Consider the following 72089-nt stretch of genomic DNA (forward strand, 5'->3'; position numbering starts at 1 on the left):
ATCTTTCCCGAGTGTTCGTCAGGACGTTCGAGGGAACTTGCAAGCGCCCGACCGGATTGACGGAGCTGCAAGTCTGCGTACAAAAGTCGAGTGAAACATTGAGAGATTACATCCAGAGATGGATCACTTTGCATCATACCGTGGAGAATGTGTCGGACCATCAAGCGGTCTACGCCTTCAAGGATGGCGTCAAGAATAGAGAGTTGAGCCTGAAGTTTGGTCGAACCGGAGATATGACCCTGAGTCGAATGATGGAGATTGCCACCAAATATGCTAATAGTGAAGAAGAGGACAGGCTCCGGAGTGGCAAGTATAAGCCGAGTCAATAGGAAAAAGGAAACTCCAGTCGGAAGCAGAAGCGGAAGGCCGAGCCAGCTGCTCCTGGAGAGGCTCTGGCCATGACTCAGGGCAAATTCAAAGGGAAGCCCAAAGGATCTTGGAACCCCAAGAAGGTAAAGGATAAAGAAGGAAATGACGTGATGGATCTACCGTGTCACATCCACACGAAGAAAGACGAAGAGGTTAACTTCATCTACCCGAAACATACCACTCGCCAGTGCCGGCTCTTAATCCAGCAGTTTCAAGGAAAACAGCCCAAGGACAAAGAGAAGGAGTCGGACAAGGCCGAGGACAAGGAGGACAGTGATGGAGGGTACCCTCATGTCAATTCCACCCTGATGATTTTTGCTGATATAGAGAGCAAAAGTCGACTGAAAGTGATCAACCGTGAGGTAAATATGGTCGCCCCAGTGACACCAAGCTATCTGAGATGGTCTCAAACTCCCATTACGTTCGACCAGTCCGATCACCCTACTCACATTGCCACCCCTGGGAGGCAAGCGCTGGTGGTCGACCCAGTCGTCGAAGGCACTCGACTAACAAAGGTATTGATGGATGGCGGCAGTGGGTTGAATATACTGTATGCAGAGATGCTCAAGGGAATGGGCATTCCGATGTCCAGGCTTAGCTCCAGCAACATGAGTTTTCACGGAGTCATTCCTGGAAAGAAGGCTGAGTCACTCGGCCAAATAGCTCTGGATGTGGTGTTCGGCGACTTGAAGCATTTCCGCAAAGAGAAGCTGACATTTGAAGTCGTGGATTTCCAAAGCGCTTACCACGCTATTTTGGGAAGACCAGCCTATGCCCGCTTCATGGCTCGACCATGTTATGTGTACCTCAAATTAAAGATGCCTGGCCCCAAAGGCGTGATCACTATCACTGGTAGCCGGAAGAAGGCAGAAGAGTGTTTCCAGAAAGGCTCAAAGATTGCGGATGCCCATATAACAGTGGTAGAGCTGGAAGGATACAAGAAAAATGCAGATCCGAGTGATTTGTTGCGGGCCAAGAAGCCCGCCACAGAGTCAGCGTTCCAGTCGTCTGGGGAGACGAAGCCAGTTCATATCCACCCAACTGACCCCAACGCAGCTCCGACCCATATTTCCACAACACTCGACTCTAAATAGGAAGAAGCGCTCATCCAGTTCCTCCGTGAGAACTGGGACATCTTTGCATGGAAGCCAGCTGACATGCCGGGTGTTCCCAGGGGGCTGGCTGAGCATCGCCTTAGAGTCGACTCAAAAGCAAAACCTGTTAAAGAACATCTTCGACGGTCCGCCGTTCAGAAGAAAAAAGCCATTGGCGAGGAGGTGGCTCGACTCCTTGCAGCAGAGTTTATCCGAGAGATATACCACTCCGAGTGGCTCGCCAATGTCGTCATGGTTCCCAAGAAGGACAACTCACTTCGCATGTGCATTGATTTCAAACATATCAATCGGGCCTGCCCAAAAGATCATTTTCCTCTCCCTCGCATCGACCAAATTGTCGACTCGACTGCGGGATGCGAGAGATTGTCTTTTTTAGACGCTTATTCCGGGTATCATCAGATCCGTCTGTATGGACCTGACGAAATCAAAACAGCTTTCATCACTCCATTCGGATGCTTCTGCTATATCACCATGCCATTCGGTCTCAAGAATGTCGGAGCCACGTTCATGAGAATGATTCAAAAGTGTTTACTCACTCAAATCAGTCGGAATGTGGAAGCGTACATGGATGATATCGTGGTCAAGTCACGAAAGGGTTCCGACCTGTTGACTGACCTAGCTGAAACATTTGCCAATCTCAGGAGATATGATATCAAGCTCAATCCATCAAAGTGCACATTCGAAGTACCTGGCGGAAAGTTACTCGGTTTTCTCGTTTCAGAACGAGGAATCGATGCTAACCCAGAAAAAGTTGGCACCATACTCCGAATGAAATGCCCTGTGCGTGTGCACGATGTCCAGAAGCTTACTGGATGCTTGGCCGCGTTAAGTCGATTCATCTCTCGCCTCGGTGAAAAGGCGTTGCCTCTTTACCGACTGATGAAGAAGGCAGACAAGTTCGAGTAGACTCCAGAAGCTGATGCAGTGTTTGCCGAGCTAAAAGCTCTGCTCTCCACCCAGCTGGTGCTTGCTTCTCCAATCAGCAAAGAGCCTCTGTTGCTTTACATTGCAGCCACAGGACAGGTCGTCAGTACAGTACTTATGGTCGAGCGGGAAGAGGAAGGTAAAACCTTCAAAGTTCAGCGGCCAGTGTATTATCTCTCTGAAGTTTTGACTCCATCGAAGCAAAGATATCCTCATTATCAGAAGCTCGTATATGGGATCTACATGACCATGAAGAAGGTTGCTCATTACTCTGATCATGACATTACAGTCGTCAGCGACGCACCATTGTCATAGATTCTGTACAACAGAGACACAACTGGTCGAGTGGCTAAATGGGCGATTGAACTCCTTCCCCTTGATATCAAATTTGAGGCAAAGAAAGCCATTAAGTCCCAGGCTATAGCAGATTTCCTTGCCGAGTGGATTGAACAACAGCAGCCGACTCAAGTTCACTCGGAGCATTGGACCATGTTCTTTGATGGTTCTAAGATGTTAAATGGTTCTGGTGCTGGGGTAGTTTTCGTTTCCCCCCGAGGAGATAAGCTCAGATATGTGCTCCAGATCCACTTCGATTCCTCCAACAATGAAGCAGAATATGAAGCACTTTTGTATGGGTTGCGCATGGCTATTTCACTCGGTGTCCGTCGCCTTATGGTTTATGGCGACTCAGATTTGGTGGTCAATCAGGTGATGAAAGAGTGGGACGTTAGAAGCCCAGCCATGACTGGATACTGCAATGCAGTGAGGAAGCTCGAAAAGAAATTCGAAGGGTTAGAGCTCCACCATATACCCCGACTGAAAAATCAAGCGGCTGATGATTTGGCGAAGATAGGATCCAAGAGAGAAGCCATCCCCAGTGATGTGTTCTTGGAGCATATCCATACTCCATCAGTCATAGAAGATCCTTTTACCGACGAAGCCCCGCAACCTAAGAGTGTTACGGATCCGACTGAGGTTGAAGTTCCAGCAGTGGTCGACCTGATCATGGAAGCTTTAGTGATCACTCCCGATTGGACAGTACCGTATATCGCGTATATCTTGAGGAAAGAGCTCCCGGAGAACGAAGAAGAGGCTCGACAGATCGTTCGTCGATCTAAAGCCTTTACTGTGATAAAGGGGCAGCTGTACAGAGAAAGCGCGACTGGAGTTGGTCAGAAATGCATAATGCCGGAGGAAGGTCGAATAATCCTTGATGACATCCACTTGGGGACCTGTGGCCATCATGCGTCTTCCAGGACCATTGTGGCCAAAGCATACCGAGCCGGATTTTATTGGCCAAGAGCGAATGAAATGGCAAAGGAGATAGTCGACAAGTGTGAGGGATGTCAATTTTACTCCAATATGTCACACAAGCCTGCCTCAGCTTTAAAGACCATACCACTTGTTTGTCCCTTTGCAGTATGGGGATTGGATATGGTCGGCCCTTTGAGAAAAGGCAGAAGCGGTATCACCCATGTGCTGGTAGCAGTCAAGAAGTTCACCAAGTGGATTGAGGCCAAACCCATCAAGAACCTCGATGCCGGTACTGCTGTCAGCTTTATCAGAGAATTGATATTCAGATATGGAGTCCCGCACAGCATCATCACTGACAATGGGTCAAACTTCGATTTCGAAGAATTCAGAGCTTTCTGCACGTCTCAAGGCACACGAGTCGACTATGCTTCAGTCGCCCATCCACAGTTGAATGGACAGGCAGAACGAGCCAACTGCTTGATTCTCAAAGGGTTGAAACCCCGTTTGATGCGTGATCTCAAGCATGCGGATGGTGCATGGGTCGACGAACTTCCCTCGGTGCTCTGGGGGTTAAGGACCACGCCCAACCGGTCGACTGGAAGAACTCCGTTCTTCTTGGTCTACGGAGCTGAAGCAGTCTTGCTGATTGACCTTCTCCACAATGCTCCTCGGGTCAAGCTCTACACCGAAGCTGAAGCAGAACAAGCACGGCAGGATGCAGTCGACCTTTTAGAGGAAGAAAGGGAGATGGCTCTGATCCGATCGACCATTTATCAACAAGACTTGCGTCGCTTCCACGCCAAAAACGTGAAGAGTCGAGCCTTCCAGGAAGGAGATTTGGTTCTCCGAGTGGATCAGCAGAAACCACACAAGCTTGCTCCTTCTTGGGAAGGTCCCTTCATCGTCACCAAGGTTCTCCACAATGGAGCATACCGTCTTTACAATGTCGATCATCAGATCGACGAGCCCCGATCTTGGAACGTGGAGCTTCTCCGCCCCTTTTACACTTAAGTATTCACTCGAATGAGTTGTAATAAAAGTACTTCTGTAGTTTATTTATCAAAGACAAGAGCTTTATAATTTTCCCAGTAATTGTTATTACTTTCGTCCACATAAAGCAATCCCCCAGTGGGTGGCTTGGCTGCGAATCCGATTCGCCTAAGTCTGTAAAAAAAATCCTAACCGAGTGGTGAGCCAGCCTCCCACTCGAAGGCTTAGTTGCGAAATCCATTTCGCCTAAGATAATCAAAATCCTACCGAGTGGTAAGCCAGCCTTCCACTCGGAGGCTTAGCTGCAGTCCAAGTACTCGCCTAAGTTAAACAAAATCCTACCGAGTGGTAAGCCAGCCTTCCATTCGGAGGCTTAGCTGCAGCATTGCGCTCGCCTAAGTTCAAATACAACGTGCGCTCTGTGAGGAAGATGAGGGGCAGGTCGACTGCTACCCTCTCCTTCCGAGCTACGCCTCAAATACAACATGCACTCTGCAAGGAGGACGAGACGCAAGTCGACTGCTACCCTCTCCTTCCGAGCTACACCACAAATACAATGTGCGCTCTACAAGGAGGACGAGATGCAGGTCGACTGCTACCCTCTCCTTCCGAGCTATGCCACAAATACAACGTGCGCTCTACGAGGAGGACGAGACGCAGGACGACTGCTACCCTCTCCTTCCGAGCTACGCCACAAATACAACATGCGCTCTGCAAGGAGGATGAGGTGCAGGTCGACTGCTACCCTCTCCTTCCGAGCTACGCCACAAATACAACATGCGCTCTGCAAGGAGGACGAGGTGCAGGTCGACTGCTACCTCCTTCTCCAGAGGTACGCCTTGAAAATCCTACCGAGTGAAGAGCAGACCTCCCACTCGGGGGCTTAGCTGCGGCCCAGTGCTCGCCTAAGTTTTTGAAAATCCTACCGAGTGGAGAGCAGACCTCCCACTCGGAGGCTTAGCTGCAGCCTAGTGCTCGCCTAAGTTCTTGAAAAACCTACCGGGTGGAGAGCAAACATCCCACTCGGGGGCTTGGTTGCAGCCCAGCGCTCGCCTAAGTTTTTGAAAATTCTACCGAGTGGAGAGCAAACCTCCCACTTGGGGGCTTAGCTGCAGCCCAGTGCTCGCCTAAGCTTTTGAAAAATCCTACCGAGTGGAGAGCAGACCTCTCACTCGGAGGCTTAGCTGCAGCCCAGTGCTCGCCTAAATTTTTGAAAATCCTACCGAGTGGAGAGCAGACCTCCCACTCGGGGGCTTAGCTGCAGCCCAGTGCTCGCCTAAGTGTATTGGGGAACAAGTCGATTGCAATGAGCGCCTCGCTTTAGCCTGCAAAAGACACCTCAAACCAAATGCAAACATATTCAACGTCAAATCCAAGTTCGGATAACACCTAACGGAACCGAAAGTGCTCAGGCGCTAAGCCTGTTAAGGTTTGTCGGTTACAAAACTCACTCGGCATACCGAGGCAAATTTAAAGTATCAAGCTCAGAAGTTTTTTACCCCTCCTGTGGAGGGCTGGAAGGTGCAACAAACTCATCCAGGTCGATTCCATCTGCAATCCGAGTGGCAGCGGCGATGAAGGTCTCCATGAAAGATCGGAAATCATGCTTCTTGGTGTTAGCCACCCTAAGGGCCGCCAGCTTGTCCTGTCGTGCATCCTTGCAGTGAACGCGGACCAGAGATAGAGCAACATCTGCGCCACACCTGGCAGAAGACTTCTTCCACTCCTGCACTCGACTTGGGACCTTGTTCAGTCGAGTCATCAGAGACTCGAGGTCGTTCTGGAGCGTCTCTCTTGGCCAGAGTGTTGTGTCGATGCGAGAAGTTGCGACCTTCAGCCTTGCGAGATAGTCGATGATAGCAGCAACGCGAGATTCAAGCCGGAGCACGTTCATGGCGACTTCATCTTTCACGGGAGAGTTGATGGGATCCAGGTTTATTTCCAGTTGACCAGTCTCCTCTTCAAAGTTCTGGCAAAATTCTGCAAGCACAACCACCAAGTCAAGACAACAGTCGGAGATCACAGTTAAAATGTCTGTTCGATACAAAAGATTACCTTCAAGCATGAGGAATAGCTTCTTGGCGAGTCCACCCAGATAAGCCTCCATATCGTTCTTCTTTCCCACCACACCCACTGGCCTTGTCATTCAGGGCAATCTTGTCACTTTTCAGTCGACTGACCTCCTTGTTGGCTGCATCAAGAGCAGCTTTCAGATTGGTGTTTTCTTTTTCAAGCTTGGTGACTGAAGCCAGCTTCTCATCTGCGAGCTTGGTCTTCTCTAAAGCCGCTTTCTGCATCTCAGCAAAGTCAAGGTCTTTCTTCTTCAGGGCATCCCTCACTTTTTCTGCAATGTTACAGTGAGATCAGACTCTAAAACAAACGAGAGGCAAAGGCAGTCATCGAAGGCCTCACCAAACATACCTTTAGCTTCCTCCTTCGCCTTCGTTAGGTTCTCTTGGGTCAGTTTCAGATCAAGCTCGAGCTGGATGTGTTTGTTCTCCAACTCAGTATAACGAGCCGCAAGGTCGCAGGATTTCTATGAAGAACCAATCGACAAATGTCAAAGACAATTCACTTCCGAGCGGCTAAGGAAAAATCATAGTGTTTCTAAGACTACGGCCGAATACAAACATTCGACCATAGTCTCGGGGACTACACCCAGTGGGTGCACTCAGCGTGCCCCCACTAGTTTTATCAGTTAGAGTCGACCAGTCAACCAAAAAAAACGGGAGGTGTTCTTCAGACTATAGTCGACTGCCAGCAGTCGACCACAGTCTCGGGGACTACACCAAGTGGGTGCACTCAGCGTGCCCCCACCGGTTTATGAATCTATTCGACATAGTCGAGTAAGGAAAAAACTGAAGACATAAAGACTATGGTCGACTGCCAGCAGTCCACCATAGCCTTGGGGACTACACCCAGTGGGTGCACTCAGCGTGCCCGCACTAACCCGGAATTTCAATCGACACACCCAGTGGGTGTAGGACAAACTCTAGGAATTTCAGAAAGAAGGGTTTTCAGATATCATATCCTAACAGAACAGGCAGTGACCGACTGACCTGAACATTACTCTGAAGAGCTGAACTAGCGTCATAGGCTGCCTGGCTGGCTTCTCAGATTGCCTTCACTTGCTCCATCATGACCCCCGCTTGGCGTATTGCTTCTTTAGCAGCACTAGCTTGGTCTTCTGGGACGTGGTGGGTTGAGAAAAGTGAGGGTTGAGCAGCACTCAACGATGAAGGACGAGCACTCGTCAACGACACCGCAAAGGTTATGGTAGGCCGAGTGAGATTGTCTCCCTCCACGACCAATGTCTCGGGTGCTGGCACGTCCTGAGTTGCCTTGCCAGCAGACGCTTTCTTGTTCCTTCTCTGCCTCAGTGGTTCCTCGTCGTCATCATCGGGAAGGTTGATAACAATGTTAGATGAAGCTGCAGAAAAAGAATCAAAATTAGAGACAAGAAGCCAATCGACTGAAGACGAAACTACAAGAGTCATACCAGGTTTCGAAGTAACAGCATCCTCCATCTCCTGATCTTCATCTCTGACCGAGGTATCAGAAGTAGCAGCACTGCAGTTCCAGAAGTCAGTCGATCAGCTCATGAGTCGACCAAGAATAAGTTCATGTGGAACAGACAAACTCAAGTTACACCATTACCCTGAGATACTGGGGATCACCATCTTCATCTTCGGCAAGACCTTCGCCGACTTCGACGGCGCCACTCGAGATTGCTTCGGAGCTTTCTCAGTCGGCACCGGAGAAGTAGTCCGAGGGTGCTTGGACGACTGCGTGACGGTTGCAACCCCCTTACCACGCTCGGTCGCGGGATCATGGACAAGCTTCGAGCATCTTTCGGAGCGAGGAGGTACAACTTCCTCCTCCTCCTCCTCCCCCTCTTCCTCCTCACCAGAGTCATCACCCTCATCATCATCGTCAGCATCTGAATCCCACTCCTCCGGGCTTTCCCCCCCCACTTCCTTCCTCCTCCTCAGTCGGCGTCTGCGCTCCATTGGGCATCGAGTATAACTCAGTGGTGGCCTGTCAGACAACAAAACAAAACAAAGGTCAATCGACCAATTCGCAGGGAAGCAGAATGAATAAAGCAAGATTACAATTGGAGATAAGTGGTCATACCGTGTCCGATGTGTAGGTATAGTCGAGTGGTGGGATCCTCCTAGCCCCTCGAGGGTTGTCCTTATTCCCTGTGATTGCGGTCACCCACCTCTCCAGTGTGGCGTCGTCGACTGTCTGGATGGACCCGAGTGGTGTCTTCGGTACCACAGTACAGCCACATCGGGTGGCCTCGGTACTGAAGCGGTTGGATGCGCCGTCTAAGGAAGACCTCCAGAAGATCCATACCCGTCACTCCGTCCCGAACGAGTTGGACTACGCGCTCCATCAACATTTTTACCTGAGCTTTCTCCTCAGGAAGCACCTTCAGAGAAGAGGGTTTGTCCACTCGGTCCATGGAGAACGGAGGGAGACCAGCCGACTGCCCCGACGTCGACTCGTCTTGGCAGTAGAACCAGGTCGACTGCCACCCTCTGACCGACTCAGGAAGGGTCATGGCCGGGAAAGTACTCTTACTCCTCATCTGAATCCCAAGACCCCCGCACATCTGGATAACCTTAGTCCTCTCATCATCCGGACTCGCCTTTTTCACCGTGTGTGAGCGACAGGTGAATATGTGCTTAAAGAGACCCCAGTGTGGTCGACAACCCAGGAAGTTCTCGCACATGGACACGAAAGCAGCAAGATAGGCAATGGAATTGGGAGTGAAATGGTGGAGGTGCGCCCCAAAGAAGTTCATAAACCCTCGGAAGAAAACACTCGGCGGCAGAGAGAATCCACGGTCTACATGAGTGGCTAGGAGAACGCACTCACCCTCCTGCGGCTGCGGTTGCCACTCGGTCCCCGGAAGCCTTGCTGACCCGTGGGGGATCAGACCCTCGTTGGCCAGGTCATTGAGATCCGTCTCGGTGATGGTCGAGCGGATCCAATCCCCTTGGACCCAACCTTTTGGCAGGCGGGACCTTGACGAAGATCCGCCCCGACTGGACGCTCTCCCCTTTGCTTTCCCCGTCGCCGTCGCCTTCTTCGTGCGCTCCAAGGCCGCCGTCTTCTCCTTCACCATTGTCGCCGGTGAAGCACGCGAGGAGTGGATAGGCGGTGACGAGAGCAGGCACAGCGGGCGGAGGCAAAGAGGGCAGAGAGGAGAATGAGAAGGCACTGTTCAAAAACCCTTGCCCGGCGCTTTATATAAGGACGCTTCCGAGTGGCTGACAAGTAGGCCCGGGAGGTTCTATCACATCCCGAAACAGTCGCGCACGCATGATACGTGGCGAAAAAGGCGGCGCGGAAATCGAGGCGTCCACGCCTTATCCCATCCGACTACCGCGGTCTGCCCCGCTTCGCGCGCTTCCCAAAATTCAGATCCCACAAAATCCGCTAACGGTAGATCAATCTGTCAGACGATAGATTTCCTGCGATCCGTCGCTCGGAAGTTCACTAAGTTCAAAAGTTCACTCGACAGAAGAAAGGAATGGATCAAGGCGACTGAAAGAAAAGTTAATGCCAACGCTAAAAAAGAAAAATCGCTGATCCAGGATATGACATAATCAGAGCACGGGAAATAGGTCGGAGAAAATTATCAACTCCTTCCTCACTCGAACCTCGATCCATTCGGGGGCTAATGATGAAGTCATGTACCTAGGGTAGGGTCATGGACCTATCTAGGATACCCTACTCAAGGACATCCTTAGAAGAAGCTACCTTCCAGTCGACCAAGCGAGGAGGTTCACTCGACGAACTCAAGGACACTCGACGATGAAGCTGGCCACTCGACCATGAAGCTAACCACTTGACGGCCAGGAGACCTAAAGTCACTCAGCACGCAACGGTCTGTCATTAAGTAAGCTTTAATAGTCTTCATGACACTTTATGAGGGCGTTACCAGTAACCCCCTGTCTTAATGTACTTTAAACCCTGCATAACTGAGGGCCGGAGGGGTCTGGCGAACTCTATATAAGCCACCCCTTCCTCAGTGTAAAGGGTTCGCACCCCTGTAACTCATACACACATAATCCAGTCGACCGCCTCTGGGCTCCGAGACGTAGGGCTGTTACTTCCTCCGAGAAGGGCCTGAACTCGTAAATCCCTTGCGTATACAACTACTCCATAGCTAGGATCTTGGCTCTCCATACCTACCCCCATTCTACTGTCAGACTTAGGACCACGACAACCCCCTTTTCTACTAGTGTAGGGATCAAACGCTAAAAAAACTAACTTGATTACATGGTAAATCTCATCCAACCCATCACCGTCCAGCAAGCCTACAATAGAATTACTCACGCACGACGGTGAGCATCATGAAATTGGTGATGGAGGATGGTTGATGATGACAACGACGACAAATCCCCCTCTCCGGAGCCCTGAACGGACTCCAGATCAGCCCTCCCGAGAGAGATTAGGGCTTGGCGGCGGCTCCGTGTCGTAAAACGCGATGAAACTTTCTCTCTGATTTTTTTCTCCTCGAACGTGAATATATGGAGTTGGAGTTGAGGTCGGAGGAGGTCCAGGGGGGCCATGAGATAGGAGGCCGCGCCCTAGGGGGGGGGGGTGCCCCCTGTCTCGTGGACAGGCTGTGGGCCCCCTGGCATTAATTATTTCACCAAAAATTCTTATTAATTCCAAAAAGTGCCTTCGTGGATTTCCAGGACATTCCGAGAACTTTTCTTTTCTACACATAAAACAACATCATGGTAGTTCTGCTGAAAATGGCGTCAATCCGGGTTAGTTTCATTCAAATCATGCAAGTTAGAGTCCAAAACAAGGGAAAAAGTGTTTGGTAAAGTAGATACGTTGGAGATGTATCAACTCCCCCAAGCATAAACCTTTGCTTGTCCTCAAGCAATTCAGTTGATAAACTGAAAGTGATAAAGAAAAACTTTTACAAACTCTGTTTGCTCTTGTTGTTGTAACATGAAAAGCCAGCATTCAAGTTTCAGCAAATATTATGAACTAACCATACTCACAGTAAGATTAGCTCTCACAATTACTCATATCAATAACATAATCAGCTAGCGAGCCATAATAATAAAACTCGGATGACAACACTTTTTCAAAATAATCATAACATAATATAACAAAATGGTATCTCGCTAGCCCTTTCTGAGACCGCAAAACATAAATGCATAGCACCTTTAAAGATCAAGGACTGACTAAACATTGTAATTCATGGTAAAAGAGATCCAGTCAATTCATACCCAATATAAACCAATAATAATGAATGCAAATGATAGTGTGCTCTCCAGCGGGTGCTTTTTAATAAGAAGGATGATGACTCAACATAAAAGTAAATAGATAGGCCCTTCGTAGAGGGAAGCAGGGATTTGTAAAGGTGCCAGAGCTCGATTTTAAAATAGAGATTGAATAACATTTTGAGCGGCATACTTTTGCTGTCAACGCAACAACTATGAGATGGCTGTATCTTCCATACTACATGCATTATAGGCAGTTCCCAAACAGAATGGTAAAGGTTTATACTCCCCCAACCACCAACAAGCATCAATCCATGGCTTGCTCGAAACAACGAGTGCCTCCAACATACAACAGCCCTGGGGGAGTTTTGTTTAATTATTTCGATTTGCTTTGATCTTTTTGGATCATGGGACTGGGCATCCCGGTTATCGGCCCTTTCTCGTGAATGAGGAGCGGAGTCCACTCCTCGCGAGAATAACCCACCTAGCATGGAAGATATAGGCAGCCCTAGTTGTAACATGAGCTGCTCGACCATACAAAACAGAATTTCATTTGAAGGTTTAGAGTTTGGCACATACAAATTTACTTGGAACGGCAGGTAAATACCGCATATAGGTAGGTATAGTGGACTCATATGGAACAACTTTGAGGTTTAGGGAGTTTGGATGCACAAGCAGTATTCCCGCTTAGTACAGGTGAAGGCTAGCAAAAGACTGGGAAGCGGCCAACTGAGAGAGCGACAACAGTCGTAAACATGCATTAAAATTAATTCACACCGAATACAAGCATGAGTAGGATATCATCCACCATGAACCTAAATATCGTGAAGGCTATGTTGATTTGATTCAACTACATGCATGAACATGTGCCAAGTCGAGTCACTTAATACATTCAAAGGAGGATACCATCACATCATACCACATCATAATCATTCTAATAGCATGTTGGCACGCAAGGTAAACCATTATAACTCATAGCTAATCAAGCATGGTACAAGCAACTATAATCTCTAAATGTCATTGCAAATATGTTTACTTCATAATAGATGACTCAGGAACGATGAATCATCATATTTACAAAAACAAGAGAGGTTGAGTTCATACCAGCTTTTCTCATCCCAATAAGTCCATCATATATCGTCATTATTGTCTTTCACTTGCACGACCGAACAATGTGTATAATAATAAGAGTGCACGTGCATTGGACTAAGCTGGAATCTGCAAGCATTCAACTCAAGAGAGAAGACAAGGTAATATGGGCTCTAAGTTAAATAAACAATCATGCATATAAGAGCCACTAAGCATTTTCAATAAAGTCTTCTCGACCCCCAAAGGAAAGAAAAGAAAATAAAACTATTTACACGGGAAAGCTCCCAACAAGTAAGAATAAGAACTAGAAATCTTTTTGGGTTTTTCATTTTAATTTCTACTACAAGCATGGAAATTAAACTAACTATTTTTTGGTTTTTCTTAAGGTTTATCAAACACACAAGAAGAAAACTAGGAAAAGAAATTTAAACTAGCATGGATAATACAATGAAAGAGTATGAGCACCAACGACTAGTGTGTGAACATGAATGTAAAGTCGGTGAGAAATACGTACTCCCCCAAGCTTAGGCTTTTGGACTAAGTTGGTCTAATACCAAGGACCGCCGCTACTCTCCCCGGTGTAGTGGGAGGTGTAATCAGGATACCACTGGTTGGTCATCTCTGGATCCCACTGGACAGATGATGCACGATAAGGGTCTAGTTCAGGTTCCGGCTCAGGTTCAGGTTCTGGAGTGAAAGCTTGGGCTAGATGGTTGTTCACCGCTTCCGGCGTGACAACATATCTTCCTTTTTCCTGATAATCAAAAAGGTAGGGAGCAGGAAGAGTAACAGGGACGACATTGCACCTGTCATAGATTAGTCGATAATGGAGGAATTGTTCATTCCTCCCAAGAAAATGATGATCAAAGATATCTTCTTTATCCAAATAAACAGGAGGTACAATCATATCCCCCTCTCGTGGAGCTATATTAAGAAAATTAGCCACATGGGTTGCATAAATTCCTCCAAAGAAATTACCCCTTCTACTAGTATTCTGTAACCTACATGCAACTATTGCCCCCAAGTTATAACTTTTATAACCTGACACAGCACTCTTGAGGACACAAAGATCAGGAACGCACATGTGACATGCCTCGTCCTTGCCGTTAATGCATCTACCAATAAAGAGAGCAAAATAATGTATAGTAGGAAAATGAATGCTCCCTATGATAGCTTGTGTTATGTCCCTAGATTCTCCCACAGTAATACTAGCAAGAAAATCTCTAAATTCAGATTTGGGAGTATCATTAATATTACCCCACTGCGGGAGTTTGCAAGCAGTCGTGAAATCCTCTAAATCCATGGTATAAGATGTATCATAAATATCAAACATGACACTAGGAGAATTATGCACACAAATATATTCGAACCTCCGCACAAAGGAATCAGTCAATTGATAATATTGAGGACACTTATCTTGTAAGAAGTCCTCTAGCTCAGCATTACGCACATATGCGTCAAATTCCTCCTTGAAGCCTACTTCGACCATAAAATCATTGGATGGCCACTCACAAGCCCGTACATTCGCGTCCCTCGGCAGTTTAACATCTTGCTCACGTATAGCAATCCTTGGCCCTTTCTTTGCCGAGGAACCACCTTGGTACATTCTTCTAAGCATATTTCTTTTCTAAAAATTTCTGAAATTTTGGTAACTTCAAAATAAAAGTGAATAAAACTAAACAAGATTGATAGGAACTACTCCTACAAGTGCCTAGAGCCTATATCATGCATTGGAATTGCTTGGGATCTCAAAAATTTAACATGCAAGCTCAAGAACATGGTCATCTATGCAGTAAGAATTTGCAATGAATAAAGCACTAGAACAAAAACTAATTCGACCAATGGAGGAGTCACATACCAAGCAACAATCTCCCAAAGCAGTTTTGTGAATGGAGCTTTGAGCTAAGAGATCGAAAATCGCAGCAAAACAAGCTAGAACTCGTGCTTGAGCTGGATGGGGATTTTTTTGGGTAGAAGATGAAGTGTGTGGGTGCTGGCATAAGTGGAGGGGAGCCACCAGGGGCCCACGAGACAGGGGGCGCACCCTAGAGGGGGGCGCGCCCTCCTCTCTCGTGGCCTGGTGCTTGCCCCTCCTGCAGTGTTTTCAATGCCTAAAATTCTCAAATATTCTAGAAAAAATCATACTAAATTTGCAGGGCATTTGGAGCACTTTTATTAATGCATGGATAATTCAGAAAATAGACAGATAATATTATTTTTGCTTTATTTATTCTAAATAACAGAAAGTAAAAAGAAGGTACAGAAGGTTGTGCCTTCTAGTTTCATCCATCTCGTGATCATCAAAATGAATCCACTAACAAGGTTGATCAAGTCTTGTTAACAAAACTCATTCCAAATAACACGGAACCGGAAAAATTTCGAATAACACTAAGTTACCTCAACGGGGATATGAAAATCCCCAACAATAAGAATATCATACTTTTTCTTGACAGTAGGAAGAGGAAATTCAAAACCTCCAAAAATGATAGTTGGAACTTTTTCAATAGAATTGATGCTATGAACTTGAGATTGTTTCCTCAGAAAGTGTACCATATGCTCATTACCATTAACATGAAAAGTGACATTGCCTTTGTTGCAATCAATAACAGCCCCTGCAGTATTAAGAAAAGGTCTACCAAGGATAATAGACATACTATCGTCCTCGGGAATATCAAGAATAACAAAGTCCGTTAAGATAGTGACATTTGCAACCAGAAGAGGCACATCCTCACAAATACCGACAGGTATAGGAGTTGTTTTATCAGCCATTTGCAAAGATATTTCAGTAGGTGTCAAGTTATTCAATTCAAGTCTACGATATAAAGAGAGAGGCATAACACTAACGCCGGCTCCAAGATAACATAAATCAGTTCTAACATAATTTCTTTTAATGGAGCATGGTATAGTTGGTACACCCGGATCTCCAAGTATCTTTGGTATTCCACCCTTAAAAGTGTAATTAGCAAGCATGGTGGAAATTTCATCTTCCGGTATCTTTCTTTTATTTGTAATGATATCCTTCATATACTTAGCATAAGGATTTACTTTGAACATATCAGTTAAGCGCATACATAAGAAAATAGGTCTAATCATTTCAGCAAAGCACTCAAAATCCTCATCATCCTTTGACTTGGATGGTTTAGGAAGAAAGGGCATGAGCTTCTGAACCCATGGCTCTCTTTCTTTACTGTGCTTCCTAGCAACAAAATCTTTCTTATCATAACGTTGATTCTTTGATTGTGGGTTATCAAGATCAACAGCAGGTTCAATCTCTACATCGTTGTTTTTGCTAGGTTGAGCATCAACATGAACATTATCATTAATATTATCACTAGGTTCATGTTCATCACCTGATTGTGTTTCGGCATCAGAGATAGAAATATCATTTGGATTCTCAGGTGTGTCTAAAGTAGGTTCACTAGAAGCATGCAAAGTCCTATCGTCTTTCTTTTTATTCTTTTTAGAAGAACTAGGTGCCTCTAAATTATTTCTCTGAGAATCTTTCTCGATTCTCTTAGGGTGGCCTTCAGGATACAAAGGTTCCTGAGTCATTCTACCAGTTCTAGTAGCCACTCTAACAGCAAAGTCATTTTTATTATTTAATTCATCAAGCAAATGATTTTGAGCTTTAAGTACTTGCTCAGCTTGAGTAGCAACCATAGAAGCATATTTGCTAACACGGTGAAGTTCATCTTTGACTCTAGCTATATTATCGCCTACGCGACCTATCTCGAAAGCATTATTCTTTAACTCTCTACCAACATAATTATTAAAACTTTCTTGTCTAGCCATAAAGTCATCAAATTCATCTAAACATGGACTATGAAATTTAGTAGAGGGTATTTCAACTTTATCATATCTATAGAGAGAATTTACCTTTACTACCTATGTCGGGTTATCAAGACAATGTGGTTCTTTAGGCGGTATATTAAGACCATGTATTTCTTCAATAGGTGGTAAATTCTTAACATCTTCAGCTTTAATACCTTTTTCTTTCATTGATTTCTTTGCCTCTTGCATATCTTCGGGACCGAGAAATAAAACACCTCTCTTCTTCGGAGTGGGTTTAGGAATAGGCTCAGGAGTTGGCTCAATTGGTTCAGGAATTACTTCAGGAACTGGCTCGAGAAAAGTCCAATTATTTTCATTAGTAAACATATTATTTAATAATATTTCAGCTTCGTCGACTGTTCTTTCCCTGAAAACACAACCAACACAACTATCCAAGTAGTCCTTGGAAGCATCGGTTAGTCCATTATAAAAGATATCAAGTATTTCATTTTTCTTAAGAGGATGATCAGGCAAAGCATTAAGTAGCCGGAGAAGCCTCCCCAAGCTTGTGGGAGACTCTCTTCTTTGATTTGCACAAAATTATATATTTCCCGCAAAGCAGCTTGTTTCTTATGAGCAGGGAAATATTTAGCAGAGAAGTAATAAATCATATCCTTGGGACTACGCACACAACCAGGAGCAAGAGAATTATACCAAGTCTTAGCATCACCCTTTAATGAGAACGGAAATATCTTAAGGATATAAAAATAGCGAGACTTCTCATCATTAGTAAATAGGGTAGCTATATCATTTAACTTGGTAAGATGTGCCACAACAGTTTCAGATTCAAGGCCATAAAAAGGATCAGATTCAACTAAAGTAATAATCTCAGGATGAATAGAGAATTCATAATCCTTATCAGTAACACAGATAGGTGAAGTAGCAAAAGCAGGATCGGGTTTCATCTTAGCATTAAGAGACTGTTGCTTCCATTTAGCTAATAATTTCTTAAGATCATTTCTATCATTGCAAGCAAGAATTTCCATAGCAGTTGCTTCATTCATAACATAACCCTTAGGAACAACAGGTAATACATAATCATTGGGGGAACCTTCATCATCACTATCATCAATAATAGGTTCTTCAGTAATATCATCCCCCCTAACTCTGGCAAGTTGTTCATCAAGAAATTCACCTAATGGCAAAGTAGTATCACACACAGAAGTAGTTTCATCATGCATAGCAGAAGTGGCATCATCAATAACATGCGACATATCAGAATTCATAGTAGTAGCAGGTTTAGGTGTCGCAAGCTTACTAATAACGGAAGGAGAATCTAGTGCAGAGCTAGATGGCAGTTCCTTACCTCCCCTCGTAGTTGAGGGCAAAATGTTGGTTTTAGCGTCTTTCAAGTTCTTCATAGTGATCAACAGATATAAATCCCAAGTGACTCAGAGAATAGAGCTATGCTCCCCGGCAACGGCGCCAGAAAATTAGTCTTGATAACCCACAAGTGTAGGGGATCGCAACAGCTTTCGAGGGTAAAGTATTCAACCCAAATTTATTGATTCGACACAAGGGGAGTCAAAGAATATTCTTGAGTATTAGCAGTTGAGTTGTCAATTCAACCACTCCTGGATAACTTAGTATCTGTAGCAAAGTGTTTAGTAGCCAAAGTGGTATGATAATAAAGGTAAGGTAGCAAAAGTAAAGATAAATGTTTTTGGGTTTTTGTAGTAGTTGCAACAGTAGCAACAGAAAAGTAAATAAGCGAAGAACAATATGTGAAAAGCTCGTAGGCAATGGATCAGTGATGGATAATTATACCGGATGCGATTCCTCATGCAATAGTTATAACATAGGGTGATATAGAACTAGCTCCAATTCATCAATGTAATGTAGGCATGTATTCCGTAAATAGTCATACGTGCTTATGGAAAAGAACTTGCATGACAACTTTTGTCCTACCCTCCCGTTGCAGCGGGGTCCTTACGGAAACTAAGGGATATTAAGGCCTCCTTTTAATAGAGGACCGGAACAAAGCATTAGCACATAGTGAATACATGAACTCCTCAAACTACGGTCATCACCGAGAAGTATCCCGATTATTGTCACTTCGGGGTTGTCGGATCATAACACATAATAGGTGACTATAGACTTGCAAGATAGGATCAGGAACACACATATATTCATGAAAACATAATAGGTTCATATCTGAAATCATGGTACTCGGGCCCTAGTGACAAGCATTAAGCATAGCAAAGTCATAGCAATATCAATCTCAGAACATAGTGGATACTAGGGATCAAACCCTAACAAAACTAACTTGATTACATGGTAAATCTCATCCAACCAATCACCGTCCAGCAAGCCTACGATGGAATTACTCACGCACGGCGGTGAGCATCATGAAATTGGTGATGGAGGATGGTTGATGATGACGACAGCGATGAATCCCCCTCTCCGGAGCCCCGAACGGACCCCAGATCAGCCCTCCCAAGAGAGATTAGGGCTTGGCGGCGGCTCTGTGTCGTAAAACATGATGAAACTTTCTCTCTGATTTTTTTCTCCCCGAACATGAATATATGGAGTTGGTGTTGAGGTCGGAGGAGGTCCAGGGGGACCACGAGATAGGAGGCCGCGCCCTGGGGGGCGCCCCCCTGTCTCGTGGACAGGCTATGGGCCCCCTGACATTAATTCTTTCGCCAACAATTCTTATTAATTCCAAAAAGTGCCCCCATGGATTTCCAGGACATTCCGAGAACTTTTCTTTTCTACACATAAAACAATATCATGGTAGTTCTGCTGAAAACAGCGTCAGTCCGGGCCAGTTTCATTCAAATCATGCAAGTTAGAGTCCAAAACAAAGGCAAAAGTGTTTGGAAAAGTAGATACGTTGGAGACGTATCATGGGGCCCCAGATAGGTGAGTTTTTGTTGTTGATTTTTTTCTTGACCATGGTGTCTGCTCTTTCTAGAGAATCGAGCAGAGATCTTTTAACTGAATTCATTGCCAAGGTTAGCTCATCTGGTAAACATTCCATCTCCATATTGTTGTTTTCCTCTTCCACATCAGACTCCTCCATCTCAAACTTGCTAAGTTGTTCAGAACAGTAGTCTAGATGGACTGACAGAGCATCACTTTTTTCAACTCTTGAAGATTCAGTTTCACCCTCATCAACTTTCACTGGTGTCCAAACTTTGAGGTCATCAGAAATCATAACTTGCATTTCATTTATCGATCTCACTGGATGGACTTCCACTATAGAGGTAGTCACTTGAGATTTGTTTTTATTCGAGCTGGATGAGGTAGCTGTCTTGGTCCGAAAATTGGCCTTGTCCAATTCATCAATTGCCTCATCTTCTTCCATGCCCTCTTTATCCTTAGGTTCTTTACTGTTATTTCCATTGTCACTGCCAAGATTGTCTAGACCTAGATCATCATCACCTCCATCAGAGTCCTCACCATTCTGTTCAAACCCTTCTACTGTAAAAAACAACAGGTACAGTTTCTTTTTCATCTCCACCAATCTCTCAAAAGGAATCTTCCTTGGGTCTCTACAGGCAACCTTGACTCGAATAATTTCATAAAAACTCTTGAAAATCCCATTTCAATCCACATCCACAAGGATACCAAAACATGCAGTAATCTGGGCAAACACTTTCCAGGCACACCACTTAGGTGGGATTCCTTCAATCTGCACCCAGGCTTCGGTAAGTGCTCCAAACTCATCCAACATGCCTTCCCATTCACAAATCCTGACAGATACTACATCAATAGGTAGTTCAAAAGGAGGGAATTCAATTAAGTCATCCACATTCTTCCAAGGTGAAAATCTTAACAGGAATTTCTTGTTCTCCAATTCTCTGATTTTCCATGGCCACTCCTTGTTATTACAAAAGATCCCATTCAGTTGTGTTAGCAGATCAGAGACAGAAACCTCCCCCTTGACCACCTTAAGAACAACACAGTTTTTGTAGTTAAGCCAACTGGATTCGACCGCCATAGGAACTTCAATATGATAAAAACCCAGTCCAGAGGCAACACTACCAAAATAAGTAGCAGCAGGTTGTGGTTTCACCCAAGCAGCGCAATTGTTGACATTGTGGTTCCCAGCGCAAATAAAACACTTTTTCGCCTCCACACAATTCCCCACATAGTGTCCAGGCCAACTATAATTGAAGCAGATCATATCTTTGTACTTTGGATCAAGAGGCTGTACCACTGGAGGAGGTGGAGGAGGCGGTGGGGCTACAGCTGCCGGAGGAACCACATGGGCATGGGTCCCCTAGTTGGATTTGATCGCCCCCTGCTGACCTGATTTCCCGGCAGCACCCACGGCAGTAGTAGCAGATTTCCCCTCCTGGGGGTTGGGTTTCTTCCCTGGCATAGGCCGGCGATTTCTGTGTGGCATCTGGCCACGATTCTCCATCCCTTTCTTAACAGCCTCCACAAACGATCTAGGAAACCTAGGGTCTTCGGTGGAGATCTTGAAGGTGGTGGGGATAGGATCAAACGGACCAACAGAAGAGATTGGGAAGCAGTCTTGGACCGTAAAATTCTTGGAGTGGAACAGATCTTTCCTCACCCAAAACAATCTGGGATGGCATAACTAGGGTTTGGAGGCGTCTGTTTTGGTTTATGTAGGGGGCGCCTACGGGTTGGGGAAGGGATAACCCACAACTATTCGAAAAAATCCGCCACCTCCTCTCCAAACCCGCGTGTCAAAGTGGAAAACATATTACGAGAACCCGCTTTCTTCCCAGCCACACATCCCCTGATCAGCGGAGATGGGGTGGGTTTTGGCCCTACCGCAGTGACTGGTTCGTTTGAACGCATCCCCGCCTCCATCGCACAAACAAGCTCACCGGAGTTAGAACTGGTCACCGGAATTGGAACTTCAGGAGGGAATCACGGCGCTCCAGGAATGGGTGAGGACTCGCCAGGGCTACTCGAAGGGACAACCCTTCCATTTGTAACACCCTCAATTTCCTTACGAAATCCCCCACCCAGAACAATCTGGGAATCCCCAATTGATTGAAATTCAGGACGAACACAAAGTAAATCATTGAACAGGGTTTGGATCGATTTTTTCATACCTTTGAATGGGGTTTCTCCCCGCGGTCACCCGGCCATGGTGGAGGTTCCAGGGAGGAGCCCCTGATCCTCCTGCGCCCTCACTACTAGGGAAAAGGCTAGCAGCAGCGCGGGTTTTAGGTGTATCAGCAGCACGGGGACCGGCGCTACTAATAAGGCGCTACAGCTAATAGTTAGTAGTAGCGTGGGAGAAACCCGCGCTACTACTAACTTTGTTAGTAGTAGCGTGTGCCACCCACGCTACTGCTATTACAGACTCGCGCTACTACTAATGATGTAGTAGTAGCGTGCCTACAACACCAGCGCTACTAGTATCCTAGATACTAGTAGGGCACTTTTTTCCCAACGCTACTAGTAGCAAATTGGGAATTAAAAAAAATAAAAATAGATGCAATATTCACGAATGGAGATCAGAGACACGTCCAATGCAAAATAAATTTCACAGAACCATCTTAACACTTGCAGTGTTCATGGATGCAACATTCAACATCTCAACTCGAAGAGATCACGAGGACACACACAACCGTCATCAAAAGGTTATTACCTTCTCTAGTGTTTCACCACCAACCTAACCAGACCACTTCTCTAGATGTATGTACAAAGCGTCGAGGTCCTCCACCTTGAGGAAATCCAGACGGTGGCGTCGTCCTCCACCTCGGTGACCTCCGAACGGTGGCGTTGAGGTCCTCCACCCCGGGGACCTCCTGCGTCGCAATCACCTGGACTATAATCTGTATGACACGGTCGCGGGGCTTCACGGTGAAGTCTGCCTCTGAGTAGTTGAAGAGCACGACTCCCATCGGGCCGCAGTAGTCCTCATCGATCACCCTGCACCCAATCGAGAAAGTGAAAACTTGTTAGTTAGCTCCTGCTTGCGCAGGGTTCGCGGAAGGGTCCGGCCACTTCCAAAGATGATAATAAGATACAATAACTATGTCCAGGTTTGGAAGATTGAAAATGAATTAAAAGAGAAATGTATTCAAGATAATAACACACAACAATTAGATTGAAAATAAAGAAAGCACCTGCGCACGCTGCCCTTGCCCCCGGTCACTGGCTATATCCCAGTCTCGCACGTCCTCAGCTAGGATTTCATGGTTGTTGAACCTTTTTGCTCTGCAGGGAAGCATTATGGACAAGATCAAAGACAGTTTAAGAGACAGACCATAATCCCAGTTCGCTACAGGATATCATTCCAGCATTAAATTACTGAAAATATCTTAATACAGGTGAACATGTGTTCACCTTTCTGATCTGCAGCAGCTTCACCTGCATCATATTTGGTTACACCTTCTGCCTTAGCCACACCATGTAACCATGCAAACAAAAACTATCTATGACACAACTAGGCTACAACTGGTCATTTGGATCTTTTCTACGCCAAGACCACAGCTCATATATACTTTATCACATTATAATTCCTCACACCATCAACTATGACAAAATCTGAGAGTATAAGTCTGGTTACATTCACCCAAGTCCAAACATAAAATTCTGTCCAACATAGTACAACCCACTTTGATAATTTCATAGGATTTAATATACCAAACGAAACCTGACAAATGATATGTGTTTAAGTATCTATAGAACAGCCTCTAGAATTTTCATGATGTAACTTTATTTTAATACCACCTCTAACAGGGCCTAATCTCCCATATCAAAATACTGTACCCAGGAACATATATTTCGGGACAGCAAACTAAACTGATGGATGCTCTCAAACCGTACATCCAAACGACACAAATAAATACTCTAAAGAAACCTTGGAACTTTATCTAAAACTTATGTAAAGGGGCCAACTCAAAATTCTAAGCCTAGCTAACTCATTTTTTAGATATAAGCTTGCTGTCCAGATTTGACAGTGCAGTTTTGAACTGAACCAAGTTCAGTTTACAGCCAGAGTCACCCCACACTCCACATTTTATCTAAAAGGCTACCAACATCTCGCAATATTTTATAGCACTAAAGAAGCCAATCAATCACTCGTATCTCTCTCTACCAAGCCACAGAATCTATGAACTCTTCTCTATGATCCTCTAAAGTAGCTCTTAGAACTGTACAAGGATGTGAATGTGCTCCTTACGCCAGAATTAAAATGTATGGAAGTAAGATGGTTGTTGTGTCATATCAGTTAAAGTTATGTAACAATAATATTTAAATATGGCCGAGAAGACAGTGGAACAAGCTCATTATTTGAAAAAACCATTCTACGCCATGAGCCGAGAAAGGACTCTTCGTCAAATGTGGTAGCTTTGTGTTTTCTTTTGTGGTCGCATACTCGCAGGCCCTCTAATCTAGCACTAGTCCATAAAGCAAGTTTGGATCCACTCTCACATGAATGTGTCAATACAGAGGGTTTGTATCAACTCTAGATTACTTAGTTAAATCACTAATATTTCTCCAGCAGTAAGAAATTCCTCAGATAGTGCATCAAACTAGTACAACTCCTAAAGAAGAAGAGGATTGGAATTGGATGTGTTATTGGTCAAGCATGCTACTGGTACCTGCTGGGGGAGCAGTAGTGGAGGAAATGTGGGCCTGGGGGCACCATCTTGATCCCTTTGAACCTGGGGCTCACCGAGAACACCTGAATCAGCAGCATAATCTCCGATGTCAAATCTCTAGAATCAAATCGAAGCGCAGCCACCGGAGGGGCGACCAGTGCAAGGCGCGGCGTACCTGGGTGTCGAGGCCGAGGAGGGTGTGCTGGGGCACGTCTAGGAGCAGGAGGGTGACCCCCTTCCGCGCCAGCTCCGTCGCCGCCTCAGGATCCATCCGCGCCGCCGCGCTGCTCTCCATGCCAACAGTGCCCGACGCGGACAGCTCTCGGCGCCGCTCGGTGCTGGACCAAGCTTCTCACGGGGAGGGAGTGGGGCGAGCAGCTAGCGGTCGGAGGAGGGAGGGGGGTGAGCAGCTAGCGGTCGGAGGGGGGAGGGGAAGGCCGGCCGGCTGCAGTGGATTGGGAGAGGAGAGGAGGTCGAAGGAGGCCGCGGTGGAGGGGATCTGGATCGGGGCTTTGATGAATTTTTTTTTGATAAACGGGGCGGGTGGACGGTGGAGTTGGACTGTTGGTGGGGTGGGTTTATACTAGTAGCTCGGCTGCCTTACTTGCGCTACAACTATTCACATAGTAGTAGCGCTGGTTTAGAACCCGCGCTACTACTACTGTTTGTCCCGGAGGGCATGGTGAAGAACACTTAGTAGCAGCGCGGGTTTATAACCCTCGCTACTACTATCAACTTAGTAGTAGCGCGGGTTTTATACCCTCGCTACTAATAATTAGCATCAGCGCCTTTTTTTTGGACCGCGCTACTGATAAACTTCTGTGTATAAGCTTTTCCCTAGTAGTGCCTGGTTGTAGAGCAGGGGCACCCTGCAGGGCCCATGCACCGGGTTCCTGAAGCTTCAAGGAACCCTGGGGAGCACGGCCCCTAGCGGCAGCGCCTCCGGTGGAATACGGGAGATCTGCAGCATCGGAGGAGGCCAGATGTTGAGCCTTGACGGGGAGCTCGATTTGAATCGTGCCCATCTCGCCGCCTGCCTTAGGTCCGACGATTCCGCCTCCTGGATCGCCCAGAAGATGAACTCGAAGTCCATGCCTCCATCGTTGCCCGCAAAGCGAGCGTGCTCCTCGAACGTCGCACGATGCAGGATCTCCATGAAGATCTCGGGCCACTTGGAGCGATTCAGGAATCTCTCCTTCACCACCCATCACATCTCCGCCAGCGCTTCCGGCGATGACGCATCGATCTCCGGGAGTGTCGCCATCGGCGGCGGTGGCTGGGGCGGCGCCGCCACCTGAGCGTGTCGCAGTCGCCGCGCCCGCGCCCCGCGTCGCACTCCTCCCACCATCTCGCTCGCCGGATCTGGCCATAGTATGAGTAGGATGCGTCTCGAACTGAGATGTGGAGGTGGAGGATGGGAATCGGGGGGCGGGGGGGGGGGGGGGAGGATAAGGATGCGATGGCATTAATGGCGGCTGCGGCGCCATTAATGTTGGTAGGTGGAGAATCGCCTCTCCCTCTCCCTCGCTCCGCACGACTCGTCATCCTGCCGCGTGCGCCTCTCTCTCGCTCTCGGGCGCGTCTTCTCTTCTCATTGCGGTCCCTTCCCCGCCGGTCTCTCGGTTTCTGCACCGCCCTTTTTACCTTTTTATTATTGTTTCTTTGTTGCAATTTGAAATTTTTGTGAAATCATGCTTTATTTGGCCGCAAACACTTTTTGTGTGTTTTCGTTTGTTTGTGTAATTGCAATTTATTGGTGGTGAAGTAATTGAACTTTTGAAAATTCTGGTCATCTTCTTTCTAGTCACTCTTTCAACAGGTCTCTTCTGGGTCTCGCCATGCCATCGCGGAGTCTAAGGTGCCTAGGTGGCGAAGATGACAAGTGGCTGGTGGTCTCCTAGGAGGTGTTGGTTGGCGCCAACTCTGCTCATTTCTCCTGTGTTTTCGTGATCTTAGTCGGAGCTATCTAGGCACCTGCTGCGGTGGCCGACGGTTTGGCATGGGCCAACATGGGTTCCAGCATTTTTGGCAACAATTGCTTCGTTGGTGAAGTCAGAGTCGTCGGCTCATGGGAGAGTGATGATGATGACGATACTTAGTGACGTCCTCAAATTTGTGTTCCTTCCATGAGGCGTTTGCGTATCTTCGTGTGGGTGGCCATGTGCCTACTTTTGCCCTGTTTGGGCTGTTGTGACAGTTTTAACCCTATTTTCCTTTAATTAACCGGGCAAGCCTCTTCTTTTTTGAAGAAATGAAGATCCTTAGGGGATGAGTTTTATAAAAATAAAAATTCACTTTTACCACTAGTTGTGCCACACTACTCACTTTTGCCACTAAAAGTTTTCACTACTAAAAAATGCCACTGTTCCGTTAGAAACATACTAAAAAATGCTATTTTCTCACGTTATGACCGAAATGCCCCTGGTTCCATTACATGCTGGGGATCGAACCTCGTACCTTCAACCAGACCAGGTTATACACGCGCGCGTAACAACCATGTTGGACAACGCATCTATCTGTTAATTATGAAGATCTACTTCTTATAGTGTAATTTTGTTGACCTGACTAACGTGACCGATTATACCTAATCCTATCCCAAAACTACTCGTACCTTTCCCTATCCACTAGAAGCCGTAGCCACAAACCGCCGCCGCCCGCCAAATTCCTCCATTCGGTACGGCCGGTCGCCGGCGCGCCTCCACTCGCCGCAGCTCCAGCGCCTCCCATCCTGCACCTCCCTCCCCGCAGCTCCGATGCCTCCCGGCCCGCGCACCTCCACTCGCCGCAGGTCCGGCCTCCCTCCCGAGCAGCATCGCCACATGACTCCCATCTGACTCCTCAGTTCTGCCTCCGCTGGTGATTGCTTGAAGAGAGGTTGTTCCACGGCAATGGCGACGCACAACAGGGACGAATCAGAGGCTTGCCTCGGCCACCAGATGGCTCTAAGTGTATAGCTCGCAACCTCTGATATTCCATCAGGGTGAGTATGCTAATTATTAGGATAATACGTGTGTGTTCATAGTAGCATGTAGCGGTCGAATTTGTTGTGTATAATTCATAGTGACTAACTGCACACAATTTGGTTATGTGTTCATGATGATTTAGGATGGATGAGGAAACTGCTTGTATGCTGTCCTTTAGGATTGAAACAAGTCGTCTTAGTAGCGATGGCCGCAAGCGATATGTTAGCGGCTTTGATTATCCTCTGTTTGTCGAATCCAGTATCACATACAAAACATTGTTGTGCAAGTTGTGTGATACCTATCCCTGGGGGTGCCGTGATTCTGTGGAGTTGAAGTACTACGAGAGGGAACATAATATATGGGTTGATGTTGCATGTGATGATGATGCAGCTTTGATGTTTAGAAAGCATCAAAATTCGAAGAAAATATCTATGCTAATTGAGGTTCTTCAGAAATCCCCAACTCCCAATACACCGAACCGCAATCCACCCACACAGCCTTCTTATATTGAGAGTCAACATACAGGGAGTCAGGCAATTGATGTTGATATAGTCAACATACATGGAGTCAAGCAGTCTACTAGTATTGATGATCCTAACAGAGACATAACCGATGATGCTATTCTTGATGATGCTATACTCTCAGATAATGATGATGAGAGGGAGTATCCTGACTTAGTCAAGAAGTCTACGAAAGAAGATGATTCAACAAATATAGAAGAGGAAGATGATCCTCCAGCATATGAATCCACTGACACTGAAGAGGAAGAAGAGAATAGAGACATGGGTTTAGTTGATGAGGAGGAAGAGGAGGGGGAGGAGGACAAACATATTATAGTGTATAATAAGGAGGATCCATCATTTGTAGAAGGATCGACATTCCCCTCTATGTTGGATTGCAAGAATGCACTTTCTACTTTTGCAATTAAAAGTGAAGTTGACTATACAGTCCAAAAGAGTGATCCTAATAGGCTAAGAGTTTGTTGTGCATATAAGAGGTGTAAGTGGAGGATACATGGCTCTTATATGAGGAATAGCACAATATTTCAGGTATAACTTGGTAATATCTAATTGATTTGATTGTTGTGCCCTTTCTTTTGTGTAATTGGTAGCAATACAATTTGATTTTTCTATTTTTTAAATGTAGATCAAGGTGTGTCCTTTCTCTCATACATGCCCAACTAAGCTGAGAAGTGAGAAGTTCAAGCCGGCTAAGAGTAGATGGGTTGCTGATGTTATCCTAGATTGGGTCAGAAAGAACCCAGACATTGACCCTACTACTCTTCAAGAGAAGATTGAGGAGAAGTATCACTTCACGGTGCCGTACATGCGTGTATCTCGTGGTAAGGAGAAAGCAATTGATATGATTAGTGGAAAATGAAAAGATAGCTTTCATTTTCTCTATAGTTTCAAGGATGAGGTGGAGAAGTGTTCTCCTGGTAGTGTAGTGGAAATAGACAAAGAGACTGTGAAGTACTCAATCAAAGGAAAAGTTAGGGAGAAGGAATGCTTTTGGAGAGTATTCGTTTCATTCAAGGCATGTTGGAAAGGATTTTTAGATGGGTGTCGACCATACTTGGCCGTGGATTCAACTGCACTAAGGCCTTGTTCGGTTGCTTGCCAAACCGAGTGGATTGAAGGGGTTTGAGGGGGATTTAAACCTCTTGTAAATCAAAATACAAACCAATCCTTGCTAATCCCCTCCAATCCTCTTGGCAAGAGGATTAACTGAACAAGCAGTAAACGGGAGATTCAAAGGGCAGCTAGCTTCTGCTTGTGCCATTGATGGCCGTAATTGGCTTTACCCGGTTGCTTACGGGGTGATAGAGACAAAATCTTCTTCAAAATCTATGTAATCTTATTGGGCATCCTGAAGGACTAGTCATACACACCGACGCTTGCAAAGGTTTAGAGACAGCAGTAGAACAAGTGTGGCCTGGAGTGGAGCATAGGGAGTGTATGAGGCATCTTGTTGCAAATTTTGGAAAAAAATTCAAGGGCAAGGTCTATGATGATAATCTTTGGCTAGCAAGCTTGACTTACAGTTCTAGGAAGCACAATTGGCATATGAAGCAGATCCTTGCTAAGAAGAGTGTTCAAAAATATATGGGTGAACACCATACAAAGATATGGTATAGAAGCAAGTTCAATGAAATCTGCTAGGTTGACTACGTCAATAAAAACCTCGCAGAGTCATTTAATAGCAAAGTCATGAAAATTAAGGCTCTTCTTATTGTTGACATGTTGGACAAGATTAGGCAGATGATAATGGAGAAGTTTGATTTGCTGATGAGGATAGCATTACAAAAATGGCTTGGCCATCTCATAATACCAAGTGTGATAAAGGCACTACATGCCAAATCCAAAGGTAAACAAACATCTTCTGCTCTTTCAACCGACTAATGTCATAACAAACTAAATTAAATGTTTAATATTTGGTGTTTTTTCAGGACTGAAGATGAAGGTAGTTTAGACGCAGTGATGTTGAGGCAGAAATTACTACAGTCGACAAAGAAAATAGGGAGTGGAGGTACCCTGTTGACATAGCCAAGGAAACATGTAGCAGCAGGCAATGGCAAGTCAAGGGTTTGCCATGTATCCATGCTCTGTATTTGATTACTTCACTAAGAGGCCCGGTATCAGAAATTGAACCGTATGTACATGAGTTCTACTCCGTTGCAAAATTCAAGGCTGCGTGTGCAGACAACATACCTGCAATGGTTGGCAAGCAACAATGGGACATTGTTGACCCTGGCTTCAAACTACAAGCTCCAGTGTTGAGGAGGCCAAAATGACGACCGTGGAAGACTAGAATCAGATCTAGTACTGAAGGTGTTGGCCTTGGCCCTAGGAAAAAGAAGTGCAAGCGTTGCGGAGGCTTCGGCCACATAGCGAGAATTTGCAAAAATCCAATTGACCCAGCATTTGGAGAAGATGAGGCTGACCTACATGCTGGAGATGCCCCTTTTGTGGCCGAAGAAGGCGACCCTGAGCCATTCGTGGTTGCAAGTTCTGCGGGGTAACTCCAAAACCCGTGTTTTCTATATTTCAACATCCATGGCTACATTGCTACATTCATGCATTTTCAACATTCTGTCCTATAATCTGAGTCGTCAAAGTCTAATTTTACTTTCCACTTCCTAAAGAATTTGATTACATGTAAGCTATGCCTATATTCTGTACAAAATTGATGCTTTATATTTCCATTTTTTTTGCAACATGACCAACTCCTATACAGCTCAAGGAAAAGCGTGAAGAAGAAAACAGAGAAGAAAACCAATAAAAGGAAGAACAAACAAGATGAACACTCAACCAGAACTGAAGGTTCCACAAGTGGATCTGTTGCATCTCCCATGCATACCCGAGTTGCACACAAATCGCCAGACAGCCCTGCCCAAAACACAAGAAGCAAAAAGAGGCTGCACATGTGAACATTTGTGTGATTGTGACCTTATAAGATTGTGAAACCGGACCTGTTTATTTTGATCCTTATGTTGAGAATTTGGACCTTTTACTTCAAACTAGCAAGTGGATGTTATTCGACCTTAATCTATGTTTGTGAACCAGAGACATTTTGTGTGCTGAAAATCCAGGAAATGAACATTATGTTTGCTTGTGTGCCGAATGTTTTCAACCTTATGTACATGCATCATGCTAATTTTTTTAGAGAAATTTAGAGAACCATTTGTTGCTGCTGTTGCGTGTACAACTCGAGTTTACTTGAATTGTTAATAGCTATGCCTAGATGTCACGTAACGATATGTAGTGTATCTCCATTGATTAGTCACCAGGAGGTCTGGGGTTCAAACCCCTCTATTGCCTATTTTTAACGTGAGAAAATGGCATTTTTAGTGTGTTTCTAACGGAACAGTGGCATTTTTTAGTAGTGAAAACTTTTAGTGGCAAAAGTGAGTAGTGTGGCACAACTAGTGGCAAAAGTGATAAAAACCCTAATATATATTCACTAAAAAAGGTAAAGCTATATTGGAGACCTCAAAAAGAAAGATATTCCATGTAGTTTTGTTATATGCATTGACTATTTATTCCAGGAAAATTTCTTGTAAATATCAGGTTGGGGCTAGTGCATATCGATCTACTAGGATGGGCGAGGCGAGACCGAGTATATTATATCCGAATCATGAAGACTATTATACATGAGGAGGATATTTAAAACAATGTTCTAGAAGATTCAAGCATAATCCATTTAGGGAAATCTAGAATGACAAGGAAATAACAAAAGTTATTCACTTTTTCTTTTGTTTGCATGCACAAAGGCAGTGAGCATAACTTGTTTAATTTTTACATGTTATAACCCCTATGACCACAAGGGGTCATCAACTCCATTGTCATCACCGGTCACCGTGCTCTTGGACCGTTGGAGGCTTGAGGCGCATAACTTCCTTTTTTTCCCGAATACGCAAAGCTTGCGTATCATTCATTGATAGGTAGGAGAGAACAAACAGAGTCATACATGAGAAAATAAGAAGAGCACCACACAAGGTGTGGGAAAAACAGAGAGAGATGCACACACAACACAAAACTCTCCTAACTCCAGCTCCAGCCGACAGGCAAAGAGACGAGATACAAGGCATCTAGACCGCGTCACGACCGACGCCGAGCACCATCATCGGACAACCACAACTCCAGGCCGGACCGAATCAACGTACCACACACCTATGCGCCTAGAGGATCGGCAAGTGGGGTGCAGGACCAAGCCGGATTAGGAGGAGAAGACATGGAGAGAGCACCGTTGAGGCCGTACATTGCGCCCCGGATGCCCACGCCACAAGGAGCAGCCCGGACCAGCAAAGCGTCCACAATCTTCGAATCCAACACCGAACATAACACGAGCAGCAAGACGACGCCTTCATGAAGGGTACAACGACAAGCCGCTGTCGCCGTCCGATCTAGTGAACTAGATCTAGGGTTTCCCCTGATACTCTGAGTAGGGGCACGGAGAAAAGTCCATGACAACGCCTTCAAGAAGGAAACGGCACCCGTAGGTGTCGATGCCGCCAGCATCGGCGAGACGATCAGGGCTTTCGCCCCGGCCAAAGTCTGCGCAATCCCAAAAGCAGCGGATCAGGAATCGAAGACGCAGAAACCATGACAAGCCAAGACCACAACTGCCGCAAGAAGAGCCGCACCCAGCACCGGGGGAGGTGACGACGGGCGCCGCCGGACACTCCACCACCACCGACAACCACCGTGGACTAGATCGAGCCAGGGGAGACCCAAATCGGCCGCCATTAGCCCACCGCAGCCAGCACGAGAAGAAGCATGGCCGGGATGAGGCTCGGCCGCCGGGAGGAGGCCAGACAGCTGGATGCACGAGGGCCCACAGCACCACCACGGCCAGTCCGAGAGGAGGCCTAGCCGGGACGAGGTCCTGCCGCCGGGAGGACGCTGGACAGCCAGGGCCACGGGGATGCCGGGCGAGGTGGAGTGCATGGGAGGGTGGGAGGAGGAGGACGCGCCGCACCGGGCAATGCCAGCGACGATGACGAGGAGGAGGCGCGGAGGCGATGCCAGATCCGCCACCAGGAGGGGTCGCGGGGAGGAGCACCGCTAGGACGACCACCAGGAGGCGCGGGAGGGAGCGGAGGCACCGGATCCGCCTCTGGGAGGCGCGCCGCCGGCCGCCAGGACGTCGGGAGAGTCGCCGACGAACCAACACAACGCGGGCCGCCAGCCGCGGGGCGCCGCGCGAGGAGAGCCGCGCAACGGGGGAGGCCCCGCCGCCGCCGCCACAGTGCGAGCTTCGCTCGGTGGTGGCTTCCGGCGGCGGCGAGGGGAGTAGCCGGAGGAGGGGGGGCTGGTGGCGGCGCGGTGGGGGGCAGCCGCCCATGTCGCCTAGGTTAGGCGACGCGGGGGCCGAGCAGACTCGAAGATCGAGGCGCATAACTTCCACCTAACTTCCACTTTCTCCGCATGGAGATGACGGTTACCATGCAAGACTTTGCCATGATCATGGGCATTTCGATTGACGGTGGTGCTCTAATCAGAAGAGTGGAGAAGGATGGGTGGCTTGCCCGGATTACGCCTCTCATCAATGATTGCCCTCCCCCACCTATAGAAGGAGAAAAGGAAACAAGGTTAGCATGTGTCCTATACACGTGGCTACTAGAGCAAAGAGCGGGATGTCCATGGATATGGTGCGATGGTTGTGCAATAGTATGCTAGGGCATTCTTGTGTCATACATTAGATCAGGTGGTCCTTTGAGATGTGTTAGGGGACAAAGCCTCTTGGATGCAGCTGGATCTGATACGTGACTGAGACACAAAGTATAGCCTTTTTATACCGCAGTTAAAGTCAAACCATGGGAGATGAGAGAGGTTACTCAAGGGATGCAAAAGGGGACTGAGCGAACGAACAAATGGAGCCATTTTAGAGCAATTCGATAGTGGGGGCAGCAGCTCGGGTGGGGAGTGGAGTGGAGAACAAGGCTGGGGCCTGAGTGTGTGGTTGGGTGACCCAACCGACCGCAAACACCGGCGCTCAAGGGCCAAGGCCATGGTGTTTGGGCCATAGTAGAAATGCTGGGCTCCGTGGCGTTTTCCATTGTCCGCATTAGCGCGATTAGCAGTGACTGGTCGAGCATGGACCTGCGGCAAATACCATTGACTATGGTGTTTACTCGTGTTCCCAAAAGTCTAGATGAGCCGTGTTTGTAAAACATGTTAGATTGAGAACTTTCGGAATAAGATCATATCATGGAAAACTTTATTGAAAATGTTGATTTTGTGATTTTGGCCCATCAAGAACTTATGTCCAACAACGTGCTACCGGACTCGCGGTCTATGCCTACGGCCATGGGCCGTCGGCATAGGCCCCTAGGCCGTCGGCATAGATCTATGCCGACGGCAGCCGTCGGCATAGAGCCGTTAGTCTAGATCACGTCAGCGTACTCCTGTCAGACCGTCGGCATAATAATGCCGTCGGCATAGGTGGGTATGCCGACGGCCCTGGCGCAGCCGTCGGCATAGTTTAGCCGTCGGCGTAGTTTTCCGTCTGACGGCAACGGACGGCGCCGTCAAAATTGCTTGCGGCTCAGGAGGCGACACGTGGCAAAGATATGCCTACGGCAAAGCCGTCGGCATAGGTTAAATCTATGCCGACGGCTTTGCCGTAGGCATATCTTTGCCACGTGTCGCCCCCTGGTGTAACCTGGCGGCATGGCTATGCCTACGGCAAAGCCGTCGGCATAGATATAAATCTATGCCGACGGCTTTGCCGTAGGCATAGCCCTGCCACGTGTCGCCTCCTGGTGGCTCCTGAGCGTATCTATGCCGACGGCTTTGCCGTAGGCATAGTTTTTTTCCCTGTTTTCTCTTTTCCAATTCATTTGACAACATTTCAAAACAGAATAATATGAAATATGACAGTTCATCAACATCATTTAAACATAGTCAAGTTCATCATCTAAAGATCATCACCGGCGAAAGTCCACGAACATAAGAGCAGTGCAAGACATGAAACATCATAAAAGTTGAAACATGAAAGACATGGCACAACGGCCGCATACACGGAATCATCATCGACATCAAGCACCACCGAGTCCACCTCCTCCAAAACCACCACCACCACCGAGTCCACCTCCACCAAAACCACCACCTCCACCAAGTCCACCTTCTCCAAAACCACCACCAAGTCCACCTCCGCCAAAACCGCCACCGCCAAGTCCTCCTCCGCCAAAACCGCCACCGCGACCACCATCACTCTGCCAGATCGGAGTGACTGGGGTCGACGGAGCAGGAGTCGAGCCACCGGTCCCCTACATGTTTGAAAGAAGATTCTAACGGTAAATATGACATGATAGTGTTGAATGAACGAGAACTAGTTTGTCATTAGTTACGCAAATTTACTAACCGGAGTATCACCGCCTAGTGCCAGCCATTCCTCGAACGTGGGAATGTGTGGGGCGTCTCCCGCAGGTGGTGGTGGGGGTCCAACTTGTGGTGGCTCCGTGCAGTTAGTCCAAGACGCCAACATAGCCTGGATGTTAGTTAAACAAGTCCACTTAGAAACAAGCCGTGACCAACAAAGTCAGAAGGAATGAAAGTGCAAATTTGAGCTTGGTTTAAGAGGGCAAAACTAACCGCCATCACTTGATGGCTTTAATCATCGTTTGCCTTCACTCGTTGCAAGTACTCCCTCACCTCAATATGCCTATGCTCGAGAAAGGCCTGATATGCCTACAAAATTGAGGTTGTTTCTAAGTGGGCAGTGATGAAAATAAACTAAGAAAGATAGAGACAAAGAAGATAAGGGGAAGTACTTAAAGCACGTTGGCGGACTAAGGGAGGCTGCGAACGCCCCGTACTCTCTAACGGGCTCGGGTTGGTAGCTCGAAGCCGTGTGTATGAGATCGACGGAGTGATCAAGCCATCGAAACACGGATACCGGCCATGGGACTTACCCTGGATGGCCACCACCGCCGTGTCGTCGATCTGAGACTGGGCGACCTCAGGAACGGGAACATCCGGATGCAACTTCTGATAGTTCTGAGTGTAAGACTCCAGGTGTTTGTCGGTGTTGCCGTAGTACTGGCTCTCGCCCTCCTTGCGATCACTCCGCTCGCGGGCCAGCTTCCACGACTCCATGTCTGAGAGCGGCCTCTGCAACTTGTTCTCCTGCAACGTCAAACAGAAGTTAGCCATACATAAGAACATGATGGTAACCTTCATGGCCTTGAAGCCCCAGTGGTTCCTGTTTCCTTGGCCGTGTGTCCCGTCTTTTCCACGGTTAGCCCGGGCCTTGATGCTCTTGGCAACAAACTCTGGATCGTCACCGACCCACCTATCCACCAAACACGCCCATCCGTCATGCCTTCCATAGCACCAACAAGGAACAACCTATGCAAATTTTGGAAGCATGACACGTGAGCACGAAACATATAGTTGACTCCTTGAAACAATGAAAAGTCAGTAATAGTTACCATCATGAACTGCTCCCTGCTCATGGTAATTTTTTGCCTCTGTGCTTGAGTTTTGGTCATCTTTTGTTGCAGGTAGATGTGGTAGTACTGTGAGACGGAAACCCAACGCACCTCGTACTGCAACTGACGAGCTTTCTTCTTTGCAGACGCAAGTAAGACCACGTCGGCTCTGGCCTTGTGCTCGTCAAGAACTCTATAGAGTTGCTGCAATCATGCATAAACCAGAATCAAACAAGGCATGATTTGAGTGATTCAATGATAAACTATGAACGAAACTAAAGACAAGTGATTCAAAAGGGAACTTACCCAAAATTTGGTGATCACGGCCTTAGCGGCTGTCCCGTACTCCGCGTTGCTGCAAGCCTCGTAGTGGGCCCAGCTTGTGGCCAAAACACGCAGCTGTGGGTCCCTGTCTGGCCGCGGGTAGAATAGACCAGGCCAGAACTGCTTCAACAGGACAGTGAGAAGGCCGTTCCGTTTACGGCCCTTTCGGCAATGGATCCAGTTACTGCAAAAGAATCAAAGGGTTGCCATGTGTACAATAAAAAAATGTTGTCATGTGTTGAAAGTATGATTGAGATGCACTTACTCTGTCCCCGCAGGTTCAATGAGCCACTTGTGCGCCTTGATAGAAGGTGGTGTAGGTACTCCGGCATTACCACGCAGCCACCCCTGCGGAGCACCCGGTGGCAAGTCACCCCACTACTCGGGGTCAACCTCCCCTCCACCCTCCTCGCCCTCCTCCTCACCCTCCTCCTCGGCCTCCTCCTCCTCGGCCTCCTCCTCCTCGGCCTCCTCCTCCTCGGCCTCCTCCTCCTCACCCTCCTCCTCCTCGACATCAGGAATATACTCCTCCTCCTCAGACTCAGAAGCTGCATCAGCATAGGAGGGCATCGTAGAAGACCCTCCTATTTCGGACACGGCCCGGAGTTTTTTGGCCCGGTTGCCTCTCCCCCACCTCCTCGTCCTCTAGGGGCTCTCCCCCACCCCCTCCTCCTCTAGGGTCTCCTCCCCTGACCCCTCCACCTCCCTGTGAGGTGCCATCCTCGCGTAGTCGGGAGGGAACCTTGTGGGCTCGTCCACTCTGAGTAAGTCCTCCTTTGAGTTTACTGAGGAAACTGGCACCGCTGGACTTGCCCATGATTAGCAAACCTGCATTGAGAAGAGAATAAACAATTAGTAAGGATATAAAAAAACAAGCATACAGGAAAGACATTAATAACGAAAGAGAACATTATTAAAAGAACATACATTTTCTAGAACCCATGTGAATCATCACTATTGTAATCTATTTGTCGACCGGTCTCATCATCACTATCCCGCATATCTTCTTCATTGTCTGACGAAGGTGGAGGCTCTTCCTCATCGTCAGCGTCAGCGTCTTCATTTAACTTTTCAAGCATAATTATGTCTCTTTGATTCACAACTGCCTCACCATCAATCCGGGCGCCGTCGTCGTTTGGGTCCAGGTCAACATAACCCAAGTCATCATCCTCCTTGTTTCGGACCACGTCATCATGTTCCTCTTGAAAAAACACTCCCTCGTATGTCATGGGGTTTATGTTGTAGTAATCATCATCATTCGGGTCCGGTAGCTTACCATGTGGCGACACCTTAAACACAACTTCCCAACCCTTTAGGTACTCTTTCTGGCATGGGTAAGGCAGATAATATACTTGTGTGGCCTGGGTAGCGGCGATAAAGAGATCAGCTCCGGCATAGACGGTTGATGGTTTAACTTCAACTAAACCAACATAAGGCGTATGTCTCAGACCCTTTTTGGGGTCGAACCATCGGCATTTGAACACAGTGAGACTTAGGTGTTTACGGCCACATTTGAATGTAAGCTCGTATGTTTTTCCTACCCTTCCGTAGTAATCTACATTATTATCTCCTTCGGTGAAGACTCCGGTATTTATGGTTTTGGGATCAGGCCGACTGTTCTGGTGCTCCTCTGTATGGAAGCGATACCCATTCACATCATACTTTTGGCATGTCATGACGGTAGGGTCAAAACCCATGGAAACCCATCTCAATTCTTCATCCATTGATTCTTCGGATCATTTCCCTACAAGTTTAATTGAAATTATAGGGTGCATGAGTTTAATTGGAAGTGTGAAATGGGTAATAGGGAAGTGTGAAATATTACTTTCTCCATGAACCACGCAACGAAATTTTTCCTTCCATCAGCACCCTTTCGGAGAAGAGCAAGTGCCTCCGCTTCAGTAGGAGGTAGCATTCCCGTCCACTCTTCCTCAATGAATCGACTACAATAAGAAAAGCGGTATAAGAACTAGGCAAAGTGAACATAATGAATTGACTAAAAGAATGGTGCAAAGGTATTACCTCATCCACTCATCCTCAACTTCCTTGATGTTGTGCAAGATATAGAACATGACATCCTCCCACTCATCTCGTGGCATGACATAAGATGTCGAGCATCCAGCCCTGCCACCTTGCCCGGTGAATAGAGGCAACTTGGGTTTATACTTGGGTTCTTCTGTATTGTATCGAGACACCTTATTGTGCAACGTGGGAACATGGTCCGGATAGTAGGCTGTCCTGAGGTCTGCCACCTCCTCTAGGATAACTGCCTCAGCTATGGAAGCTTCAATCTTAGCTTTGTTTCCACATTTCTGTCTCAGATGCTTGTTCTGTCTCTCAGGGCCGTACTGCCAATGATACTGCACAGGGCCCCCCAACAATACCTCGTTCGCAAGGTGCAAAATGAGATGTGTCATCGGAGTAAAGAAGCCTGGCGGGAAGATCTTCTCTAGCTTGCATATCAACTCCGGCGCCTTCTTATGCATTTCTTTTATCTTCTCAGGACATACTTCTTTAGCACAAAGCGTTCGGAAGAAATGCCTTAACTCCGCAAGCACACGCCAGACACGCTCGGGAACATAGCCCCGAACCATCACCGGCATAATCCGCTCAATCCATACATGATAGTCACGACTCTTGAGCCCGGTCACTCTGCCCGTTGAAAGATTGACCCCCTTACTTATATTCGACGCATAACCATCAGTGAACTTCATGACGTGTTTCAGCCACTTGAATGCCTCCATCTTATGATCCTTTTTAAGTACGAAGACAGCATCTGGCTTGAACCAAGATTTTCGACTGCCTGTGGGAGGTTGCATGTGAAGACGTGGTCTATCACAAATATTCTGTTGACCGACTCTAGCATTAACATTATCCTTTGTCTTATTAGGAATGTTGAGGATCGTGTTAAAAAGGGACTGTGCGACATTCTTTTCGGTGTGCATCACGTCGATGTTGTATGGAAGTTTGAGGTCCTTAAAATAGGGAAGCTGCGTGAAGGGGGTAATGTGAGTCGAGTTGTGTGTCTCACCATATCCTTCAAAACATTTTTCCCTTTACCGATGCCTTTGCCTTTGCCTTTCCCTTCACCGGCAGGCTTAAGAGCTTTGAGCTGAGCAAGCACATCCGCACCAGAAAACGTTGGAATCTCGTTTACTTCATGGACAACTTTGCCTTTTGTGAAGTTCTTCTTGTCTTCCCTATCAGGATGGTCTGGAGGGAGGAACCGTCGATGCTGGTCAAAGGCAACATACTTGCCACCCTTCTTCAGCCAAATGAAAATCAAGGCCTGCATGCACACTGGGCAAGGCATCTTTCCACTTGTACACCATCCGCAGAACAGGGCATAGCCGGGAAAGTCATGCATGCAATACTGTAGCCAAACTTTCATCAAGAAATTTTTCTGCAGATGCCGGTCGTATGTCAACCTCGGGAAGTACCAAGAATGGTGCAAATCATCCACCAACGGCTGCATAAACACACTCAAATTCTTCCCTAGATATTCAGGCCCGGAATTATAAGCGACAGGAACATGGTCTTGCGTTGCATTATGGCGCCGGGAGGGAGATTGAGCGGAATAACAAATACGGGCCAGCAGCTATATGGATTAGACAACATACCATATGGATTGAACCCATCACCTGTTATAGCAATTCTGACATTCCCAGCCTGGGCTGCTTCCTCCGGGTACTTTATATCGAATGACTTCCATGCTTCACCTTCTGATGTATGTACAATTTTTTTTGGATTGTACCTTTTCCCTTCCTTGTGCCACTTCATCATTTTGGCAGACTCCTCGGTGCTGAAAAGGCGCTGCAGTCTTTTTATAAAATCAAGATACCGAAGAACCTTCACGGGGATTTTTAGCTGCTGCTTCTGACCATGCTTATCAACCACCTCAATATGCCGAGAGGAACCGCACTTCCTACAGTAGTTGTCATCCGCATACTCATGCCTAAACAAAAGGCAATTCTTTGGACAAACATGTATTTTCTCATAGTCCATGGAGAGCGCCTTCATGATTTTCTTCGTACCGTACATGGTTTTCGGCAGTTCATGGCCCTCGGGCAGGCTGTTAGCCCATACTCCCAGAAATGCTTCAAAGCAACCTCGGCTACAGCCGTACTCAGCCTTCACTGCCATTAGTTGCGAGATGGCATCCAACACAGACAGCTTGGCACCCTCATAGAGAGGTTTCTTTGACGAGGCCAAGATTTCCAGGAAGGCCTTTGCGGTTTCCTCCGGCTCCTCCAGTTCACTCGATAAATGTGACGGAGGTGTCGGCTGTGCAGCAAAGACATCATCTAGGATGTCTCTAACCCCATCGTCCTCATAACCAGCGACGCATTGTCGTATCACTTCCTCTCTACCACGGTCCAGTTGGGCAAAGTTTATCGGCATATTAAAGTTGGGCATAAATCCATTCGTGCGAAGGTGCTTAGTCATCGCACTCTTATCTCCGCGGATACGTCTCTCACATTTGGCACATGGGCATTCTAGCACCATCCTCATTGGACTATGGAATATCTCTTTCAAAAACACATCAGTTCTCTCGACCCACTCTGTTGTTACTTGATTCCGACGGAAAAACCCACTATACATCCACTGATTATCTGCCATCTCTGCTTTATTGCAAGCCACACAACAAAATTAATGATTCATTTAAATTACCCACATCAATATTTTACTTTTTACAAGGTTGACGAGAAACGACATTTAATCCACCTACATCTCTAATAGGTAAAGATGGGTCCTAATCCCACCCGAGAATGTCTAGATTGAGTACGGTCCATGCTCTACCCCATTCTGAGACAAAATTTCGGCAGCACCTCCCCGCTGTTCTCCAAATACACGTCTCGGCAAAATGCCGAGAGAATGTGCATCCGGAGAACAACAGGGAGCTGCCGCCAAAATCCTGTCTCGGAACGGGGTAGAGCATGAACAACGTACCCAATCTACACATCCTCGGGCTGTCCATGGAAAGCGCTGGACAATCCGAAAGAGCTGCGGTGATAAATATGCAATTGAATGCATATTTATCGATGCAACCCTTTCGGACGGGAGACCTAGGTTACGCGACTTGATGTGAAAATTCAATCTAGTGACATGGAAAAAAGTGGACGAGGTCATGGAATTGTTGCTCACCCTCCGATGTAGTCGATCAAAGGAGAGGGACGATCCTGGACCAACACCTCCAATGTCGACGATCACTCCACGAAGATGGAACACCACAAATCCTGTTAATTACACCGAGTGAAAAAAAATTCGGTCATCACATCACATTAAGCATTGATACTTTTAACTATGAAAAAAAGCATATTTTGTCAACTGTCAAATTTGGAAGCACTTATCATTTCGCAATTTAGGTCATGACCTCACATTAAGCATTGACACATCAATTTTTTTAGCAAGATCATCATGATGAAATAACCACTTATCATATCCCAAATTTGAAGCACATCTCACATAGCTACTTAACAACATCACAAACTAAAAATAAAATCTTCATTAACAATTTTATGAACTAAGTGACTCAAGTTGCTTTTTTAACTATGATAATTCATTTTGCCGATATTCATCCATCTAGCAACCTAACCGTAGCAAAATAATTCCTTTTGCCGAGATTCCTCCATCCATCTAAGATACATACAATATTCATCCATCTAGCAACCTAACAACATCCAACATCCATCCATGCATCCATTCATACATCCAACAATAGCTAAATAATGCAAAAAATGAAAAAAAGAGTGTTAGCTCACCGGGCAGAGAGGCGTCACGCTGGTGGAGTTGGAGGCAGGGGCCGGCGATGGAGGTGAGGGGAGGGCCGGGGCGGAGCTGGGCCGGCCGGGGAGGGCCGGGACACAGCAGGGGCGCCGGCCAAAGGGGGCCGGCCGGTCGGACCAGCTAGCAGGGGGCCGGCCAGGCTAGGGCATGGGCCGGCCGGAGCGGCGTCCACACACGGCGGCCGGGGTCGAGGAGGGAGTGGCGGGGGCGGCTGGAGCGAGGGAGGGCGGGGGCAGCCGGAGCGAGGGCGGCGCCGGCTGGAGCGAGAAGGGGCGGCGGCAGGGGACGAGAGATGGGGTGGGATGGGGCGGCGGCGACGCGGGTGGGGGTGGCAGGGGGCGCGGGCGAGGAGAGTGGGCGGCGACAGGGGGCGGGGGAGAACGCGGCGGCGGCGCGGGTGTGGAGGCGCGCGGCGGCAGCGACGAGAGGCGTGGGTCGATTTGCGGGCGAGTGAGTGGTGGAGGTGGACCGGCTGAGGATAAGGGCGAGCTATGCCGACGGCTAAGCCGTCGGCATAAGTACCGATGCCACGTGGCACCTATGCCGACGGCTTAGCCGTAGGCATAGTTATATTTTTTATTTTTTAAATGTTTTTAATAGCTTATATTTTTCTTATTTCTTTTTTTTATTTCCTATAAATTTTTGATGTTTTTATAGTCATCAGTTATACTTTTATACACAGAGGGGAGGTGAAGGCGCCACGTGGCTTTTTTTTGCAACAACTTTTATACATGTTTAACATTATTAAAAAATATATTATTAACTGTCTTCAAATATATTTTTAGTGTATATTATTTTCATACGCATTGGAAAGTTTTGTTTACATATAAAATGAGGGACCGACGCGTCCGTTTCCCCCCTCCAGGTGCCGGCGGCTAACCCTGTAGCGTTTGACCACGGGATCTAGCCCTAGGACTTTGCACGGACGGGCTTTGACCAGTGGACCTCTCCACCCGGTTGTGTCGGGTCGGCCCAGAGGGACACCGGGGAGCAACATCCGGGCCAAACCCACAGCTACATCCACTCCGTGTAGACCCGACGCGTCCGTTTCCCCCCTCCAGGTGCCGGCGGCGGCGCAATCCGTGAGGGGGGCCACGCACCAGAGACGCGTGCCGCCTCTTCGGACATGCCACAACACCACCCAGCATGTATGAGGGCCCGGTACGACGCTCCGGTGGCATTGCTACCCCTCAGGGCCCCCGCCCGGCTAACCCTGTAGCGTTTGACCACGGGATCTAGCCCTTTGACTTTGCACGGACGGGCTTTGACCAGTGGACCTCTCCACCCGGTTGTGTCGGGTCGGCCCAGAGGGACACCGGGGGACAACATCCAGGCGAAAACCACAGCTACATCCACTCCGTGTAGACCCAACTCGTCCATTTCCCCCCTTCCAGGTGCCGGCGACGGCGCCGTCCGTGAGGGGGGCCACGCACCGGAGACGCGTGCCGCCACTTCGGACATGCCACAACACCACCCCGCATGTATGAGGGCCCGGTACGACGCTCCGGTGGCATTGCTACCCCCCAGGGCCCCCGTCCCGGCTAACCCTGTAGCGTTTGACCACGGGATCTAGCCCTTTGACTTTGACGGACGGGCCTTCACCAGTGGACCTCTCCACCCGGTTGTGTCAGGTCGGCCCAGAGGGACACCGGGGGACAACATCCGAGCCAAACCCACAGCATCCACTCCGTGTAGACCCGACGCGTCCGTTTCCCCCCTCCAGGTGCCGGCGGCGGCGCCGTCCGTGAGGGGGGGGCACGCACCGGAGACGTGTGCCGCCTCTTCGGACATGCCACAGCACCACCCCGCATGTATGAGGGCCCGGTATGATGCTCCGGTGGCATTGCTACCCCCCAAGCCCCCCGTCTCGGCTAACCTTGTAGCGTTTGACCACGGGATCTAGCCCTTTGACTTTGCACGGACGGGCCTTGACCAGTGGACCTCTCCACCCGGTTGTGTCGGGTCGGCCCAAAGGGACACCGAGGGACAACATCCGGGCGAAAACCACAGCTACATCCACTCCGTGTAGACCTGACTCGTCCGTTTCCCCCCTCTAGGTGCTGGCGCCGGCGCCGTCCGTGAGAGGGGCCACGTACCGGAGATGCGTGCCGCCTCTTCGGACATGCCACAACACCATCCCGCATGTATGAGGGCCCGGTACGACGCTCCGGTGGCATTGCTACCCCCCAGGGCCCCCGTCCCGGCTAACCCTGTAGCGTTTGACCACGGCATCTAGCCCTTTGACTTTGCACGGACGGGCTTTGACCAGTGGACATCTCCACCCAGTTGTGTCGGGTCGGCCCAGAGGGACACCGGGGAGAAACATCCGGGCCAAACCCACAGCTACATCCACTCCGTGTAGACCCGACGCGTCCGTTTCCCCCCTCCAGGTGCCGGCGGCGGCGCCGTCCGTGAGGGGGGCCACGCACCAGAGACGCGTGCCGCCACTTCGGACATGCCACAACACCACCCTGCATGTATGAGGGCCCGGTACGACGCTCCGGTGGCATTGCTACCCCCCCAGGGCCCCCGTCCCGGCTAACCATGTAGCATTTGACCACGGGATCTAGCCCTTTGACTTTGCACGGACGGGCCTTGACCAGTGGACCTCTCCACCCGGTTGTGTCGGGTCCTCCCAGAGGGACACCAGGGGACAACATTCGGGCCAAACCCACAGCTACATCCACTCCGTGTAGACCCGACGCGTCCGTTTCCCCCCTCCAGGTGCCGGCGGCGGTGCCGTCCGTGAGGGGAGCCACGCACCGGAGACGTGTGTCGCCTCTTCGGACATGCCACAACACTACCCCGCATGTATGAGGGCCTGGTACGACGCTCCGGTGGCATTGCTACCCCCAGGGCCCCCGTCCCGGCTAACCCTGTAGCGTTTGACCACGGGATCTAGCGCTTTGACTTTGCACGAACGGGCTTTGACCAGTGGACCTCTCCACCCGGTTGTGTCGGGTCGGCCTAGAGGGACACTGGGGGACAACATCCGGGCGAAAACCATAGCTACATCCACTCCGTGTAGACCTGACTCGTCCGTTTCCCCCCTCCAGGTGCTGGCGGCGGCGCCGTTCGTGAGGGGGGCCACGCACCGGAGATGCGTGCCGCCTCTTCGGACATGCCACAACACCATCCCGCATGTATGAGGGCCCGGTACGATGCTCCGGTGGCATTGCTACCCCCCAGGGCCCCCGTCCCGGCTAACCCTGTAGCGTTTGACCACGGGATCTAGCCCTTTGACTTTGCACGAACGGGCTTTGACCAGTGGACCTCTCCACCCAGTTGTGTCGGGTCGGCCCAGAGGGACACTGGGGGACAACATCCGGGCGAAAACCACAGCTACATCCACTCCGTGTAGACCTGACTCGTCCGTTTCCCCCCTCCAGGTGCTGGCGGCGGCGCCGTCCGTGAGGGGGGCCACGCACCGGAGATGCGTGCCGCCTCTTCGGACATGCCACAACACCACCCCGCATGTATGAGGGCCCGGTACGACGCTCCGGTGGCATTGCTACCCCCCAGGGCCCCCGTCCCGGCTAACCCTGTAGCGTTTGACCACGGGATCTAAAACTTTGACTTTGCACGGACGGGCTTTGACCAGTGGACCTCTCCACCCGGTTGTGTCGGGTCGGCCCAGAGGGACACCGGGGGACAACATCCGGGCCAAACCCACAGCTACATCCACTCCGTGTAGACCCGACGCGTCCGTTTCCCCCCTCCAGGTGCCGGCGGCGGCACCGTCCGTGCGGGGGGCCACGCACCGGAGATGTGTGCCGCCTCTTCGGACATGCCACAACACCACCCCGCATGTATGAGGGCCCGGTACGACGCTCCGGTGGCATTGATACCCCCCAGGGCCCCCGTCCCGGCTAACCCTGTAGCGTTTGACCACGGGATCTAGCCCTTTGACTTTGCACAGACGGGCTTTGACCAGTGGACCTCTCCACCCGGTTGTGTCGGGTCGGCCCAGAGGGACACCGGGGGACAACATCCGGGCCAAACCCACAGCTACATCCACTCCGTGTAGACCCGACGCGTCCGTTTCCCCCCTCTAGGTGCCGGCGGTGCCGCCGCTCGTGAGGGGGGCCACACACCGGAGACGTGTGCCGCCTCTTCGGACATGCCACAACACCACCCCGCATGTATGAGGGCCCGGTACGATGCTCCGGTGGCATTGCTACCCCCCAGGGCCCCCGTCCCGGCTAACCCTGTAGCGTTTAACCACGGGATCTAGCCCTTTGACTTTGCACGGACGGGCCTTGACCAGTGGACCTCTCCACCCGGTTGTGTCGGGTCGGCCCAGAGGGACACCGGGGGACAACATCCAGGCCAAACCCACAGCTACATCCACTCCGTGTAGACCCGACGCGTCCATTTCCCCCCTCCAGGTGCCGGCGGCGGCGCCGTCCGTGAGGGGGGCCACGCACCGGAGACGTGTGCCGCCTCTTCGGACATGCCACAACACCACCCCGCATGTATGAGGGCTCGGTACGATGCTCCGGTGGCATTGCTACCCCCCAGGGCCCCCGTCCCGGCTAACCCTGTAGCGTTTGACCACGGGATCTAGCCCTTTGACTTTGCAGGGACGGGCTTTGACCAGTGGACCTCTCCACCCGGTTGTGTCGGGTCGGCCCAGAGGGACACCGGGGGACAACATCCGGGCGAAAACTACAGCTACATCCACTCCGTGTAGACCCGACTCGTCTGTTTCCCCCCTCCAGGTGCCGGCGGCGGCGCCGTCCGTGAGGGGGGCCACGCACCGGAGATGCGTGCCGCCTCTTCGGACATGCCACAACACCACCCCGCATGTATGAGGGCCCGGTACGATGCTCCGGTGGCATTGCTACCCCCCCAGGGCCCCCGTCCCGGCTAACCCTGTAGTGTTTGACCACGGGATCTAGCCCTTTGACTTTGCACGGACGGGCTTTGACCAGTGGACCTCTCCACCCGGTTGTGTCGGGTCGGCCCAGAGGGACACCGGGGGACAACATCCGGGCCAAACCCACAGCTACATCCACTCCGTGTAGACCCGACGCGTTCGTTTCCCCCCTCCAGGTGCCGGCGCGGCGCCGTCCGTGAGGGGGGCCACGCACCGGAGACGTGTGCCGCCTCTTCGGACATGCCACAACACCACTCCGCATGTATGAGGGCCCGGTACGACGCTCCGGTGGCATTGCTACCCCCCCCAGCCCCCCATCCCGGCTAACCCTGTAGCGTTTGACCACGGGATCTAGCCCTTTGACTTTGCACGGACGGGCTTTGACCAGTGGACCTGTCCACCCGGTTGTGTCGGGTCGGCCCAGAGGGACACCCGGGAGCAACATCCGGGCCAAAACCACAGCTGCATCCACTCCGTGTAGACCCGACGCGTCCGTTTCCCCCTTCCAGGTGCTGGCGGCGGCGCCGTCCATGAGGGGGGGCACACCGTTGATGTGAGGGGGGTCACTCTCTGGAGACGGGTGTCGGGCGTTTGCAACTGCCACAAAACTTTTGTCGGCATAGCTGTTTTTGATTTTAATAAAATATAAGGACCTATATTTAAAAGAACATGACCGCACATTATTAACGTGCTCGAAAAAATACAAACTATATATATATATATATATATATATATATATATATATATTCATAATATATGAAAAATATACAAACTACATATATATATATTCATATGTATGTTTATATTTAACATGCTACATGTTAGTTGATATAATAATACATAAAAATGCATTAAAAAATATGTACGAAAAAAAATCTAACTATGCCGACGGCCTAGCCGTCGGCATAGATCTGACCAGCGTGCCGCGGATCACTGACGTGGCAGATATGCCGACGGCAGCCGTCGGCATAGGCTCTGCACGGTGCGGCCTGGATCGATGACGTGGCCTGCGGATCTATGCCGACGGCCCCCCGTCTCGGCCGTCGGCATAGATCTGATGCCGTTAGCCAGGGGGTGGCCGGGCCCCACGGGTATGCCGACGGCCTTTGTAAGCCGACGGCAACTGTCGGCGTATATGCAGCTAGGCCGACGGCCATTCTATGCCCACGGGTGCCGTCGGCTTATATCTGCGTAACCCGACGGTCTTTGTACGCCGACGGCTAGAACCAGGGTGTCGGCATATCTCCAAATAAGCCGACGGGGGCCGTCGGCATTGTTTTGGCCGTCGGGGTATGTGCGGTCTCGTTTATGTGCCTTGGGAACTTTACACCAAAGAGTTGAACTGCTGATGGGATAACAAATATTGTAATAACAGCCTTGTTTCTGCAACCAGAACTCCATGTTAGTAGAGCCAAATTTTGGCTCAAGGAAAAACAAAGGAAGGCGACATTGCGTACATCTACATGTCATAGCTTACATCTAAGGCCGCGCTTGGGATCGGTCTATTTCAGCACGGGTGTGTTTAATTTACAGTTGTATTTTACTGGCCGCTGAACAGTTTCCGGCTGGAGACAAAACGACCCTCCGAGGTCTGTATTTTTTATAGAGGTACTTCCTCCGTTCCTAAATATAAGTCTTTCTAGAGGTTACGCTATGGACTACGTACGAATCAAAATGAGTGAATCTACATTCTAAAATGTGTCTATATACATCCGTATGTAGTCTGTAGTGGAATCTGTAAAAAGACTTATATTTAGGAACGGAGAGAGTATATTTGAAAGGAAACGACAATCCGAACAGACCCTAACTTGACATGGCTTACGTTGCCTCTGACTTCATCCGCAGAAAGAGTGTGCCTAACTTTGTCAGTAGCAAAACAAACCAGCATTGCTGCATCCGTCGCCTGAATATACAGCTGCATGCATTATCCTCAGAAAAAAAGGAAGGCTAACCGCGCATTGGAGTGTCCTCCTACGACTCGTTCTAAAATCTTGGAGCTTTGCTTATCTTGCATGTTTTGCCGGTGTTCTAGTTCACATGGTGTCTCTCAGAGTATAAATAAATTGGCATTCATCTGCAATTCAAGCAATGCAGCAGTGCTGATTCCACCAAATTTCAGTGCCAGCCGTCTAGCCATGGCTCCTTGGCGCCTCCACCCGGTCCTGCTCCTGGCCGTGGCGGCCGCACTTTGTGCTGCGTCTGCTGATCCTGACTACACACCGTATGATTCGGCGTCTGTCTGCTCACTGAGCGACAACTACACCGACGGCAGCCAGTACCAGATCAACCTCGACCTGCTTCTTCACGACCTTCACGACGGCGCGATTGCGAATGACGGCTTCTTCGAGGCCAGCCACGGCAATTATCCCGACCAGGTATTCGGGCAAGCAATGTGCTACGTCGACTCTGAGTGGACAATGTGCCAGCTCTGCTTGCAGGCGGCACCGTCCTACATGATGACCAAAGCGTGCTCGCACAGCCGGGATGCCGGCATCATGTACGACAGCTGCTACCTACGCTACGGACGCTCGAGATTTTCCGGCTACCCCAACATGTGCCTCTATGGTTCCAACATAGTTACTGAGAGCGACGGCGACAACAACACAAACGAGACGAGGTGGAGGCTGGTAAGCCAGCTCATGTCGGAGGCCGCCGGGTCCCCAAGGCGGTTCGCCAATGGGAGCCAGACATACGTGGACTCGCACGGCAACTCGCAGGTGTTGTACGGCCTGGTGCAGTGCTCCAGAGACTTGTCGCCCAGAGAGTGCACAACCTGTCTTAATACATCGCGCACGTGAAAATGAATCGAAACACCTCCCAAGCTAGCTACATGAGGTATGGCTGCTACATCATCACCACACCCGCTTCAATCGACATCCGGTCTCCAGGTCGACCTCCAAATGTGCTGCTGAATCTCAAGTTTCAGCCTTGGTAACGGTACTGCTGAATCTTAATTTTCCATTTTGTGCATTGATCAGGAACTGACTTGCCTCCGCGCCCCCCAAACCGCCGGCTTAATTTGTCGGTGTGTGCCGCCATTGCCGGTTCCGTCCTACTGCTGATCTGCATCAGCATCTCAGTGCGGCTCTTTTCGTGCCGCCTAGAGAGAAGGGCTCCCTCGAAAGAACACGATGAGGCCATGGAAAACGAATTCAGGAAAGGGACCGGACCCCGGCAGTTCCGCTACAGCGAGCTGGCAACTGCCACCGACAACTTCTCCGACGACAAAAAACTCGGGGAAGGCGGGTTTGGCTCGGTGTACAGAGGATTCCTCAAAGACTTGATAATTGAGGTGGCTATCAAGAGGGTCTCCAAGGGCTCCAAGCAGGGGAGGAAAGAGTACGCCTCTGAGGTGAGGGTAATAAGCCGGCTTCGGCACCGCAATCTTGTGCAGATCGTTGGATGGTGCCACACCGGCGGTGAGCTCCTACTGGTCTATGAGCTGATGCCCAACAGCAGCCTGGACGTTCACCTTCACGCCACAGACAATGTTCTATGGTGGACAGTCAGGTCAGGTGCCCCCTTGACCTTAATAAACGTCTTATATTAAGTACAGAGAGAGTATTTCTTAATAATTTGTTCGGAATCAGATCACCGGCGAGTTTTACAGTCTGATGATCGTATCTAATGGTTTTACTTCAGGCATAAGATAGTGCTGGGGATAGGCTCTGCGCTTCTGTACCTACATCAGGACTGGAAGGAGTGCGTTCTGCACAGGGACATCAAGACGAGCAATGTGATGTTGGACGCGTCATTCAACGCCAAGCTTGGCGACTTCGGCCTCGCCAGGCTCGTCGACCATGACAAAGGGTCGCACACCACAGAGCTTGCTGGCACATTGGGGTACATGGACCCGGAGTGCACGGTCACAGGGAGAGCCAGCACCGAGTCGGACGTCTACAGCTTCGGCGTCGTGCTGCTCGAGATCGCGTGCGGACGGCGGCCCACCGCTGCTCGGCCGGACGGCACGCTGATCCACCTGGCGCAGCGGGTGTCGGAGCTGTACGGCCAAGGGAGGATCCTCGAAGCGGCCGACGCGCGGCTGGATGGGAACTTTGATCCCCAGGAGGTGGAGCGCGTGCTGGTCGTCGGCCTCTGGTGCACGTGCCATGACCGGAACCTACGGCCATCCATACGGCAGGCCATCAACGTGCTGCGGTTGGAGGCGCCGCTCCCAGAGAGGTTGCCGCCGGTTGGTCATCCGGCCGGCCCTCTTCCCATGCCAGACTCCGATACGGGTCACAGCTCCTGCACCAGCACCGCTCAGCAGCTAATCTAATGGTATTGTGGTGTGGGCTTGATTGCAACGCCCGCTAGCTTTAGTTTCGACGGTTAGCATCTGTCTTTTCTGTTGTACAACATCCCCGTGGCACTATATTATTATAGTCAAATTGTACTTCCTTTGTTCCCAATTACTCCCTCCGTCACGAAACGGAGAAATAGATGAAAATGAATGTATCTAGAACTAAAATATGTCTAGATACATATATTTCTCCGATAAGTATTTCCGGACAGAGGAATTACTTTTCTTAATTTATCTAGATACGAATGTATGTAAATACATTTCGGTGTTAAATACATTTGTATCTATGAAAATCTAAGATAACTAGATAAGTATTTTGGGACGCATGTAATATAATTTTTCTATGCAGAGATCAACTTTGATATACTGCCATAGTGTAAAAGTAAATCTATTTTGAGTTTTTTGACTAACTCTGACCCTCAACAGTTTTTTTGAACTCCTTACCCTTAACAGTTAAAACAGGGGCAGCACAGTGGTAGTCATAGTTTCATATCCTATTTGGGAAGATTTGGCTCATTTTAAATTTGAATTGATAGGTATAGCTTTTCTGACTAGCGACCCCCTGTCCTTCTCCTTTTTGTTAGATTGTCCATTAAACATGGTCAAAACAGTTTTGGCTCCACCACTACTGAAATTCTGGGCTACGCCGGGTGTAATGCTCTTCGCCGAGTGTCACTCTCGGCAAATCCACCTTCACGACAAACTGCAATCTTTGTTGTCACTGCCTCACGGCAAAGAGGCACCGCACGGCAAACCCTGCAGACGCCAAGAGTAGCCACGTCGCATGCCCGTCCGCAACAGACGGCTCCGTCAGTTACTGCGTACTTTGCCGAGTGTCACTCTCGCAAAGCACATGCAACTTCCTATTTTTTTTGTGTGTGTTCTTTCTAACTAACATGTGGTCCCACTGGTCACATTTATCAGTAAAAAAAATGACGATATCTTTGCCGAGAGGTGCTCTCGGCAATCCTTCATGGGAGCTGACAGTTTACATAGCTTTGCCGAGAGGTGCTCTCGGCAATCCTTCATGGGAGCTGACAGTTTACATAGCTTTGCCGAGAGCTAGGCTCGGCAATGCTCTCCTTCTTTTCCGAGAGCTTCTCTCGAAAAAGTTGTGGCACAACAGTAGTGTCCCAGACGACCATGTTTCCGAGAGTTGCTCTCGGTAGTCTACCTTTTTCCGAGTGTTGCTCTCGGAAATCTTTCCCATCCATTCTGCTGTCAAGCTATTTCTTTTCTAATCCCTACAGATAAAAACCACTACCGTGCAATTTGATCTAGTCCACACATATATAGGCATAATTTGATCATATATAGGCATAATTTGATCTAGTCCGCATATATATGCATAATTAGGGATAGTCCACATATTATCACACACAAGTCGAATGTATTATCCTAGTAGACGTCACACACAAGTCGCAAATTCATACATATTATCACTACTTGCAAAACACGTGCACGTCACAATAGAAGTACACTTGTTCATGTATAGATCATCTTGAGGAGGAGAGGCCATCGGGTTAACGTTTCGGAGGAGGAGGAGGGGCATCACTTGTACTGCTTCTAGATTGCATAAGAACCTATAAGTATAGAGTCACGTGAGGGTGGTTCGTCCCTATGTAATGAATCTTCTACTCTAGTTTAGATAATGTTCTACCTGTAGTTGATCCTCAAGCATCTTCAACCTATTGTTAGTGTCTGCCCATTCCTTTTCTCTGGACTCCTCCTCAGCCTTCCGCCTTTGCTCCTCTTCAACAACCATTAAATCCTGTAACATGGCATTAGGCTCATATAGGTTGGAACGGTGCTATTTCGAGGCATGGACATAAATAAAAGGTTAGGATGCTAACCTTGAGACGCGCTATCTCACGTGATGCGGCGGTTGGGCGACTCCGTATGGACGGAGTTGAGCTGGTGCTCGACGCGCGTATCTCGTGCAGCTTGTGGTGCCCGGGGGTGGCGATCGCCCCGTTGCAAAGGAGGTGGCGGCCATGGCCCTTCCCCTGGCCAGCAATGATGAGAAGCTCAGGGTCAAGGGGCTTGGACGTAGGTTCGGCTTCCTGCCCGTGCACCTCCTGGAAGACCTCTTTGAAGGTCCCCCACTTCTCCTCTGCCAACTTGCTACAGAACTCGGCGCCATCCTTCCCCTTGTGGCCTTCTTTCCAGGCTTCCAGGATGTGGACCGGTCGACCAACCTTCGCCTCCTGCAAAATTAACCATCAAGTTGAATGAACCAAGATGCACCGTGCGAAAAAGTTAACATCTTAATCCACATACCATGTGTTGCTTGAGAGCGGTTAGGTTCCGGCTCCCCTGGACATGAGCCGGGCCTGTCATTTTGGCTCGTTCGTTTCCCTTCTCCACATGCTGTGCCTGCCATGCTGGGTCACACCACATGTCAACCAGGGCCTCCCAACAATCGTCCTTCATCCAGGGTTCCTTCACCTAGTCAGACAAAATCGAATAATTGAGGAACAAGAGGGATGAATCAAAGTACTAGCTACCGATGTAGTCACTTACCACTGACAGGTATTCTTCTCGCGACAAGTTGGTCTGGCAAGAAGTCTTCCTTGTCATCTTCTCTCCCTTCTCATCGAGCAGCCGACACTGCATCACGGCTTTGTACCGCAGCATGTGCTTGGTGTCAGAGAGTATCTTTCGGGCAGATTTCACGATGCCTTTGATCACCTTCTGCTGCTCACCATCCACGCAAGCAAATGTTTGCTACAAGAAAGCATATGGCATCTTCTCACCATCCACGCAAGCAAGGATTTGCATATGAAAAAATGCAGTGGTCGGAGCTAAGATACTTACAAAAAAGCATTGATGACCCGAGTGGCCATGGTGACATCGTGCTCATCCTTGTTGTGTAGGTAATGCTCCCAGGTTAAACCTGGCGACGACGGATCGTCATCACCCGGCTTGGACAATCTAGGGAAGTGCTTCCTCAAGAGGGAGCCGATGACGTGGTTCGGCGGGCGTACCCCCTTAGGTTGTGTCTGGATAAATTCCCACTGACTGCATGATATAAAAGACAAGCATATGTGAGTGTCAAAGTTGTGGCATCCAAAATATGATGCAAATGAAATGCTTGCTTACCCCTCTCCTGTCGGGCAAATGACAGGACGGTTGCTGGCAGCAGTTGGTTCCGGGACCTTCCCCGGACCACGCACGAATTTCTTCCTCTTGGAAATGTTGCTCAAGGTAGACCCCGAGCCGTCCGAGGCCTCCATGTTGCCCGACTCGGTGGAGAGCGGATCTAAGTCCACTCCGACATTGCCATCCGATGATGACGATGCCTCGGTTGTGGCCTGATGGGAGGCAGACGACTCGGTCCTACCAATCAGGACTCTCCGGTACTTATTACGAGTGCTCTCATCAGAATCTGAAAAACAAAATATATATGGTTACTCTCAGTTCCAAAGAAAAATCTTCCTAATCTAAGTGTCATATCATATATGGCAAAAAATAACACAAATAGCTCAATCAAGTCTTAGATATATAGTTCCATTTACTAATGCCATAGCACTGACAAGGATTTTTTTTGAAACGAAAGGGGTTGCCCCCCAGCCCCAACTTTTTATTAAAAAAGCAAAGGCAACCAAAGATCAGAGTTCACCACTGACAAGGAAATAAGCACAAGTATATAGTTTCATTGATCTACTCTAGTATTTATCTAAAAAAAGCACAAGCACTAGTATTGATCCTTTGAGCACTCATTCAGTTTAACTAAAACTAAACCAGTCAAACATAGGAGTCAAAACCAAAGCATTCTACTCTAGGCATTACTCCAAACTTCCAAACTTCCATACTACTCTAGGCATTACTAAACAAGGCCATCTTCATCCTACATTTATGCAAAATATCCTACTCTAGGCATAGAATGTGATACTCACCTGAGGGCATCTCCAGCTGCCGCGCTACCGGAGAAGCTCTGCTGCGGCGGCCATCCTTGGGCCGCATCGAAGAACCGTCGCGCCAGCTGCCGGCCATGAAGCTTGGGGGCGGTGGCCACAATTGGGGGAGGTGGAGAAGGGGGTGGCGGTGGCCGCAGTAGGGAGTGGTGGAGGAGGGGTGGCGGCCACAGTTGGTGGCGGTGGAGGGCGGTGGAGGAGGGGATGGTGGTGCAGGAGGGGGTGGCGGCGGCCGCAGGGGGTGGCGGTGGAGGAGGGGTGGCCGCAGTTGGTGGCGGTGGAGTGCGGTGGAGGAGGGGATGGCGGTGGAGGAGGGGGTGGCGATGGAGGAGGGGGCGGCAGCGGCCGCAGTTGGGGGCGGTGGAGGAGGGTGTCAGTGTCAAAACCGGCGGATCTCGGGTAGGGGGTCCCGAACTGTGCGTCTAAGGCTAATGGTAACAGGAGGCCGGGGACACGATGTTTTACCCAGGTTCGGGCCCTCTTGATGGAGGTAATACCCTAGTTCCTGCTTGATTGATCTTGATGATATGAGTATTACAAGAGTTGATCTACCACGAGATCACAGAGGCTAAACCCTAGAAGCTAGCCTATGGTATGATTATTGTTGTTGTGTCCTACGGACTAAACCCTCCGGTTTATATAGACACCGGAGGGGGCTAGGGTTACACAAAGTCGGTTTACAGAGGAGGAGATCTACATCCGTATCGCCAAGCTTTCCTTCCACGCCAAGGAGAGTCCCATCCGGACACGGGACGAAGTCTTATATCTTGTATCTTCATAGTCCAATAGTTCGGCCAAAGTATATAGTCCAGCTGTCCGGATACACCCTTATCCAGGACTCCCTCAGTAGCCCCTGATCCATGCTTAAATGATGATGAGTCCGGTGCGTAGATTGTCTTCGGCATTTCGAGGCGGGTTCCATGTCCGAATACTCCAAGATAAGTTCCGAACACAAGGATCGTGTCCGGCTCTGCAAAATAAATTCCATATACCACCGTAGAGAGAATAATAATCCACGAATCTAATCTGCTGACAACTCTTCGAAAAGTGACATCACGCCATGGTCCGATTTTTATTCGAACCGTTTTTCACAACCTGCTTCCGCACATATTGCGAGGCGTTTCCTTTGGCACGTCCTGTGAAAGCAGAGATCGTGTCCCCTTATCACGGGATCTCCATCAATACGGGTATGGGTGACCCAACCAGCACCATTAATCGAGGTGCTTGAAAAAATAAGAGATTCTGAGAGGCGAGTGGGGAGGCGCACATTCTAGATCGCCTTTATAAAGGGGTAGAAATCCCTGTTTTCACCCACGCCTTCGTCCTCCTTTGCTCATCCGTTCTCGCACCTCGAGCTCCAGCGCCCAAGTTCTCACCCTCTCCGTAGGATCGCATCATGTCCGGAGTGGGAGGCAAGTGGATGGCCTCCTCTGTCACAGAGGAGAACATCACCAAGCTTCTGGAGGCCGGATACCTAGCCGAGGATATCGCGCACAGGCTTCGAACAGAGGGACAGATTACCCCCACTCCAAAGTCTCGGGAGAGAGTAGTATTTCTCCCTCATTTCATCCGCGGACTAGTATTTCCACTCCACCCGTTTGTCCGCGGGCTCATGTACTACTACAGGCTAGACTTTCACGATGTGGCCCCGAATTTCGTCCTCAACATCTCGGCGTTCATCGTTGTGTGCGAGGCCTTCCTCCGCATCAAGCCTCACCTCGGCTTGTGGTTGAAGATCTTCTGCGTGAAGCCGAAGATCGTGAGTGGTCAACAGGCGGAGTGCGGAGGCGCCATGGTCGGCAAGATGCCCAATGTCACATGGCTTGACGGCGCCTTCGTGGAGACCGTAAAGGGGTGGCAATCAGGGTGGTTCTACATCACCGAGCCACGCGACACAAACTGGGTAGCGGCCCCCAAATTCAGATCCGGAATCCCCACGCGGCTCACTTCTTGGGAGAAGAAGGGCCTGGCCTGGGGCGAACCCATGGAGCTGGCCGGACTCGAGACCTGCATCAGAGGTATGAGGGACAAGAAGATCAAGCTTGTCAATGTGGTCCAGGTCATGCTCATTCACCGGATTCTCCCGTGTCAAAGACGGGCTTTTGATATGTGGGAGTTCGACCCGGCCAAACACCAGATGCTGCTAGAGCTCTTCGGCACAACGCATAAAGAAATCTGGAAGGTGTTGTTCAAGACCGGCGAAGTTCCTCCTCCCCTTTTCGAGGACCGGGGGCTCAGCGCAAGCCGCCTCGCCAGTCTGGTAAGTCCTCTGGTTATTACAAGATGTTTTCCTTCCTGGTACATTCATGGGAGGATTCTTAGGTCACTATGCTGACCGAACAGGAGTGGGTGGAGAAGGCAGAGCGGATTAACTGTCCGGCTCCATTGCCTGAGGACCCAGTGAGCGCACTCCTAGCAGAGATGCTGGTTCCGGCGCCTTACAAGGTGCCGGAGAAAAAGGCCGAGAAGAAGTCCGCAGGGACCCGGAAGGGTCTTCGGCGCGAAGCCGCACCAGACGCCTCGCCAGAAGATGATGAGGCGCACTCCTCCCATGAAGGGGAGGAGAGGAAGAAGAAGAAGACTGCCTCAACTGAGGGGCCGAAGGGTCCAAGAAGGTGGCCGCGGGGGCCAGAAAAGGTCCTCGGCGCAAGGCTGTGATAGAGTCATCATCTGAAGACGACGAGGAAGATTCTCCCCCCGAAGACGGGGGATAACATGAAGAAATGCCTCCTTCCCGCGCTAGGGAGGAGAAGAAAAGGAAGGCCGCCCGTCAGGGGAGGCCGGGACACCGAAGAAGGGAAAAGCATCCCTTCCCAATCACTCCACTACCGCCGCTTTCAGCGATGAAGGAGTGGCTGCCCAGGGGCAAGCCCCGGGCGAGGTTGTAAGTATCCGCATTCCATAATACTTTCCGTGTGACTTTGACCTCATGGTTTGTAATGACGCCGAACACGTTTATGCAGTCCGCCCGGGTCCTATCTCGAGGAGTCCTCTTCAGAGGAGTCTCTAAACGAGTCAGAGATGAATTCGCTCCCGACGGCAACCTCCCCACGACCTGTGGATGACACCGAGGTGTTGTCCCGGAGGATGCCAAAGCAGGAGGAGATGGTTCCGGAGATGCCCCAAGGCTAAATCTCGGGCGCCGAACACATGGGGGATGAGAACGCCATGGATTATGCTGACGGGAGCCACAGCAAGTCTGGCTCCCAACTGGCTACTACACCGGAGCCTACAAAGGTTCCGGATTCCGTTAAGCAGACCCTCATGAAGGAGGGCGAGCCGGCCATGCCGATGACCTCCGCCCAGCCGGAGGCATCAGATAATTTGTTGGAAGTGCTTCGAGGCGCTTCCATCGAGGATGAACACCGTACACTTATGGGTCCGGTGATTGAGAAGGTTCGGTCCGCCAAGGGCGGATTGACCAAAGCCTGCACCAGCCTGCTAATAGGCTTTGAGGTAAAGAAAGTGTGAGAAAATATCACCCCATAGATAGTAGACCCTCATACTTTGGTTGGTGTTCGGAAAGAAAAACCAAACGGAGGGTCAACTAAAAAACCGCAGGAAGCTAATGGTATTTTTCTGAATGAATCAAACAGGCTCTGCTGCTGACCACGCTGCACACACGGCCGAAGTTGCCTGACTCAAGCGCGAACTGGGGTAGGCCGAAGAAGAGCTCGGCCTCGTGAAGAAGCAGCTCGAGGCGAACAAAGGTCAGAGACACCCCGTCCATATGTCGTATAGAGGATAAAAAGTTGGCGATGCTAATAAAAAGCGTAATGGATTTTGATAGGGACCGCGACCGAAGTGGCGGCCCTGAAGGAAGCGTTGTCCGCGGCCGAAGCCAAGGCGGATACGGAGCGCACCGAGCGAGAGAAGCAAGATGCTCGGGTGGGAGAGGTACAACAGGAGCCCCAGGAGCTCGTCAAGAAGTTCGGCTCCCTGGATCATGACTACAAGACGCAAGCATCTGAGCTTGCAAAGGCCCTCCAGAGCGCGACCGACTCCAAAGCCGAAGCCCAAAAGGCCCTCCAGGAAATCCAGGCGGCCAAGAAGATAGCGGAGGGTAAGGCATTCTTTATGCAAAGCAAGCATGTGGAGGAGTCATTTCTTTTACTTACATGAATCCGGAGCTCTCCAGGGGCATTTGCAGATCTGCCACACAGCATTTCGGATGCCGCTGAGTTCTATCGTGCTGAAGAGGGGAGCTCTACGGAGAAGCTGTTCTGGTCCCAATATACTGGGGCCGAACACCCGATGCCTCTGAGTGACCAACTGAAGGAGCTGGTCGAACTCCACAATGCGGCCGAACAGGCCATGAGGGACCTCATAGTCCTGATGTGGCCTGGCAAGCCACTGCCCGACAGCTACTTTGGCCTGGTGAAGCGGATGGTGCATGCCTGTCCACGGCTAGAAGTTATCAAGCAATCCTTATGTATTGAGGGTGCCCGACGGGCCTTTGCCCGCGCGAAGATGCATTGGGGCAAACTGGATGCTGAGCAGCTCGTGAGTGATGGACCCCCGAAGGGCAAGGAGCATCGCTACCCCGGAATGTATTATAGTGGCGTTATGAAAGGTGCTCAGCTTGTGGCAAATGAATGTCCTAAGAACATTATTTTCGAGTAAATGTACTCATGTCATCTGTGTAATATGAGGACGAGTTTGATTGCGGTATATAATGCTTTGTTTGATTTAAAATATTACCTTCCCTGCGGCCGTTTATCAAAATCTGAAAGTAGGCCAGTCGTCGGCTTCCGCCCCCTTGTAACTAGTACTGGGGTGTTCGTGGAAAACCTAAACACTCTTTATCCAAATTCTTGGTCCTTTAAGGAGGTGTTTAGCGCAGTGAACCAGGCAATCGGACTATTCGGCTTTATAACTCTCACTTGGCCATAGAAGTCTATAATTTTAAATTTCGGCGAAGCCCCTAGTATTCGGAAAGCCGAATTGGGCGTTATACACGCCTAAATCGGGCAAGGCCGATTCCTCGCCTTAAGCGGAAAAAATCTTTAGGGATTTTACTACCTCGCGAATAGCGACCAGCTCTCGCCGCATCATGACGGTCACTTTTCGGCTTTCTCTACTGAGGTGCTCGTCCGGAAGAACCGGGACACAATCGCAGTAGTTCTCCCTGCGCTACCTTAGCCGATATAACGGAACGTAAGGTACCAAAACAAGGGAGCCGGGCTAACCCAACTATTGACCCAAGACATGATTCGGAGCTGATGCATATAATGCTATAAGTTCGGGGTGCCGCACTATTGAAAGTGTTCGGACTTTTATTGCCATTTTATGGTGCTTGAGAAGAAGCCCCTGGCAAACTAACCGTACCAAAGTGTACGGATGCAAATATTGTATAAATATTCAACGGAAAATATGAGGATAGTAATAAGAAGCTGACGCTATGTACTACTTCCAAATTTTTTGGACAATACGGCAAAACGTAGGTGTACAATTGATGCATTAAGCAGAAAAATAGGACTATTTGACATATCCTATCCAAGGGCAGGCTACACGCGGGTATGTAAGAACTGGTATAACGATCATTGAAGAGGACCGCCTGAGTATTCCCCTGACATGGAGGCCGGATTGCTAGTCGAGCTCCTGGCATGCCTGACGGTCCTGTTGCGGGGTACTTCGGACTCGCTTGACGGTGTTCGGGGATGTCGTTGCTGAATTGGCTGTTTGTCGGAGGAGGCTGCATTGTACTTCTGCCGCGAGGGCCGCAGTATGATCTTCCGTACGGAGGGAGCGGTCTATGTTTCCATTGACTGTTATGACCCCGCGAGGTCCTGGCATCTTGAGCTTGAGGTATGCATAGTGCGGTACCGCATTGAAACGAGCGAACGTAGTTTGTCCGAGTAGTGCATGATAGCCACTACGTAAAGGGACGATATCGAAGATTAACTCCTCGCTTCGGAAGTTATCCGGAGATCCGAAGACCACTTCCAGTGTCATTGAGCCCGTGCAGCGGGCCTCTACCCCTGGAAATACACCTTTGAAGGTGGTTTTGGTGGGTTATTGAGCCCGTGACGGATCGATGCCCATTTTGTGCATTGTGTCCTGATAAAGTAGGTTCAGGCTGCTGCCACCGTCCATGAGGACTTGTGTGAGGTGGAATCCGTTGATGATTGTGTCAAGGACCAATGCGGCTGAGCCGCCGTGATGGATGCTGGTCGGATGTTCCCTACGATCAAAGGTGATCGGGCAGGATGACCATGGTTTGAAATTTGGGGCAACGGGCTCCATCGCATAGACATCCCTAAGTGCACGCTTTCACTCCCGTTTGGGGATGTGAGTGGCATAGACCATGTTCACCGTTTTGACCTGGGGGGGGGGAATTTCTTCTGTCCTCTAGTGTTCGGACACTGGGGCTCCTCGTCATCATCGGTGTGCAGCCCCTTGTCCTTGTTCTCGGCATTTATCTTGCCGGCCTGTTTGAACACCCAGCAATCTCTGTTAGTGTGATTGGCTGGTTTATCGGGGTGCCATGAATCTGGCACGAGCGGTCGAGTATGTGGACCAGACTGGACGATCCCGGGTTGTTTCTTTTGAACGGCTTCTTCCGCTGACCGGATTTGGAGTTGCTGAATCTGGCATTGACTGTCGTATCCTCCGCATTGTGGCCGTTGTTTCGACGCTTGTGTCTGTTGCGCCGTGGCTTTCCGTTACTGTCACGGGTATCTGAGCTGCCAGGGTTTCCTAGAATGGTGTTGCTGCGAGCTAGCCAACTGTCCTCACTCGCGCAAAAGCGGGTCATTAGTGTTGTGAGTGCTGCCATGGTCTTCGGTTTTTCTTGGACGAGGTGTCGGGCAAGCCACTCGTCACGGATATTATGCTTAAAGGCCGCTAGGGCCTCGGCGTCCGGACAATCGACAATTTGGTTCTTTTTAGTTAGGAACCGAGTCCAGAATTTCCTAGCTGACTCTCCGGGCTATTGGGTAATGTGACTTAAGTCATCAGCATCTGGTGGTCGCACATAGGTGCCTTGGAAGTTATCGAGGAATGCGTCCTCAAGGTTTTACCAACTGCCAATAGAGTTTGCTGGCAGGCTATTCAGCCAGTGTCTGGCCGGCCCTTTAAGCTTGAGTGGGAGGTACTTGATGGCATGTAGGTCATCACCGCGGGCCATGTGAATGTGGAGAAGAAAATCCTCGATCCATGATGTCTACTACACAACCTTCTTCTTGTAGATGTTGTTGGGCCTGCAAGTGCACATGTTTGTAGGACAATAGCAAATTTCCCTCAAGTGGATGACCTAAGGTTTATCAATCCGTAAGAGGCGTAGGATGAAGATGGTCTCTCTCAAACAACCCTGCAACCAAATAACAAAGAGTCTCTTGTGTCCCCAACACACCCAATACAATGGTAAATTGTATAGGTGCACTAGTTCGGCGAAGAGATGGTGATACAAGTGCAAAATAGATAGTAGAAATAAGTATTTGTAATCTGAAATTATAAAAACAGCAAGGTAACTAATGGCAAAAGTGAGTGTAAACGGTATTGCAATGATAGGAAACAAGGCCTAGGGTTCATACTTTCACTAGTGCAAGTTCTCTCAACAATAATAACATAGATAGATCATATAACAATCCCTGAACATGCAACAAAGAGTCACTCCAAAGACACTAATAGCGGAGAACAAATGAAGAGATTATGGTAGGGTACGAAACCACCTCAAAGTTATTCTTTCGGATCGATCTATAAAAGAGTTCGTACTAGAATAACACCTTAAGACACAAATCAACCAAAACCCTAATGTCACCTAGATACTCCATTGTCACCTCGAGTATCCGTGGGCATGATTATACGATATGCATCACACAATCTCAGATTCATCTATTCAACCAACACAAAGTACTTCAAAGTGTGCCCCAAAGTTTCTACCGGAGAGTCAAGAACGTGTGCCAACCCCTATGCATAGGTTCATGGGTGGAACCCGCAAGTTGGTCACCAAAACATACATCAAGAGGCACATGATATCCCATTGTCACCATAGATAAGCACGGCAAGACATACATCAAGTGTTCTCATAAAAGACTCAATCCGATAAGATAACTTCAAAGGGGAAAACCCAATTCATCACAACAGAGTAGAGGGGGAGAAACATCATAAGATCCAACTACAATAGCAAAGCTCAGGATACATCAAGATCCTGCCATAGAGGGAACACGAGAGAGAGAGAGAGAGATCAAACACATAGCTACTGGTACATACCCTCAGCCCTGAGGGTGAACTACTCCCTCCTCGTCATGGAGAGCGCCGGGATGATGAAGATGGCCACCGGTGATGGATCCCCCCTCCGGCAGGGTGCCGGGAAGGGCTCCCGAGAGGTTTTTGGTGGCTACAGAGGCTTTCGGCGGCGGAACTCCCGATCTATCTTGATATCCGATGGTTTTAGGGTACGTAGGCTTATATAGGCGAAAGAATTCGGTCGGGAGGTGCTCGAGGAGCCCACAAGACAGGTGGGCGCGCCCTACAGGGGGGCGCCCTCCTATCACGTGGAGTCCTTGAGTATCTTCTGACTTGAACTCCACGTCTCCAGGATGATATTCTTCCAAAAAATCACGTTGCCGAAGATTTCATTCCGTTTGGACTCCGTTTGATATTCCTTTCTTCGAAATACTGAAAAAGGCAATAAAACAGCAATATGGGCTGGGCCTCCGGTTAATAGGTTAGTCTCAAAAGTAATATAAAAGTGTATAATAAAGCCCATAATCATTCAAAACAGATAATAATATAGCATGGAATAATAAAAAATTATAGATACGTTGGAGACGTATCAAGCATCCCCAAGCTTAATTCCTACTCGTCCTCGAGTGGGTAAATGATAAAAACAGAATTCTTGATGTGGAATGCTACCTAGCATGATTCTCAAAGTAATTTCTCTTTATTGTGGCATGAATGTTCAGATCCAAATGATTCAAAATAAAAGTTCATATTGATAAAATAAATAGTAATACTTCAAGCATACTAATCAAAGTAATCATGTCTTCTCAAAATAACATGGCCAAAGAAAGTTATCCCTACAAAATCATATAGTCTGGCTATTGCTCTATCTTCATCACACAAAGTATTTAATCATGCACAACCCTGATGATGAGCCAAACAATTGTTTCATACTTTAATAATCTCAAACTCATTCAACTTTCACGCAATACATGAGCGTGAGCCATGGACATAGCACTATATGTGGAATAGAACGGTGGTTGTGGAGAAGACAAAAAAGGAGAAGATAGTCTCACATCAACTAGGCGTATCAACGGGCTATGGAGATGCCCATTAATAGATATCAATGTGAGTGAGTAGGGATTGCCATGCAACAGATGCACTATAGCTATAAATATATGAAAGCTCAACAAAAGAAAACTAGTGGGGTGCATCCAACTTGCTTGCTCACGAAGACCTAGGGCATTTTGAGGAAGCCCATCATTGGAATATACAACCCAAGTTCTATAATGAAAAATTCCCACTAGTAAATGAAAGTGACAACATATGAGACTCTCTATCATGAAGATCATGGTGCTACTTTGAAGCACAAGTGTGGTAAAAGGATAATAGCATTGTCCCTTCTCTCTTTTTCTCTCATTTTTTTATTTGGGCCTTTTATCCCTTTTTTATGGCCTCTTTTTATTTATTTTTTTATTTTTTTATTTCGTCCGGAGTCTCATCCCGACTTATGGGGGAATCACAGTCTCCATCATCCTTTCGTCACTGGGACAATGCTCTAATAATGATGATCATCACACTTTTTTTTACAACTCAACAATTACAACTCGATACTTAGAACAACATATAACTCTATATGAATGCCTCCGGCGGTATACCGGGATATGCAATGAATAAAGAGTGACATGTATGAAAGAATTATGAACGGTGGCTTTGCCACAAATACAATGTCAACTACATGTTCATGGAAAAAGCAATATGACAAAAGTAATGTGTGTCATATGAACGGAACGGTGGAAAGTTGCTTGGCAATATATCTCGGAATGGCTATGGAAATTCCATAATAGGTAGGTATGGTGTCTGTTTTGAGGAAGGAGTATGGATGGGTGTATGGTACCGGCGAAAGTTGCACGATACAAGAAAGGCTAGTAATAATGGAGGGGTGAAAGGAGTGTGTATAATCCATGGACTCAACGTTAATCAATAGGACTCATATACTTGTTGTAAAAATTTAAAAGTCATCAAAAATCAAAGCACTACATGCATGCTCCTAGGGGGATAGATTGGTAGGAAAAGACCATCGCTCGTCCCCGACTGCCACTCATAAGGAAGACAATCAATAAATAAAATTGTGCTCCAACTTCATCACAAAGCGGTTCACCATACGTGCATGCTACGGGAATCACAAACTTCAACTCAAGCATTCTTTAAATCCATAATCACCCAACTAGCATGACTTTAATATTACTACCTCCATATCTCAAAACAATTATCAAGCATCAAATTGATCATAGCATGCGATTCACTTCCTATGATAGTTTTCATTCAAATTACCATGCTGTTTAAGACTCTCAAAATAATATAAGTGAAGCATGAGAGACTAGCAATTTCTACAAAATAAAACCACCACCATGCTCTAAAAGATATAAGTGAAGCACTAGAGCAAACGACAAACTACTCCAACAGATATAAGTGAAGATCAATGAGTAGCTAAATAATTATGCAACTATGCAAAGACAACCTCTCATTAAAGGATTTCAGATCTTGGTATCTTATTCAAGCAGCAAGCAAAACAAAATAAAATAGCATTGCAAGGATAGCACAACTCATGTGAAGAAGCAAAAACTTAGGCTCAACCGATACTAACCGATGATTGCTAAAGAAGAAAGGCGGGATGCCTACCGGGGCATCCCCAAACTTAGATGCTTGAGACTTCTTGAAATATTATCTTGGGGTGCCTTGGGCATCCCCAAGCTTGAGATTTTATGTCTCCTTAATTACTCTCATATCATGGTTTCTCTTTTTATCAAAAGCTTCATTCACAACAAACTCAAAAAGAACTCGTGAGATAGGTTAGTATAAACCAATGCAAAACCATATCATCTTCTACTGTAAAAAATCACTAACATTATTATTCAACATTGAATAATAAATGCCTCTGCATATTTAACACTCCTATTCTCAAATAGAATCATTAAACAAGCAAACATATGCAAACATGACAGCAATCTGCCGAAACAGTACGGTCTGTAAAGAATGCAAGAGTATCAATACTTACCTGACTCCAACAATTATGAAATAAAATTCCCACTGTAATAAATTTATCAGAGCTTAATATGCAAAAAGATTCAACATTATACCATTCTCCGACTTTTCTAGGGAATTTTTGCAACAGCGGTAAACTTTCTGTTTTCAACCAGCAACATGTATACTAGCAAAATAAGCATGGCAAAGGCTATCCTTGAATTTTTTATTGAAACTAAAGATGCAAAACATTATTCTAACTAACAGCAAGCAAAAACTAGCAAAATAAAATGACGCTCCAAGAAAAACACATATCATGTGGTGAAAAAAATATAGCTCCAAGTAAAGTTACCGATGAACGAAGACGAAAGAGGGGATGCCTTCCGGGATATCCCCAAGCTTAGGCTCTTGGTTGTCCTTGAATATTACCTTGGGGTGCCTTGGGAATCCCCAAGCTTAGGCTCTTTCCACTCCTTATTCCATAGTCCATCGAATCTTTACCCAAAACTTGAAAACTTCAACCACACAAAACTCAACACAAAACTCGTAAGCTCCGTTAGTATAAGAAAATAAATCCACCACTTAAGTATTGTAATGAACTCATTCTAAATTCATATTGGTGTAATATCTACTGTATTCTAACTTCTCTATGGTTCATACCACTTAATAATAGCCATAGATTGATCAAAATAAGCAAACAACACATAGAAAACAGAATCTGTCAAAAACAGAACAGTCTATAGTAATCTGTATCAAACGTTTACTTCTGGAACCCAAACAAATATGAAATAAATTACTGGACCTGAGGAATTTGTCTATTAATCATATGGAAAAATAATCAACCTAAAAGCACTCTCCAGTGAACAATGGCAGCTATTCTCGTGAGCGCAAAAGTTTCTCCTTTTTACAGCAAGATCACATAAACTTCACCCAAGTCTTCCCAAAGGTTCTACTTGGCACTTTATTGAAACAAAAGCTATAAAACATGATTAATACAGTAGCATAATCATGTGTACACACAAAAACAGTAAGTATAAATATTGGGTTGTCTCCCAACAAGCGCTTTTCTTTAATGCCTTTCTAGCTTGGCATGATGATGACAATGATGCTCACATAAAAGATAAGAATTGAAACATAAAGGGAGCATCATGAAGCATATGACTAGCACATTTAAGACTAACCCTCTTCCTATGCATAGGGATTTTGTGAAGAAACAACTTATGGGAACAATAATCAACTAGCAAAGGAAGGTACAACAATCATAACTTCAAGATTTTAAGCACATAGAGAGGAAACTTGACATTATTGCAATTCCTACAAGCATATGTTCCTCCCTCATAATAATTTTCAGTAGCATCATGAATGAATTCAACAATATAACCAGCACCTAAAGCATTCTTTTCATGATCTACAAGAATAGAAAATTTACTACTCTCCACATAAGCAAAATTCTTCTCATTCGGAATAGTAGGAGTATAATAAGAGACTTGAACACTAAAAATTGTTTCCACATTAAAAGAGTAACGTTCAGAAAAGGGGTAATCATAATCATGAAAAGATTTTTAAATATAATCATCACAACTTTTTATAGCATAAGTTTCATCACAATAATCATCATAAGTAGCAACTTCGTTCTCATCATAATCGATTGAAACCTCTCCCAAGATGGTGGAATCACTAAATAAAGTTGACACTCTTCCAAATCCACTTTCATCAATATAATCATCATAGGTAGGAGGCATACTATCATCATAACAACTTTGCATATCAAAACTTGGGATGCTAAAAATATCATCTTCATTAAACGTAGCATTCCCAAGCTTGGGACAAATATTAATTTCAGCAAATATATTCTCAAATATTTCATACTCATCAAACATAGCTTCCCCAAGCTTGGGCCCTTTCATATCATAAGCATCATGGATATTCAAGGAATTCATACTAACAACATTGCAATCATGCTCATCATACAAAGATATAGTACCAAACATTCTAATGCATTCTTCTTCTAGCACTTGAGCACAATTTTCCTTTCCATCATTCTCACGAAAGATATTAAAAAGACAAAGCGTGTGAGACAAACTTAACTCCATTTTTTTGTAGTTTTCTTTTATAAACTAAACTAGTGATAAAACAAGAAACAAAAAGATTTGATTGCAAGATCTAAAGATATACTGTCAGGACCCCGACTCAATGCCACATCGATCTAGCATGTAACACCTCATATCACTTTGCGGCCTCACGCACGGTATTCCCACGGGTGTCGCCTTACCTTTGCCCGGGACCGTTTGCGCCTTTTGGCACACGTATATGACAGTGTCACTAGCATCCATATGATAAGGAGCCCGGGCTGACATGGCTAGTCGTAAACCCAAAGTGGCACAGACTTACAGGGACAGGCATCCATGACCCAGCATCGAACGTGTCGGTCATCAGCGAGTGAATCCAGGCTGTAGCACTGGGCTAGCAGGACTCCGGTGAACCGGGCTGTAGCGGGCTAACAGGACTCCGGTATTCATCGCGTGACATTTCCCCGAAGGGACAGACACAGGAACGAAGAAGGACACATGCCGGCCAGCCTAAGTGTTCCGGAGCAGTAGCAAGCTACCATGGCTCGGTGGAAACACTAGGAGACATTTCCCGGTAAGAGAGGCTACTAAAGATAAACAACTAGATAGTCAGATCCCACACATACCAAGCATTTCAATAACATACACACAATATGCTCGATATGTGCAATACAACATGGTATCACAAAATGACTCTACGACTCAAGTAGTTTATTCAATAGGCTCCGAGGAGCGAGATATTACAAACAGGGGTCTCATGACCCAACATTCAGAGCATACAAATCAAGCACAAGCGGAAGCTATCATGTCTGAGTACAGACATCTATAAATGAAAAAGGCTGAGAAGCCTGACTATCTACCAAATCCTGCCGAGGCACAAGATCGTAGCTGAGGTAACAAGCTAAACGTCGAAGTCCACGCGGAACTACTAGCGAGACCGAAGTCTCTCTGCAAAAACATAAAATAGGCAAACGTGAGTACAAATGTACCCAGCAAGACTTACATCAGAACTATCTACATATGCATCATTTTCAACAAGGGGATGGTGGGGTTTAACTGCAGCAAGCCAGCTTTGACTCGGTGGCTATCCTGAACTACGACTGCAAGTAACTCTTTGAGGTGGCGCACACGAGTCCACATATTCACCATATCAATACACCACTATGGATCCGCTACCGTCTCCCTACGAGAACGCCATCCATAGCACTCACGCTTATCTTGCGTATTTTAGGGTATCCACTTTCACTTGTCTATGAACTGATATAAGCAACCCAGAAGTCCTTTACCGCGGACACGGCTATTCGAATAGATCATATTAACCCTGCAGGGGTGTACTTCTTCACACACGCTCTCACCACTTACCGCCGTTTACACGACATGTACTCGGCAACCTTCAAGCGGAAGCCCAATGTGGGTGTCGGCCACGGCCTACCTAAACACTCGAGTCTCTAGTCCAGGTTTATCGCCTATTCGGGTTCCATCCATGAGGAGATCCGGCTGGAGTTTCGCTCACAGCCCCAAACGATGTGAACAGGGTTCCCGAGACACCAAACGGGCGCCCGGTACACCGTGCCACGTGCCTACCGCATCACAGCCCACCCCTACGGTCAGCGCTGCGCACGGCCTCCAGCATACTAAAAACACCAGAAACTACTTGCAACTCCTGGACAGAGGACAAGGGTGATCAAGAAGCCGAGAGGGTCCATTGGTTTCGGGCCCAATGCGTGGTAGTAGCTGAATCATGGATCACAAACACAGAACTCAGTTCCTGAGGATGGCTGCAATGAGACAACCCACCATGTACTCCTACATGGCCTCTCACCGCTACCTTTACCAAATCGTGTTCACACACTTAGCTCACACACAGTAGGACATGTTCACACGCCTCTGATTCATCCCCGATGAATCAGACCTGACTCAACTCTAAGCAGTAGCAGGCATGACAAACAAACATGAATGAGTAGGCACAACAGGGCTCAAACAACTCCTACTCATGCTAGTGGGTTTCATCTATTTACTGTGGCAATGACAGGTCATGCAGAGGATAAAGGGGTTCAGCTACCGCAGCAAGTAACAGATGAATCGGTGTTGTCCTAATGCATTAAAAGAGAGCAGGAGCGAGAGAGTAGGATTGTATCGGAATGAACAAGGGGGTTTTGCTTGCCTGGCACTTCTGAAGATAGCATTGAGTCTTCATTAGTGTCAACGATCACATCATCGGTATCACGTCTATCGAGAGGGGACAAATACCGGCAACACAGAAGGGAACACAATCAATGCAATGCACAATATGATGCATGATCATGACATGGCAAAATGAATGTGTTTTGGGCTAATGCAACTAGCAACAGATTAAATGAAGTTGGTTTGAATACAAGATTCAAATTCAAACTCCATATGTGATTATTCAAATGCCATTTAATTGATTTGTGCTAAACAGCAGCTATAAGTTGTTCTAACATGCATGAAAATGGTACAGATGGATTCCTTGAATTTTTCTGATAATTTTTCATATATAACTTATTTCATTTGGAGTTACGGTTAATTTTCTATGATTTATTGCAGTTTATACAATTTTCTGAAATTTCCTGAATAATAATAAATCCAGAAAATACTTATTGCGTCAGCCTGATGTCATGATGACGTCAGGAGGTCAAAGGCGCCAGCCCAGGTCAAACCTGACGCTGGGACCCACATGTGAGTGTAACAACTAGTTAACAGGATTAAGTTAATACTAACTAAACTGTCAATGGGCCTGGGCCCGCATGTCAGTGGTTAGTTGACTAACTAAACAGGGTTAGCTAGTGTTAGGTTAGTCACTAATCCAGGTAATTAGCGCTAAACTAATCTAACTAAAATTAGCAAGGGTGGCCCACATGTCATTGACCCAGGGGTCAAACTGGGCCCACCCAGTCAACGATCAGCGGGTCAAACCCGCCGGCGTCTAGCCGCCGGCGAGGCCGAGACGACGGAGAGCGTCGGAAACGCTGCTCCGGCCACGGTTTGATGCGCGGGTGGGTGCTACGAGTAGCTGGCGATGTGGCGCATCCAACGGTGGCGGTGTTTGGTGCTGGGGTGGCCGGAGTTAACGGCGGCGAACTCTTTGCGGCCACCGGAGTTCGGGCAATCTCGGGGTCGGGGTTAGGGAGCACGGCAGGATGAGTTGGGGCGTGCTACGGACTCCTGAGATCGCGGTGAGCACGTCAGTGGGCTCGGATACGAGCTGGGGTGGCTGTGGCCACGGCCACGCCATGGCCGGTGGCGAGAAACTCTCGGCCGCGATGGAGGAAGAGGCTAGGGGGCGAGAACGGAGGGGGCGAGCACAGGAGAAGCAGCAGGGGCTCACA

The 72089-nt window shown here is 48.2% G+C and overlaps 1 protein-coding gene and 1 pseudogene across 2 annotated transcripts; one reads left to right on the plus strand and one right to left on the minus strand.

Moving 5' to 3' along the window:
* Positions 1-22293: 22293 nt before the first annotated feature.
* LOC123066298 (protein AAR2 homolog) lies at positions 22294-24866 on the minus strand. Of its 2 annotated transcripts, XM_044489404.1 has the most exons (4): positions 24548-24866; positions 24373-24455; positions 22894-22984; positions 22294-22696 (listed from the first exon to the last, which is right to left on the minus strand). In XM_044489404.1, the coding sequence occupies exons 1-4, from the start codon at positions 24665-24667 to the stop codon at positions 22685-22687; spliced, it is 306 nt and encodes a 101-aa protein (XP_044345339.1). In that variant the 5' UTR covers positions 24668-24866; the 3' UTR covers positions 22294-22684. The 2 variants fall into 2 exon arrangements, 1 of the variants encoding a protein (XP_044345339.1); XR_006431305.1 differs by lacking the exons at positions 24373-24455; positions 24548-24866 and adding an exon at positions 23114-23973 and having other exon boundaries at positions 22301-22696.
* Positions 24867-49398: 24532 nt separating this feature from the next.
* Positions 49399-51542, plus strand: LOC123066299 (L-type lectin-domain containing receptor kinase IX.1-like; annotated as a pseudogene).
* Positions 51543-72089: the final 20547 nt, after the last annotated feature.

This window comes from Triticum aestivum, chromosome 3B (genome assembly GCF_018294505.1).
Source record: "Triticum aestivum cultivar Chinese Spring chromosome 3B, IWGSC CS RefSeq v2.1, whole genome shotgun sequence".
In the NCBI taxonomy this organism is placed as follows: Eukaryota; Viridiplantae; Streptophyta; class Magnoliopsida; order Poales; family Poaceae; genus Triticum; species Triticum aestivum.

Coding starts and splice junctions, on each gene's coding strand:
- LOC123066298 (XM_044489404.1), bottom strand. CDS start 24,667: ATGGAGAGCAGCGCGGCGGCGCGGATGGATCCTGAGGCGGCGACGGAG. Junction 24,456..24,547: donor TCCTCGGCCTCGACACCCAG/GTACGCCGCGCC, acceptor CTGCTGATTCAG/GTGTTCTCGGTGAGCCCCAG. Junction 22,985..24,372: donor CACTACTGCTCCCCCAGCAG/GTACCAGTAGCA, acceptor GCTTCCCTGCAG/AGCAAAAAGGTTCAACAACC.